The sequence below is a fragment of the Suricata suricatta genome, chromosome 7 (genome assembly GCF_006229205.1).
Source record: "Suricata suricatta isolate VVHF042 chromosome 7, meerkat_22Aug2017_6uvM2_HiC, whole genome shotgun sequence".
NCBI classification, from domain to species: domain Eukaryota; kingdom Metazoa; phylum Chordata; class Mammalia; order Carnivora; family Herpestidae; genus Suricata; species Suricata suricatta.
Window position 1 is genome coordinate 134,701,062 of NC_043706.1, and position 72,089 is coordinate 134,773,150.

The following is a 72,089-nucleotide window of genomic DNA, read 5'->3' on the forward strand; positions in this document are numbered from 1 at the left end:
CATAACAGTATCCTGGGAAAATCATAAAAAGTCTGTCTGCTAACGGCATTTTTTTTAATTTCCCTCTAGGCGTTTCTTGGGGTTCATGATATGATTTATCTGCCATGTAATATTAACAATATACCTTTCGGGGACTTAAGGATGAGGGGGGGCCGTGAGCTGCCTGCCTCCACCCCAGAATGCTGAATGACCTTTGTGTTGCTTCATCTCTGACCAGTTTTTCCTTAAAAACAAGTATAATCATATCAGCAGGTCGCAGAGCCTCTACGGTAGTCCCTACCCTCGTTAGGACCCCTGCTAATTGTCCATTTTAATTCTGGAATGTGTGTAGGTTGGAGATCTGGGAAGCTGGGTACAATCAACTCTGGCCCTTAGTGCTTGCAAATCTGAGATTATGATGTGAATAAGCAGAAGGTCACACCAGTATTTTGAATTATTTTTTAATGTTTCTTTGTTTTGCCAAGAGACAGAGTGCGAGCAAGGGAGGGGCAGAGAGAGAGGGAGACACAGAATCTGAAGCAGCTTCCAGGCTCTGAGCTGTCAGCACAGAGCTCCATGAGGGGCTCAAACTCAGAACTATGAGATCAAGGGCTGAGCCGCCGTCAGATGCTTAACCAACTGAGCCATCCAGGCGCCCCAATGAATGACACTATTACCATATCATAATCATTTACATATTTACCTCAAAAAATCGGATTTGGGATTTGGGTGTACCTCTCAGTAGCTGCAGGACTCAGAGGCTTGATGAGAGTATCTAAAAAGGTAGGAATGACCCTGGCTGTTAAAAGGACAAGCCAGGGCTCACAGCTCTCCACCTGCTCTTGTCAAGCCTTCAGAGACTCCCCCAGAAAAGAAGGCATGTTGGTCCTCCAGCCCCTGGGGATCCACTGGGTTCTGCTTTCTGTGGTGGTAGAGCGCAAAAGGCATAGATGTTTTCCCATGCCTACCCACTTCAGAAAAAGAGAAGGACAATGAGAGTCGGGGAGAGAAATAGTGTGTGACCAGAAAAATAAAAATGTGGACACAGATCCAAGTCTGATGTGAGGCTGCCTCTTTCACCTGCATGGCTCCTACCCACCTTCACTTCCCAACTCAAGCGTGGCTTTCCTGAGGCCACCTCTCCTCCTCGTCCCACCCACACTAGGTGGGGCACCCTTGTGACATTCATGGCCTCTGCACCCCAAGGCACTTCTCAGTTTGCCATCCAGAAGGTGGAGCAGTGAGCTGGGTGGGATCCAATGCTTGTGGCCACGCTCCCTGGGTTCAGATCTCACTCTGCCACTTACGGAGTGACCTTGGATGAGGTACCTACCATTCTCTGCCCCCCATTTCCTCATCAGCAAAATAACAAATCCGTAAAATCTATTTTAATGCCTCACCAATAGAAGTGCTCTATAAGGATAACATACTATTATTATGTTATAGGTACGATTGACTCTCTCGCCAGTAAAGTCAGGGACAATTTTGCTCAGTGCTTGGCTGAATAGATGTCAATGAATGAATAGATATCAGTGGTTTGAAAGTATTTGTAGAATTAAGAAAATGCATGATTCCAGGTAATCTGTAGGCTGCTTTCTTTTTAAAATGTTTATAAAAATATTATTGAGTTCTAATTGACACATTAAAAACTGCACACATTTAAAATGGACAGTTCGATAAGTTTTGACATATGTAAATATCCATGAAACCACACCAAGACAGGGAATCCTTTAAAATCCCTCCCTCAAGTCCTATCCCCTTCCCCACAACCTCTGATTTGCCTCCTGTGAGGAGGGATTAATTTGCATTATCTAGAGTTTTATATAAATGGACCTAACACACTCTGCACTCATTTTTGTTTGCCTCTTTCACTCAGCATAGTTATTTTGAGAGTCCTTCATATTATGTATGTCAATATTTTGTTCTTTTTTATTGCTGAGCTGTATCAAGTCCTATGGCTACATCATGAGTTGTTTATTCATTTACTTGCTCATAGACATTTGGGATCTTTCTAGGATTCAGCTATTACAAAAAAGCTGTGAAAAACATTGGACATATACTTTCTTTTCTTTTGACTAAATATCTATTTGTGGAATGGCTGACCATATAATAAGTGTAGGTTTAACTTTTTAACAGACTGCTTTCTGGAGTGGTTGGAACATTTTACATTTCCACCAGCTGTAGATGAGACCTCCAGTTTTTCCAATCCTTGCTAATACTTCCTATGATGAATCTATTTAATTTTTCATTCTAATAGGTGTCAAGTGGTTTCTTCCTGTGACTTTTGTTTACATTTTCCAACTGACTGATGTTGGGATCTTTTCATGTGTTTATTTGCCATCCATAGATCTTTGGCAAATGGTTCAAATCTTTGGCCAATTTTTTTTTGAGTTGTTTATTTTCTTACCGTTGAAATTTAGAGTTCTTTGCATTGTTAAAAGATAAACTGAGACATATTAGAAACTTTAAGCATTTATTTGAGTAAAAATAAATGCAAATTGGGCAGTGCCAAATCAGTAGTGGTTAGAGGTGCTCCACCAACAGGAGCTAGGGGAGAGACTTTTATAGAAAAGATGTGGAAACAAAGCAAGGAAATTATTTGATTGACTATAGCTTAAGTGTGCTTGGTTTGGAAAAGCTTGATTGGTCAGTTGTTGGCTAACCAAATCAGTGTGCTTACACAAACTCCTGAGGTATGGCCTCATTTTAAGAGGAAAATTTTTTTTTAAGAATTTAAGAATTCCCCCTTTTGGTCATTCATGAGCAATTGGCCAACAATGTGGTATTTTTGTGCCACTCTCAGTCACAAGTTGTTCTTGTTTCATTGGGAAATTCATAGGTTAGAATGTCAGGTCCATAGAAGAATTGTTTTTGTTGACCTTCTAGTTGTTCATTTGTTTCTGTTTCTCCAAGCACAGGGAGGCCATCTGATGTACTGCTAATGGCTGCAACTGCATATTTAAGACCCTTGAGAGAACAGGACACACCAGGGAGACTACAATGATGATTATCAGAAGGATAAAACCAAGGGACTGAATTATGTTCCCTTATCCAGGGTTCCTATGAACCAAACCAGTTGATTATCAAATAAATCAAAGAATGTCCCTGAAGGGCCATCAATACAATTTCGCCAAGTAGGAAGGTTGTTAATTTCTTATATTTGCCACAAAACCAGAATTATTGATCCAGGTATTACCATGGAAAAGACTCCTCCTTGTTTAGCCAATAAGTAATCCAAACCAATTCTATTATCTAAAACCACCTTAGCAAGAAAGCCTACAGACTTGCGTTGTACAGCTGTAGCCCTAGTACTGGATTTGGTGATTACTGCTAGAGTTAAGGAATATCATCTTCCCATGCATTAACAAAGAGAAAAGACAAGTTATGAAAAGGTAAAGGGAATAAATGTTTTGTATCAGAGACGAAGAACTTGATCCATGATCTTGGGAGGGCTGTCCACCTCTTAAAATGTCATTTGCTTCTGGGGAGGAACCTCCTTACTGTATTTTAATATTATAACTTCAGCTGGTGGAAATTCCAAGAGTCTGGAGGAACCCCTTATAGTTGGAAGATGTGGAACCAAGGTTCACGACCTTGAAGTTTTATTACAATCACAGCAATGAAGAGGATCTGCTATGTTCCCTTCCAACAAAGATCAAGGGAAGCATTTGTTCCTAGTGATTTCAAATCACAAAAAATGGAAAGCAAAAGAAACATTAGTTTGGAGAGTCATAGCCAGATATTCGAGGAAACTGGTAGAATTCCAGATCCAGACTGGTTTACAGGAATTTAGTACCCACAAGATTGTGTTATAGTTTCCTGCTGAAACATATTTTTTCTTTCTACAATAATCTTCATTTCTATCAAAGATAATCACAGTAAGACTAATTTGTTTGCAAAATAATTCCAGTCTCATTAAACTTGACCTGATTATTTATGTAAGTGAGGCAAGAATAGTGATTGACCATATTAGCTCTGTATAAGTCATCTTTGCTGGAATTTTTTCATAATAGATTGGATTTTTAAAAGCCTCTTAAGGCTAAGAAGCCAAGCCAAGGAATCTGTGAAAAACTTTGCCTACAATACCTATAGATTTGGTTGAATCCTCTCTTTTTGAAGTCCTCCAAATATCCTGAGTTTACTATGGCTGCCAGGAAATGGCCTTTCTTCCTCACTTGGTAATGTTTGGAACTCTGTCAGAAAGACAGGTTGAGTTTTTGAAAGAACTTTATTGGTTCCATAAAGTCAACCTTAATTCCTTAAAACTTTCTGGTCATATCTGGTTTTATGTTATATCATTCTCAAAGATGACATTTCAGTCAAAACTTTGGTATAATATAACCAAAGTTTCCAATTGTGGCCTCTATTATAAGAAAAATGGATTCTTACTAACTTATGTAAATAACTACAATGCCCTGAGAATAAGAATATTCAATAAGTTTCTGAATTGTGGAGGGATTAGACAGAAAAAACAAATGTCTCAATTCTGTTTACAAAAGTATACCTTGCCAAATTGCTGTAAATCATAGATAGGTTTAAAAGAAAAGAGCATTGAAGAACCAGCAATGTTTTAAACAGTCATAGAAAATTATATTCATCCTCATCTGTTCTGTGAACTCATGTTATTAATTCTTATTCTACTTGAACCTATTTTTCCTTTAAAAAGTTCTACAAATTCTGACCCAGGTCAATGGTATGATCTTGAAGTTTTCAAAAACATGTATTCTAGGAACTTATCAGAGTCCTTTGAATGGCTTTCTCTGAAGAAAAAGAACTTTTGCAAAAGCATCACAGTAAAACAGGGTCTATAAATGACAAAAAGTCTTTTTTAAAAATGGCCATGGTTATAATTTTGATGAGAGATTATATTATAAAGATATTTAGTTATTTCTATGACATTCAGTAATTTAAGATAATAGGGTATCGACAAATTTCTATGAATTGTAAAAACTTTCTGAAACACCTATATTAGTAACATACACATGTAACTTAAGAAAGTTTACCATCACTTATTTGACAATGCTTCCCATGAAATTTAACATACAAATTAAACTTAATTCATTTAACATCTCTCTTTTACAAGGTGAGAGACAAATCCTTTGAGATTTTCCAGGGACCATCTAGAAAATCTCAAAGCTAGCTTATGGCCAGAAAGACTCCATTTGGAATTTGATTTGGGAAAGTTTTCAAAATGGAAAAATGTTTGAACATTCGTCAAATAGAATCACAGATCATTATGAAATAATACTTAATCTTTTAACCAGAATAATCATAGATTTTAAAGGCAAATTCAGAAGGCAACATAGTTAGGGGAGGAAAATTAGCTCTTTTAATATTGAAATGACTCTGTTGTCCCAAGTAATTGAAGATCTGATAAAGATAGCATTAAGCACACAGAATCATTTTGGTAACACAAAATCCTTACTTTTTACGTAAACTACCAAAAAGGTAAAGAAAATCATTTCACAATCTCTGACCAATAGTCCAAGAAAATTTTGTCCTTTTAACAAAGAGAAAAACAGATTCTGATTTTGTACCAGGATATTCTTAGCATTAAGACCTATTCTCTAAATAAATCTCTTCTAATCTTAGCCAGCTTGATCACACATGAAATTTCTTTCCTAAGGATCCTTTTCCACAAACCTTCTATAATTTTTTACATCTTTTGTCTTATATGTTTCCTCTTTCTCATTCTGGAACAACCAGTCATTCTACATTAGGACAAAATTACCCTTTTTTCGTTAAACAACAAAAACAACAAAAATGCCCTGAGTACCCTTCTTTCTCCAAAAAGAAAACCACCTTCTATTTTCCTTACCTGCTTTTCATACACAGTTGTTTCTTTTCACGCTTATTATTTCTAGAAGCTTTGACTCCATATGTTGACTAGAATTCTTAACCCTTAGAAACCTTAAATTTTAATAAAAGCTAAGAAGTTAGTGGAGAGGCCACTTTCAGGCAACAGGCTTGGGCAACTGAAACCAGTGAGCGATGCAGTAACATAGAAGGGCCCACAGTGACTCCCCTGGCTGAATACAAACAGGCTTATTTGGTGAACCACCTAAAAATACCCATAAGCCCTAGCTGACCAGTGGACTACTTACTGCCAGGCACAGTTTCCAAAACAGGAGAATTCCGTTCATTCCCATACCTCCTCACCTTCCCTCTTTAAATAGGACCCCCACCCACTGCCTTGTGGTGGACAGTCTCTGCTTTACTGTCTTACCTGTTGTTCCCTTGCATTTTATTCAGTAAACTTCTAGCTCCTTTGCTCTGCCAGGGTGAATTCTTTCACCACCATGTTGCCGGCTTCCACCTGATCCACCTAATACATTTGGGGGCCTCCATCTGATTGGGAGAGATACCCCAATAAGCAATGATGGACTGTCTGTTAAACTAGCTTTCTGTGGACTGGCAAGTTTATAAACACATTTCATAATTTCTAGAAGTATATTTTTCCTTATAGTAAATTTTTCAACTTGGTACAAGTTTATAAATAAATGCAAATATGTTAAGTTCTTCTAATAAGAACTCAGAAGTAGATAAATCTAGGTCCAGAAATTAATGTTTAAAATTTTTATCTTATTTGGGAATGATCTAGACATTCAATGAATACTCTTCACTTAATTAACTTACTATAACTTTAAGGTTTCAATTTACTAAAAAGATTTTGGAAACCATTTTTAAGTAGACACACCATATTATTATTATTGAAATGTTCATTTATAAATTTTTATCTTTACACCTGTTTAATTTACTTGTTCTTAATAAATTACATATAGCTTACTCATGAAAATCTTACAAAATATTAAACAGCTATCATCTTAAGTTATTTTTCTTACTGAAAAATTTTGTAACAAAGGTAACATGAACTTATTTTACTTTTTTTTTAAGAGTAAGAGAATACAAGTAAGGGAGAGGAAAAGAGAGAAACAGAGAGAGACAGAGAGAAAGAGAGAGAGACAGAGACAGAGACAGAATCTCAAGCAGGCTCCATGCTCAGTGCAAAGCCCAGCACAGGCTCTCCATCCCATGGTCCTGGGCTCATGACCTGAGTCAAGGTCAAGAAAAAGATGCTCACCCAACTGAGCCACCCAGGCACCCCGAGCTTATTTGACTTCTAAGAAACTCGGGTAGATTAAAGTCACATTACTGATGCATTATTTTTAATCTTGATAACTCTGAAGACACTCATATTCTAATTAAAGAAACAAACTTAAATTAGTTTTTATTTGCTGAAGATTACCCCAGACCACTTAAACATGAAAAATTTTTGAGTTAGTTTCTATATTTCTGAAAGAATATTTAATTTATATAATCGCTTATTTTTTCTTTAAACCAATTAAATAGAAATCTTTTACAAATTTTGTCAGTACCATCCAAAGGGAGAAAAATCACTCATCTATAACATATGCATACCATACATATATAGACATATCTAAACAGTCAGACAGACACAAACAAACATCTCATAGCTTTCATTTTAAAATTTTAGCCATGAGGCAGGTAAGACAATGCAAAACTTGCTAGTTTATAAAAGAACAGCTGGATCCAAATTGTGTTTCTGGCAGGTGGAATAAGTTAAATTTTCCTGCTCAGATAACATACATTTTTACTAATATTTGCAGAAAAGACTTTTAATATTTCCATTCACCAAGTTTCCAACTAGCTAGTTGTTGTTCTGATAACCATTACCTCGGTAAAGTTTGCATCTATAAGAGGTGGCTTTTTATAAAAGAAGATCTGGCAGAACATTTACATCTCAAAGGCAGAGAAAGAATGTAAATTTCTCCAAGAAAAACTTTTGTTTCCAAGTCTATATCTCTTCCAATCTGCAAGCCTTCAGAGATGAATAGGGGAGGTCTGGAGATTACTATGAAGGATAGGGGGGCTTGAGTTGCCCCTAGAGCCACATTTCTGTTCTTGTAAAGACTTGATTTGTAAGACAAGTGGTTTTTAATTCTTCAAAGAATTCAGTTGCAACCTGAATGATCTCAAAGGATTGACCCACCCATCCAGCTACAGGATTTTCAATTTTCTTATTAGGGAGAAGATTTCCAATTAAGATGGAAATCAAAAGATTCCTATGTTCTAGTTCAGATTGTGTGTCTTTGGAATATTTTACTAAATCCTTCCTGAATGGCAGAAGGTTTTCTTTCCCCGTGGGCATATAGTTCCATTTTAGCTTAAAGGAAAAGGCCTAAAAATTTTTCTATCAGACTTTTAATATCAGGCCAACTTTTGACTACAGAACTCATTTTTTTAATCCTTGACAATATCTTATGATCACATTTTAGCTGGGCCAAATAATAAATATTCCTGGCAGTAGTGAGCTCCCTTTTATTTCCTTTTTCTTTTAAACCAACAGTATACCTATCAAGTGACTCAAAACCAAAACCAATGAGCCTTTTATGGTTTACCTGTAGATTTTCCCCAAAGAGGGTACAAGGATGTAGTCCTCCCAGGATCCAGAATCGCCCAGTAATCAGAAACATTGGTATAACCAAAGATAACCAAAAGAAGGACTTAGCCAGGTCCCATGAGAGTGGTCAACAGTCCATAGGACACTGGCCACAAATGGAGTGTGTGCATGACAGGCAGAAAGTCCAGCTAAGTTCTCAGAACACGATATAATGTACATAAGAAAGTGATAGCTGTTCCTGGAAGAGAAAGAATCAATAACCAATGAATACCCCAAAACCAAATTCACAAGAGTCTGAATTTGAAAAGGGACGACATGAAATTTTATCTTTCATTCTCAAACCAGGCACTACACACAAAGATCCAAGAGAGCTGACTTTGATAAAAATTTTCACCCTTTTCTGGCTTCTGTCAGTTTTCCTAGGATCTTAACTGCAGGTGCCAGAGTGAGTGTGGTGTCTCAGCATGTCCCAGCCTAGTCACCAGAAATGATAGAGGAAAAATAATTTTCTCTCTACCCTTTACAGTGTGTTCTAGGCTGAGACCCCTTTTCTCTAGGGCATTTAGTAAGTGGATATGTTTATCTAGGTTAAAATTTTCCCACTGTAATTTAAAATTATCTTTGGGAGGGGCATCTGGGTGCCTCAGTCAGTTAAGTGTCCCACTCTTGATTTCAGTTCAGGCCATGATCTCACAGTTTGTGAGTTTGAGCCCCACATCAGGTTCTGGGCTGACAGTGCACAGCCTGCTTGGGATTTTCTCTCTCCCTCTCTCACTCCCCTCCCCCTGCTCTCTTTCTCCCTCAAAAAATAAACTAAAAATTTTTTTAAATTTATCTTTGGTGAAGTTAACCCACTGTTCAGACTAACACAGGTCTGGGCCCATAATTTGTACACATGTCGTTAGCCAGAGTCCCACATGGAGGACTCCCAGACTCTTTGGACTCAGAGGAACTGAGTTTTCTCTGTCACTGTCTCTCTCCCCACCCCAACCCCACCCCTCCCTCTGTCCTCTTTTTTCCTAAAATAAAATTTTAGCAACCTAAGGTCTCACACTGGACCCCATTCATTTTAAGTCAAACCTAATTTCCATTTTAAGTCCAACCCAGTTTGATCCCAGTTCTACTCCAGAAAAAGAAATGCTCATGTGAAGTCTAAAAGCTTGTAACACAAAAGCCCTTGAGGGACTTAACCATGATATCCAGAGACAGCTAGAAAGCAGTAAGCCCAACAGACTCAGTGGGTACCTTATACCTGCTCATCCCTTGTTGCTCCTGGGGGCCATCAGGAGTCTCCACTTGTGACACCAGTTCCATTATAAGATAAACTGAGGCATATTAAAAATTCTAAGAGTTTATTTGGGCAAAAATTAATTCTAATTGGGCAGCACCGAACCAGAAGCAGTTAGGAGCACTCTACCAACAGGAGCTGAGGGAAAGACTTGTATAGAGAAAAGACAGAAGTAATATTATTTGGTTGGCTGTAGTTTAAGCATTTACCTTCCTAGAAAAAGGTTAGTTGGTTCTTTGTGGTTGATTTCCCTTAGCTTTGATTTCTTAACTTAGAAGCATTACCAGGCTGAAGTTTTGGTTTGCTCACATAAGCTGCCTACTAGGCATCAGAACAACCTCAGTCTTGTAGCCTTCTGTTTAATTAATTTAACAATATATTCTGCTTACAGGTTCTTTATTAGATATGTGTTTTGCAAATATTGTCTTCCACAATATAATGAATGAGTCAAAGTTTTTTATTTTGGTAAAATTAAGTTTTGTAATTGATCGTGCTTTCAGCGTTTAGTTAAGAAATTTTTTACTAACCCCTAGATCACAAAGATTTTCCCTTATGTTTTCATACAGAAGTTTATAATTTTAGGTTTTGCATTTTATTTTAAAGAGTTTCTGTTGGTATATGTTCAGTTTCACTAGTCTTGATCTCTCATTGTCTCTGCCATGTCAAGCTACTATAATATAACGTGCGGGTAAAATAACAATAATTTTGGGAATGTAAGGAATCACACGTTTTACTTCCCATGCATGTCTGTGTTTAGTACGCTTTCATAGGAAATGGAATCTTGGGAAAAGGAGCCAACAGAAAGAAAAAGTAACAGGAAGTCCTAAATTAAGCCTTATTCAAAGGAGTTAGCCAGCAAATAGATCAAAGAAAGAGGAAATGAGGGAGAAGGGAGATTTCACAGAGAGAAGGAGTCTGGAGGGAGAGGAATACTAGTAGCTTACTGAATATGTTTGATCATTTGAAAAAGATTATGGTCATGCATTTCCTCCCAAAGAGGAAAAAGGAATTAAAAAAAACACAAAAATATAAGTAAATTTTAAAATCGAACAATAGTCAACTCCAGGAAAAACAAAAAGTTGTACAAGAAAACAAGTCTAATAATACTATGCTATATGTTTTGGCAACAACAACAACAAAAAGATGTACTTACTCATAATAATATAAAAACTGCCAGATAACAAAACATTTACTATAACTCAGTCGGGAGAATGAGTATGTTGTAGACAAGGGGTTGTAGGCAGCTAAATCCTCAAATACCACTAGAGAACATTGAGGCATATTGTCTAAAATGAAAGCATCAACAATATAAGCATGTTTCTCAGAAATATGGAAAACCTGAAGTTAACATTACAAAATCTGAGGTGATTGTTTCTTGTGTGTAGGATGGCAGGGTTGGGATGTCTAGTAGGAGGATTAAGCCAAGGCTCTCTCTCAGAGTGGAGAGGGAAAAAAAAAAGGAAATATTTAATTTTTAAAATTATGTACATATGTTATTTTGATGGCTTTCAAAAATTGATTTTTTTAAAAGAATGATTCATCCAAATGTTTACTTTTCAACCTCTTGTCAGTGAGTCTCCTGAATAGAGCCTTTGGCTAAAGAAAACCAGCAGGACAATATGGCCACCTAGGGAGACGCACTCAGCAGTATCTGCCTTTTCCTTTATCCTATAGGAACGTCTCTACATTCCATTTCCTCTTAGGCCTCTCTGACTTCTGTTTCCATCTTTGCAATCTTCCCCACCCTAGAAGGGTCCCTGAGAGGTCACTCTTCTAAAATTGGGATGAACCACTGCTTTCAAAAGGAAAGTCATGCTTTTGACAGGATTCAATGCACGAGTGGAGAAAGTGAAAGTTGTGAATTATACTCAAAAGGGGGCCACATTTTGCCCTAAGTGCTGCCTTCACCCCCGTTGGTGTGAGACTCTGCCACCAGCAGACGCAATTCTCCTAGGGCTCCTGCGTGATGGTGACGTAGCTGTGGTCTTCTGCTGGGCTGCTTGGTTCAGGGGAGGGGATGTTGTTGAGAAAAACAACGCAGCTCAGACAATGCAGCAGCTGCCTTGACTAAGAATAGAATCCCATGTTCGATTTGAATTAGCCATTTGAAACAAGAGCAAAACAGTCCTGAAAGTAGTACCATCTGTTTTCCTTTAAGGCTGGGTCATAAATAACAAGATGAAAATATATTTCCTGTTCTGAATTTGTGACCTGAGCTGCCTTCTGCTATGTTGTCACTGGCCACTTTTGCTGTAAATGCACATGACATTAATTGGGCAGCTGTTGGCTGTACGGTGGTTAGAATTTGTTGTTGTTGTTTTGTTTGTAATCTCTACCTCTAGGAAGAACTACTCTATTTCACCTCTCACTTGTGAAAGAAGGAAATGGAAATCTCTCTGTATATTTTTAAAAAAGCAATTCACACACCAAATAGCCAAGTGATCAAACAGTGCAAAACTATTGCTGAAAACTCCTGAGCGGTGGAAGGATCTCTTCCAGGTCAAGATCAAAGTGAATGAAGGAAAGAAGATAGGGAGCACATCCAGCATGTGCTGCTCACTAGGCGCTGGCCTGCTAATCTCAATACGATAATGATGGAGAGAGAGAGAGGAACAGAGAGGGGCAGAGAGAAAGAGGATGGGAAGGGGAGGTGGAGAGAGAGAGAGGGAGAGAATTTCACAAAAACAATCATTGTTCTTTCCATGGAGATCACCAGACAGTCCTTGAATCGTGCTTCGCTGGGATTTCCAGTAATTGTAAACTGTGATATACCAGCACTTCCTCTTGTTCTCTTTTAAATTTTCATTCACACTGAAAAAACTCAGATTTTGTTCCTTTCACAACTCAATGGGCCATGAAGGCTGGTAGGCCATCCCATTTGTGTGCTCTGCTTGGTCTATTGCCAACATAGTCCAGGAGGCATGTCAAATGACAGACCTGCAAACATGAAATGCACCATAAAGGGGTGTGGCTTCTTTAAAGGCAAGTTTAGATAGGTTGGCCAGAAACAAAGCTGTACCTACTTTGAATGTCTCCACCGGTGGGGTTTTTTTCCCAATAATTTTTGAGAAAAGAGAGAGAGAGAGAGAGGCTTAGAGAAGTAGAAATGTCCCAAGACACATTCATCCATTAATGAAGATGTTGCCCTGGAGATCTGGTATAAACCCTGGATGCCTATCATAAAGTCAGACCCTTGGCAATGGTGGAGCCCAAGTAAACAAGTCACAATAATCAGCTTAAAAATTATAATAAAGACGAAGACGCTCAGTTGAGCGTCCAGCTCTTGACTTCAGCTAAGGTCATGATGTCAGTGTCATGGGGTCAGGCCCTGAGGGACTCCACACTGAGCATGGAACCTGCTTGATATTCTCTAGCTCTCTCCCTCAGCCTCTCTCCCCTACTTGCACTTGCTCTCTCTCTACAATTAAAACAAACAAACAAACAAACAAATCAATAAAGACAAGGTTGAGAAGAACCATGTCCTCTCATGCTTGGATTAACACAGAAACCTGACGGGCTTTCCCGAGGCAGGTCTAGCCCATGCAGAACATTCTGGACCATCAGTCTGATTAATCTTCCTTAAAAAAAACAATATTTCTAATCACAAAACAAACCTTCCATTCATTCCTCATTTCTATAATACATTTCTCTCCCCAGAGTATCCCCAGTCTACCCCTTCAGCATGGTCTCTGGTGGCTCACCACACTCCTGTCTCTCCTCCTTTCATGACCTTTGCCTCACCTCCATTTGCTACTTGGCCATCCATCCTTCTCTCTTCACATTTCCCAGAGTGTGCTGTACTACGCTGCCCATGGGAGTTCCATGAAAGAACAAAGGATAAATATGCTGAGGACACTGAATGCTGAATCTTCTGTTTGGAAAGTTATGTAATTGTCATTAAAAGGCCCTGAGAAGTCACACGGTGATGAAACCTTTTTAACCTTTTTTCACCAGTGGTGCCTAAACATATTTGACTTCTGGACTATTTGACTTCAGGACCCTTTTAATTCTAACAAATTAGGAATTTTTAGAAACCATTCAGGAAAGCATTAACTTAAACTCTACCTTGTTCAGAAAAATAATCTCTGGGCACTCTGTTCCCTTTCTCTCAGCGCTTTGACCTAAATGCCAACTTATTGTTTGCATCTCTGGTTTGATGTCCTGTCATGTCTGATTGCTCTTCTTAAGTATATAAGGATGTATGTCAAATAATCATAATCATAATATATATTGTTTCATAAGAATCACTGCATGCCAAGAATGGTACCAGATGGTTTGTAGATATTACTTCAGTGGATTTACTTCTAACAACCCTGGGAGGAAGGTGGTATTATCCCCATTTTCCCTATAAAGAAACCAAACAAACAATCCTCAAAACATCATCAATCTCAGAAACATCAAAGTCTGAAGAACACGACTAGTAAGTCCTGAACCTGTGCTTCAGGTCTGGGTCTTTATACAGGTCAGATACCAAACTCTCTTCTAGTATTCTGTACCTTGAACTAGATTGCCCACTCCCTGAGAATCGGAGACTGCCTAGCCTTTTTCAGTGGCTGGCACATGGTAAATGCTTGGCATATACATTCATTAATTGGGTGTGCTGAAATTTTTCTAACACAAGAAATAAAACAACGGACTTTCTACAGATTCACGAGGCTTGTAGAATTGGTGTATATTACTCTATTTCCTTCATGACCCCTTCTTACAAATCTTTAAAAATTTTATTGAAAAAAATTCTAGGGGTGCCTGAGTGACTCAGTAAGTTGAGTGTCTGACTCTTGGTTCAGCTCAGGTCATGATCTTGCAGTTTGTGTGATTGAGTCCTGCATCAGGCTCCAGGCCGACATCCTGGACTGTTTGGGATTGTCTTTCTCCCTCTCTCTCTGCCCCTCCTTCACTCATGCTCACACACTCTCTCTCTCTCAAAATAAATAAATAAACTTAAAATAATCTATATCTTAATCTATCTTAATTCTTATTCTGAAACAAAGTTCCTAATTCTTAAAGAGGTTTGAACTCATTACCACTCATTAGCATAGTTAAAACAGACAGATATTTTTAATAAGGGTTGAGGTTGAGGTTGGTATCCCACAATCTGGGGGAATGCTCAATATGCTCAGTGTAGACAGGGATTGATAATGGATGCCCGCCCCCGCGCCTTCTAAGAAGGAGTAGAGTCCCCGTTATGGAGTGAGAGTTAAGGGTGGTATATAAGAGTGACCAGCCAGATTCCAGCACCGGACTGCCTGGTTGAAATCCCAGCCCTGTCTCTTACAAACTGTTAGACCTTACATAAGTTCCCATTCCTCTCTTTGCCCTTTATGTAAAATGGGGTTAAAAATGTTACCTACCCCAGAGCATTGGTGTGAGTGGTAAATAAGATAATACATGTCATGTACTCTGAAACAATGTTTGGCATGTAGTAAGCATTCAATCGTTGTTAGATGTTTTTATGCCATTCATGTGCTAAATGGAGGTCTTGTTTGATCATTCCCAGGACTATTTTTATATCATCATCATCACCATCTAAACTAAATGATACTAAATGTTTACCACAGGCTAGACACATTCCAAGTGCTTTCTAGATATTATCTCACTCAATCTTCCTCATAACCTTTAGGTAGTTACTATTTTTATTCTCATTTTACAAATAGAGAAACCAAAGCCCAAAGCTTCAATAATGTGCCCAAGTTGCATTTCATAAAATGGTATAGGTTTAAACCAAGCTCATTTTGTGTGCTAAGCCCATGTTGCCCATCACTAGTCTGTGTGCTACCTATACATGTATATGGTATGTTATCAATTATAACAATGCTATTGTGATCCTGACTTCACTCTTGCCATTCCCCAGCCTGCTAAGCTCACCAAATAGAGTCCCCACTCATGAGGACTGCACTCCCCCCATGAGCTTGCTTCATGTCCACTCCCCTGGGCACCTTTCCAGACACCTGTCTTTTGTCTCTGAGCCACACTTAGCACTCATGAACTGAAACACACCATCAGGCTCTTAACTGGTTTCGCATCTCTCCAATTGCACTTTACTACCAACACCGAAAGATGTATTTTATATGTTCCTTCTATGTCACACATCCTTAAAGGAACAAATATTTGTGAATTGATGAGATCATTAGTTAATATAATACATTGGGCTTCAGCTTCCATTTGGATTTAAGAGCATGTTGTCAGTGATAGAATTTAGAAGAAAAGTTCTTTCTGGTCACTCTTGGAGAGACCAATAGAATAGCTGCAAATTATTATGCTGGTGGCTAATCTTTACCACATGAGCACAGTGATTCCTCTGTGTTGGGCTTATCTATGTGATTTGTTAGGAAGTATCTAGAAAGAGTCATGTGTCCTTCATATTTGCGTTTTGTCCAGTTTAGTTTCATTTCAACATATATACTAGGTCTTATATCATTGGCAAATGAAAAAGAACAAAGTTATATGCAATAGTTACCTAAAAAAAAAAGAAAGGGAAGAAAAGAAAAATGGGAGTATGGGAGTTAAGGAAAGGATTTCAAAGTTAATTTACCAAAATCCAACTATATCCTTGACCTACGCAGACCCCAATAAGGCATTAATTACAAAAGGATTAACACTTCTGTCCTTTGTAACAATGGAGTCCTCTGTCAATGGGAGATGATAACAATATTTGCATTCATCCATTGGCTGGGACTCACAGATTACGAGAAAGGTCTTAACACTCTCCTAAATGAAGTTAAGCAACCCCAAGGAAAGGAAAGAGCTCCTTTCATAGTGGAAAAGGACATGAGCAATTTTGAAAAATACCAGCAACACCTTATGCAGAGCCTTCTGCCCAAGGCTCTGCCCAAAGCATTATGAATGTGTTGACTGGTAGTATTTATCCTACTTGCATCCAACTGGCTACACTATCAGCAAATTATTCCAAGGATATTGGACGAGAAATTATTTCCTTGTTCTGCTGCACTAGGTGCTCAGCCTTTCCCTTTTCTTCTGCTCACTCGCATGACTGTCAAATTTCAGAGTGGATGCAATGACTCAGTGAGAGAATATAAATAAATGCCATTTCTTCCCTCAATGAATCAACTTGGTGCAGCCTTGTTGGAAAAGTGAATACCACTAGGACAGTAAATTTTACTTATAAACACCTGAGTTATTGTTTCCTAACTAAATTCTGACACCAACTCTACTGCCTATCCCTTGAAATAGGATTTTGTATTTTTTGTTGGAATGACATGACTCTTTTAAAATGTAGCAAATGTAAGGATACTTGGTCCAGGGAAAGAAAAAAAGGGATTTATGAATAGTATACACACCTTCAGAGGAATTTTTCTTGCTCTTTCAAGTTTGTCTTCCCCTCTAGGTCAAGTCAGTAAAGCTGCCAAAGTCGTTATGGGCATAAGGAAGCCTTTCACATGCTTATAACCTTGAAAGATGAATGGAAAACTATCTAAGAACTTTCCTCACAGGTTCATTTTTCCTCCATGAAAAGGGTATTTGATTGAAAATAAAGAAGAGTTGACAAAAGTGCCAAATTCCACCCACAATTTAAACTAGGCATGTCTTCCTCACACGCCCTGAGGCTGGCGCTCTCCAGCAACAGAAAGGGACATCACAGTATCACTTTACAACTTGGTGTGGTAGGCAGAGTTCTAAGCTGACCCTCTTGATTTTCTTCCCCTTGGGTGACACCCATGATTATGTTGCATTACATGGAGAAAGAGATTTGGCAGATGTAATTAAGGTTACTAATCAGCTGACCTTGAATTAATGGAAAGGGAGATTGTGTGGGAAAGCCTCAGTTAATCGCATAAGACCTTTCAATACTGTGTTTTCTCCAGTTCGTGGTGGTAGAAAAAAGACAGATTAGGAGAAGGGGAGAGATTCAAGAGGAGGGAAGCTCTTTGTTGCTGAGATGGAAGGAACCATGGAGCAAAGATCTCAGGGTGTCCTGTAGGGCTGGAGTGTGCCTCCCCAGCCACTGGCAAGAAAATAAGAACCTCACTCCTGCTACCACAGGAGCCTGAATTCTGCCAATAATCCGAATGAGCTTGGAAGCATTCTTTTGAGAACCTCTGGCTTGTTCCAGCTGATCCCTGATTTTTGTCTTATGAGACCCTAAGCAGAGAACCCAGCTGTACCTGAACCACAGAACTATGAGATACTAAATGGGTGTTGTTCAAAGTTCCTAAATCTGTGGTGAGTTATTACAAAGCAATAGAAAAGGAACACACTTGGGACACCTGGGTGGCTCAGTCTGTTAAGCATCCGACTTCGGTTCAGATCGTGATCTCACACTTTGTGGGATTGAGACCCGCCTCAGATTCTGTGCTGACAGCTCAGAGCCTGGAACCTGCTTCAGATTCTGTGTTTCCCTCTCTCTCTGCTCCTCCCCTGCTCATTATCTCTCTCCCCCACGTCTCTTTCTCTCTCTCTCAAGAATAAATAAACATTAAAAAATAGAAAAAGAAAATGAATACACACACTTGGTATTCACTGAGAACGAGTCCCCAAACTTTCTCCATTATTCTTTGGCTCCAAGTCTCCTTTCCAACCAAAATGTATTTGTTAGTTCCTAAACCTACTTTTGCTTTCTCCCACACAGCCTTTACACACATTAATTTGCTGTTCTGGAAGGCCCCTTTTCCGTGTAGCCAAAGCTTTTGAGACCAACTCATAGCTTATCACCTGAAGGAAAGAAGCCTGACACAATTTTCTCTCCAAAATCAAATAATCTTCACCTGTATAATTCAATTGACATTCAATCATGCCCCACTTTGTGGCACCTTTTCTTATGTGCTCTATATTTTTATTTTATTACTACTTATTTTCTTGTTAATTAGATAGTAAGGCTCTTGAAAGCAAGCATGCCTAATTTTGATGCCCCATTCTACCTAATACAACCCTCGCACATCATAGGCACCCAATAAATACTTGTTCGTTTGTTTTGTTCTAAAGTATCTCTCTTCAATCTTAATGAGATTAAATGACACCCAAAGTCCAAAGAAAACCTCATTAGCCAAGCAATGGGGATCTCAGCAGTGACCTGCCCCACATTCTACTTGGCCTTTCACTACTGTGAACCCTAAACACACTTAAACTGTCAAAATTAAAAATGTAATGGCAAAAACAAGATAATCACAGAAAGTAATTTTTGCCAATTGATTTGTGTGACTTTCAATGACATTGTAAGCTTCCAACTATTCCCTGAGCTGCCAATTTGCATAGAAAGAGATACTTTCTCTATGGACCATACTTACAACGAATACACTATTCGCATGAATGTGCAAGAGGAAAAAAGGCCAGTAGAAAACATAAAGAGCGTTGAAGTGAATGTTGTTAACAATTAAGAATGATCAACATAGCAGGCAGGAAGAAGCAAAGGCCGGAAGTTACCCGTGGTGTTGCAAGCCATGTAGATTTGGTTTAATCCCTTGAAATACAAATAGGGTTTAAAATCCCAGCTAAGACATTCACTAAACTAAATGAACCTATTTTAAAGTTTCAAGGGAAAGCAACAAGAATGCAATCTGGGAAAATAATGAAAGTCAACTTCGTCATACTCCAGTGCCTTCCTCAGTGATGTTACCATCCAACCCCTTAGCAACATGTTGTTTCATAACCATCTGAAAATCAAACTCAGACTTTAAAAATAGCACTATTTTTCTTTGTTTCTCAAAGGAAAATGTAAAATAAAAATCAATGTTACATGTATTTTATGTGTTCTCTGTTATACAGAATCCTAGAACCTGAGGCCTGGCTGAGACCCTGACAGACTATTTTGTTTATTCTTCAGCATTAGGCAGGCCCACACTTAATCCTTCCTTGATAGGAAAATCTCTATCATTTCTAAAGACTTTCAGAGGAGATTTCTTACACTCTTTCTAACCCACTAAGGTAGTTAATAACTTCTCTTATTATCTAGCCTAAATCCTTCACACTATGCTTAAGATTCATTTTTTTTTCCATCTAACTATTCACTAGAGGCAAGGGGGAAAATTTATCACTCTCTTTCACATAAGAAATGCTCATATACTGATAATAATTATAGAATCAGCTCTGCGATCTCATAATGAAAGAGTCCAAGTCTATTGTGGTTCTCTGCTAAATGTTCTGCAACTTCACCTACCTTCCTTTATCTATAAACCTCAAAAATGGGTGCTGACCCCTGTTAAGGATTTAATTACCTGATACCGAAGTGCTTGGTAGCTCTTGCAAGTTACACCTTGGACATCCATCCAGGGCCATATCTCAGGAGTGTAGGATGACATAAATCAGGCTAGGCTTTCCTCACTCCTACAAATCATGTTATGAAGATAATCCAGTTGGAATGAATACTGAGGGCAGCTATGAAATGTGAAAATAAGCACAGAAGTGTTGTCTATATAGAAAAAGAAGACTAAAAAAAACATGTCACAATGTTAATAGCAGCTATCCCTGGATAATGGTAGGGTTGGGTGCATGTGTGTTTTGTCTTTCATTATACTTTTCTCTATTTTCCAAACTTCTTATTATGTATTAATTTTTCATGAGAAAAGAATCTATAGTGTGTGTGTGTGTGTGTGTGTGTGTGTGTGTGTGTGTGTTGGAAGGGGCAAGGAGGAGCTGCGATTGGGGTCATATGGGCATGAGATGGTGGGTGACCAACCATCCCAATTTCTACTCTGAAAGCCCTAGAGTTCAGAAGATTCCTCAGTCCCAAGCAAACATGGATTGTTGGTCACCATAGAGGAGACCAGGTCAGAGGATGTCATAGACGCTGCCTAAGTGAGAGTAATACCAGAGCCATTGTTCTTCCTATCAACCAGAAACCAATCACCTCTGCCAGATGAGCTGCTCTGGATCCTTAAATATGGAGGGCTAAACAACACCCCCAACACATGTAAAGGTAAGAGGAACTCTGTGTTCGAACCTATAGAGCCACTTTGCTGGCTCAGGTCAAGGTAATAAAGCCATTTGATATTGAATCAAAACGGAAAATTATAGACCTATTTGATTTGCTTTCCCCCTGACTCCCTTGCTACTCAGGCCTCAGGAACTCAGAAATTTCAGGAGCATACCTTTAAGGTTGATGTGAAAACATAGACATGACTTCAGGTCAGCATGTTGACTCCAGTCCCTGTCCCAGTTTCCATCCATGGAGCCAGCTCTGAGCAAAACCACGCAGGAGAAACACAGTGCTGAGTGTCCACTCTGGTCAGAACCACCCTTCCCTCCCCTCCATCAGGAGCCCAGTGACCATCTGGCAGCCTTAGCTGTGCTGAAGTGCGTTTGTTTCCAAAATTGTCATGTGGTAATAGTAGATCCATAGGAGACAGTTCATTGTTTTTAAGAGGAAGTTTTCAAGTGAGGTATATGTAGCTCAGAGCAAATCCACAGACAACTTTTACCTCCAAGCCTCCATTTATCCCTCCCAACAGCAGTAATAATCGCATTCTCTGCCTCACAGGTAATGCATGCAATATGCCTAGAACAGAGTCCAGTGTATCGTGAGCATATGCACACGCGTGCGCACATGCACACGCACACACACACACACACACACATTTATGTAGCAGCAAGAAAGGAGTCTTAATTGCAGTTGTCCTTAATACAAAACCAGCCTCCATCATTCATTAAATAGTTACTGAACACTCACAAAGAACCACACTGGGCTAAATATCCGAATACAAGATGAATAAGATGTGGCCTCTGTCCTCAAGGAATTTACAGTCCAGTTAAGAGCACAGATATAAGCAGAGAATTTCAGCACCACCTGGCCTGTGCTCTGAGCGTTCTCCAAGTAACAAAGCATGTGGGTGGTGAGTGCTGCAAAGAGTGGCTTTGGAGAAGCTTTCACAGAGGAGAGCTTCATTAGAGTGAAACCTTTCAAATAATATATTTTTGTATTTTTTATTTTAAAACTATACCACTTCACTATTAAAAAATTAAAAACACAAAGGCAAAAAGAGAAAAAATTAATTAAAACCATTTGGGAACCCAGTGCTAAGAGATAAACAACTTTTAGCATTTATATATTTCCATAATTTTTATATAGATATGAAGACTACATATATATTCTTGGCAATACATACTATTTTGTAATCTGATTTTTTTAGTGTAGCAAAAGCATTTTTTCTATATCAAAACATATATAAGTAGGGGTGCCTGGGTAGCTCAGCAAAGCATCCAACTCTTGATTTTTGTCTCAAGTTCATGGGATCCAGTCCCGCATCGGGCTCTGTGCAGACAGTGCAGACTGCTTAAAGTTCTTTCTCTTCCTCTCTCCTCACACTCTCTCTTCTTCTCAAATATATTACAAACATATTTTTTTTTAAATCTTTAACATTTATTCACTTTTGAGAGACAGAGAGACAAAGTGTGAGTGCAGAGGGGCCGAGAGAGAGGGAGACACAGCATCCGAAGCAGACTCCAGGCTCTGAGCTGTCAGCACAGAGCCCAATGAGGGGCTCAAACCCTCAATCTGTGAGATCATGATCTAAGCCGAAGTCGGATACTTAACCGACTAAGCCACCCAGTGCCCCTAAACAAATACTTTTTAAATATATAAAAACAAAGTACACTTTTTAAATGACTGCTTAGTACCCTATTGTAAATGCACATGTAATTTTCTTTTTAACCAACCCCTCTCATGATTTCCAAACGAGTTCTACTGGGCTTTCTCACTCAATGGGAATGAGAAGGTTTAAGAGAAGAAATGGCTTGATATAAGGGTGAAGAAACAACCCAGCAGCATGGAAGCTGGATTGCAGCAACAAAGAATTCCAAGGGCACCGATATTCCTGCTGGAGTCAAAGAGGACCTGAATTAAGGCGGTAATGGGCAGCCAGGGAAGGACCCAGCCAAGGGACACATGAGTGTGAATTATAGGCTGACAGTGGGGAACGAAGGCAGGGTCATGCTTTGATGGGAACTTTATCATCCAGGTGCTTATTAACCAATAGGCTGAACCCAAGAATTGTGTGTTTGAGAGAAATGTGAATATTGTTAATTTCCTTCAGGACGCGTTGAGGTGGAAGGGTATGTGAAATCTGGCACGAGGATGACAAATCACCAAATAGATAGCTCCAGATCATGCCAGGATGGAGAACAGTGTTGGAAATCTCCAGCATGTTGGACGCAGTGAGGTCTGGACATGGAGAATATGATCCAGGAAAGGTGTGCGAGTGTGCAGGACCGTAGGGGAGGCCGGCTGAGTGAGGAGGCCTGTAAGAGGCACCAGCCACCAAGTCTGAGATGTGAGGTGTGCATGAGGAGAAGAATGCCTGGAAAAGAGCCTTGGGAGAAAAAAGTCTTATCTCTGTAACAGTCCCATGCTGCTGGATGACTGGGAAAATCCCCAGAGACTTGTTAGCTCTTCTGTGGACATGCCTTCCCCTGGGGTGCAGCCATTATCGATGACTTAGTAATAAACCGTAGGACCTTACTGAAGGCCCTTGGTGGTGTTTCAGGCTAGGCTATTTTGATTGAGCAGTAAAAGACCCTAGAGGAGAATCTCTCAAACTCTGCCAGAGTACACTCATAAAAAATGGGGGGGAAGACTTTTATAGTCACATAAATTTGAGAACACAGAAGTGAGCATTTAAATGGGATTCTTCACTACAGGACTTCTCAGAGGCTTTAATATGCTCATGGTAATTGCGCTTCTCCCAGAGAGAAATGTGGTGGATGGCATCTTCCAAACTTCTGTAACCACAGAATTTTTTCCACATGGAACCCCTCCTAACAACTCCCCGAGATCACTCGTGTTCCAAAAAGGCAGTATAGGAAACGCCAACCAAGAGGAATGCCATGCAGGTGGTATACATCACCCCAAACTCAGTGACATGCAATAACAAAACAAAGCAGTGAATTTACTTGTGTGCAACAAAATGGGTCAAATACCAAAGGGGGGAACAAAACCTTAAAGCAAGGAATCTCTTCGTGCCATATTTCATTATTTCTGAGAGTCATGTTTCATTTTACATTTTTACATCTCTGAAATCCAAAATCAGGATGTGTCTCAGAGTTGGTATCTGACAATCTTTGTCTGTGCTGTGACAATCTTGACAGAGTTCTCATTGACCAAGCATCACCAGACATCAGCAACTTGGAAAAAGATTCTTGGGAAATTAGCAACGCACTTTTGTAAAAGAGCTCACAATCAAATGTTCATGGGGGTGGGGGTCTGCGGTGGTGCAATATGGTCAGCAGCCTTTCTGACCCGGGCATCAAAGCAGGCTTGTACTACGTAATAGCAAAGCTGGGTAAAGAAACTCTGCACCAATGGCTTTTAGTTATTTCACAGATTCTTTGAGAAATGATGAGCCATCGGCATCTTCAAAGGCACAGATATACACACAAACGTGGACAGCAATGACGATAAATGAGAAGTGACACAGAAGACCAGGACTCTGGATGTGAAGAAGCTTCAGGAATACCTCAACCAACTTACTTCCCTTAGATCTTCCTTTTTTTTCTGTCGACAAAAGAGTGACAGATGAGTATGAAATAGATTCTAAGTAATAAGAAAGCATTGTGTCATAGTTTAATGGGCAGTGATTTTTCCTTCTTAGTGGTATATAAAATAATAAGCTATGTAAAGTCAACTGTGACTTAGAATTAATGAAATGGATAACTGCCTTTTAATAAATTAATTTAGGCAATTCTTTCTCTCTAAAACATGTTGCGTTTTATTCTTAACTGGCTAAAATTCCCAAGGAAATTCTACCTTTAGAGTGAAATTTTGAGACCTGCCCTTACTCTTGAGGACTTCACAGACGTCCGTCTCCTCTTTCCGGAAGTCTCAAGCAGCCCCCTCTCTTTTATTAGGCTTCTGCCTCTGAGCTGTCCTGGAGGACCAGGCTTTGCACTTGACCGATTCTCTGGAGACAGCCTGGCTTCCTCTTTGAAGTTTTTGTTTTCCTCTGCAAATTCTCTTTTTATAGTTGGAGCCAGTGGTGACGCCATTCGGCCCCAGCCCATCTCAGTTAAACCCTGTGTGTGAATCAGGGTGTAGGGGTGACCTCGCTCTGCTCCCCTCTTTGTGAGAATCTCGGTGGAATGAGGGACTGACATCAGACTTTCTCTGTGCCCCTACAGCATTCTACGATTTATGTTGACTTCTCAAAAAGGCCAAATGTATTGTTGATACGTTGTTTGCATTTTATACAAAGCAAGTGTATTATGTTTACAATTAACCGTTGTGTCTCCATAAGCAGATACAGGTCTCAACAACTCTCAGAGTATAGTGCCAAATACGGAACATATGACAAAGTAACATTTTTCAAACAGTCACCTTTACCAGCACCTCTCTGAATTATTTGACTACTGGGTTTTAAAATTATGTTTGTTCTCTGAAGAGCCTGGGTGGCTCAGTCAGTTAAGCGTCCAACTCTTGATTTCAGCTCAGGTTATGATCTTACAGTTTGTGAGATCAAACCCCACATTGGGTTCTATGCTGACTGCATGAGTCTGCTTGGGATTTTCTCTCTCCCTCTCTCTCTCTGCCCTTCTTCTGCTTGTGCACACACGCTTTCACACTCCCTCACTCTCTCTCAATAAAATAAATAAAATAATAAGATAAAATAAATTTGCTCTCACCTTGAAAGTAACCAGAGTGCTGATTCTTAATAAGAATCAAGAGTCAGACACTTACCCAACTGAGCTACTCGGGTGGCTGAGGATATTCATTTCTAAGTTGAGATGGGCAGTTACACTGAAGTTAACTATTAATGTGATCTACAGTCACTAGGCTACAAGGCTAGTAAGTTCAAGTTCATGTCCCTCTGTTCACTATGGTGACTGTAGCACAGAACATGGTGCAAGGCTCAACACCTATTTAGTGAATAAATAAATGAAAAGACTCGGCAGCACTGAGAAACAGAAAAGGAGGGCAAAATGAATTTGTAAATGCCAAATACATCCGTACATTGTAAACCACGACAAGCAAGGACAGGTGATTTAGTGAGACTAATCTTCCGTCTAAATTTTCTTCACTCCAGGATATGGTCCGGAAATACAATAACAGCATGTGTTGTTATGGGTCTTAGGTAAATGAGTGAGGGATATTGCAGTTTGTGAGATTACTTGTAATATACATGCACTCTCATTTTCTTAATTACTAATTATAAACCAGACAGCTTCAATTGCTACAAAAGGGGAATCCTAATCTGTAGGTCTGAATTATTTTTTGGTTTGGGGGGAGGGTTGTTTTTTGTTTTTTATTTTTTGTTTTTGTTTTTGTTTTAGTTTTTTAGTTTTTTGTTCTGAAGACTCCTTTGTCCTTTGGGAGAAGTTTTGAAGAAAACATTGGAAGGCAGGATGGGCCTTTGAACACCAGAACTGACACCCTCTCTAAAATAAAAAAAAAATGGGGGGGATCAGGGGCAGTTGGTTAAATGTCTGACTTCAGCTCAGGTCATAATCTCGTGGTTATGGATTTAAGTCCTGCATCAAGCTGTCTGCTGTCATCATGGGCCCTGCTTGGATCCTCTGCCTCCCTCTCTCTCTGCCCCTCCTCTGCTCATGCTCTCTCTCTCTCTCTCTCTCTCTCTCTCTCTCTAATAAAAATTTTAAAATAATTAAAAATAATTTAAAATAAAAATAAATCTAAAAAGTGTAAGTGGCTTCCGAAACTCTAATGAAAGATGTTCTTTGGTAGCAGAACATTTACTCTTGGGGAGGGAAAAGCTGAAGTCCTTGCGAGTTTTATCTGACAAGAACAGCTGAGCTGTCACGTATGATTCTGGGAGGCGTACTCAGTGAGCCCTCATCAGCTCCCGGAAGTTGGTCAGGACAGGAGACTGGAAGGCTGCTCTGTGGCACCTGTCCCCGAAGAGCAGATGGGAAGGAGTCAGAGAGCAAAACTGTTCAGAGCCTGTGGGGGGTGACAAATGTATCAGGAAAGTCCCAGCACTGTGGCAGCACTCCATAAGAAAGGAGGACATTGCAGGTTGTGAACCCAGTACCTTTCATCATCTGGGGACTCTGAGGCAAAACACCACTGGTGGGATGCATGGGTGGCTCCGTCAGTTAAGCACCCAACTCTTGATTTCAGCTCCAGTCATAATCTCATGATTCATGAGATTGAGCCCTGATAGTGTGGAGCCTGCTTGAAATGTTCTCTCTTTTTCTCTCTCTCAAATAAACAAACTAAACACACACACACACACACACACACACTCAGTCACACACACACACACACACACACACACACACACACTGGCTTTTTTTTCAGGGACTCGTTTATTCCCGGTTTTATATGTCTTGGAAAGAAAAGAAGGACACAAAAATTACTTAACATTGCAGATCGACATTCATTTCCTTACTACCTTCTCTGACCAGTTTGATGAAATCCTAGAATTCTTATAAAAGTGATTGTTCTCATGAAATTCATCCACTGAACTAATCTGGAAACTCTGTCAGAACAAGCTCCTTCTCATACGTCAGCATCTCTGTGTATTTCCATTCTCAAAAATAAAAATACTGATGTGTAGAAAAACAAAGAAAATAAATCGAGGGGTGGTGAGTGGCAGGAAATGTTATTCTGATATTTTTCAAACATGAAAAAATTATTGGAATCAGGGAATGCAGTATCTATCACAAAACAGAAATGTGTACCTCAGGTCTATGCTATTTTGATTCTCTGCATTACACCAAACATTAGCTATTAATAAGAACCACTCTCTAGATGTTTTTTGTCAGGTTGCACGATTTAATAATCACATATAATTAAATACTATAGGGTTGAATGATAAAATGTAATATGATGCTATTACTCAAACCACCTACATATATATTGAGGTATGTATTGAAAGTATGCACACTGAGGATCCTAAAACGAGCAGCACAATTCTTAAAGATATTTGGTGAAATTGGAGAGAGGCAGAAATAAAGATTCATTTCATCCAACAACTCCAACTAACACTTATTTTTCCTGAGGGAAAGAACATGCAGCTGCTGTGCGGGTCATTATCTCCCAAGACTGTGGAATACTATCTTCACCAAGATCTTCCCGTTCTTTCACGGAAGGAGAGTCAGGTAGGACAAGACAATCGCAAGGGGTGTGATTACGTTATTCTCCATGCATGCGCCATCTTTCCACTCTGCCTTCCTCTCTTCTGGATAATGTGGCCCAGACAGAGTGCACCCCATGTTATGCTGAGGGCTGGAGGGGAAGGCTTAACTGATGGCCACAGACCTGGGCTACTGTCCTTTGTAAACTTATCTCTGGGACTTCCCCCACAGGAGACACAGGGTATGGCCAACTGAGGGAGACGCTGGAACAGAACACATGCTGAATGGAAACTAGGCATGCTTGTCTGTTTGACCCTCACCTCCATAGTAAAGAGAAGGTAACTGTTCAAACTCCTCACTGAGGAATGGCGGATGCACACCAATCAATATGAGCTAAAATAAGTCAAACAGAAAGACCTTGCCAATTCTGAAAGGCCTAAGGTTTTCTAGACATAGCATCAAGTGCTTGCCTCCTATTGAGCTTCAGAGAAATAGGTAATCATGAGGCTAACATTATTTCATCAAATTGGAAGCAGCCAAATCAAGAAACAACTCAGAGAAATTGACAATATCCAGAGCTTAACTAAATCCCAATGCAGATTTCTTTCTCCACTTCCAAAGAATTATAGCTATACCATATATATTATGTATAATATGTGTGTATGTGTATGTATAATATATATGTGTGTGTATATATATGTGTGTGCACACATGCATATTATATATAATACATATATATGCAAACATATGTTATATATGATACATATATACATAGTACAAATTAAATGTGTATATATCATACATATATAATATGCATATACACAATGTAATTTGGTAAGCTCTCCAAGTATACAAATAAATTATATCACCCAAATAAACTGTCTGGATGTTCTCACCATAAGGAAAAGAATCCTAATCATTCATGAAACAGCATTCCTTAAGTCAGCAATAGTCATTCTGTGGACAAAGTGACAATAAAAGATAAATAAAAGTCCATTCTGGCAACTATGTATTTATACATATTATTATTATATATTAAATACATAATAATACCTTTAGGTAGAACAACATGGGAAACCACCAGACATATAAATGTCAGCTGCTTACCTCACTTCTATGTTACTATATAGTTATGCTTCAGTATAAATTTGGGACATTGTAGTTTATTTCATACTTAATATTACTGTTAAATGCTTCCACAACTGAAAGAAATTTTACATTAAAATATTTTTAAAGTTATTTTCAAACTGTCTGAACAAAACAAGCAAAATGATGGAATACTTCAAAGAAGATAAACTATAGTTCCCATTTCTAAGAGAGTCAGGGTGGGATCTCTACAAGATGAAACAATTAATTATTGGAGCAACCTAATTCAAAAATAAATGCAACTACTATAAAATGTGCAGTGATGTTTCTCTTCCATTTATTAAAGAGAAAGTCCTATGAAATGAGATTTATACTCTTGAGCGATGAATGAAGAAAGGGGGGAGAGCCAGAGGAATATCAGAATCTATACCAACCATAATTATCCAGCCTAACCTCTGATATTAGATGAGTATGTGATCCTAAAAAATGCTAAACACATTGTGCTCATTTTTAATGGAGATATTTTTGAATGCCACATATTACAGCAGAGAAATGTAAAATGATTTTTTATATTTATATATATGCTTAACTCTTAATGAAATATAAATGATTACATTTACCTAATTTGTTTTTTGTTCTGTTTTGATAAATCTGATCACTTCTTGCAGCAATTAATTTGCTTGCAAAACCTTTTCTTTTGATATTTTAATCTGAGCTCTTATTGTATATAATGAACTCCTATTGAAGCTCCAATAATAGATTATAATTTTAAAATTGTATCATATTCAAAATTGAGTGAGTCCCTCTCTGCCTGCAGCACAAAGCCAGAGTGGCTGAGCATGACTCCAGCAGGAAATTATGCAGTCCACAGGACTTGTGGCTTCTGGTCCAGCATCTAAGAGGTTTGGAAATTGTCACTCTTGATAACAAGTCAAAGAAGTGAGGTCACAGGGCAAACTGCTGCCTCAAAAACTGGAAAGATAGATGGGGGATACAGAGAATTACAACTAGCCAGCGCAGAAACCTTCACCGGATGAGTCCCAAAGTAGGGAAACTTGAACTACAATTGAAAAATTGCTGGAGGCTTGGTGTGGACAAGTCTTAGAGATAAAAACTCCAGGGGGACTCAGTCATAGGGGAGCTGCACACCTTTGTGAGTTTTACCTCCAGGAGATGGACCAGGTTCTTACAGTGAATATCAGAGGAAAAAACCCTGTGCCTCTGGCATGGGGGAAGGGAAAGGACTGATTTAGAAACATGTCAGAGCATTGTCTTCTTAATAAGTTTTCTCTCTTTCTCTGTCCTCAAGAGAGACTATTTAATGTGCTTAAAATATTGGGGTTTTATCAGAGCCTAATGACCTGGGGAAAGGAAGTACCCAACTCCAGCCCACTAGAGAAATCACATTTCAACGAAGGAGATGGGAAGACTGGATATTGACACATTGATTCTAATGTTTGTATAGAAAGGCAAAAGATCCAAAACAGACAACACAATACTGAAGGAGAAGAACGAAGTTGGAGGACTGACAACCCCTGACTTCAAGACTCACTACATTAAAGCTATGGGTAATCATGACAGTGTGATACTGGTGAAAGAAGAGACAAATAGATTAATGGAACAGAATATAGAGCCCAGAAATAGACCCATATAAACATAGTCAACTGATGTTTGACAAAGGAGTAAAGGCACTACAATGGAGAAAAGATAGTCTTTTCAGCAAATGGTGCTAGAGCAGCATGGCATTCTTGTGCAAAGATAATGATAATGATAATAATAAAATGAATCTAAACACAGACCTTACACTCCACAAAAACTTACTCAAAAGGAAACTCTTAGACTATAACAGAAGAAAAAGTATAAGTGACTTTGGCTATGACAATGACTTTTTAAATATAACACCAAAAATAGGATCTAAGGAAGAAATAATTGATAAACTAAGCTTCATAAAATAAAAACTTCTGCTCTGCAAAACCTCCATGAAGAGAACGAGAAGACAAGCCAAGATAGGGATAAAATATTTGCAAAAGACATATCTAATAAGAGATTCCTATCCAGAATATACAAAGAGCTCTTAAAACTAAACAATAAGAAAATGAACAATTCGATTAAAGAATGGGCAAAAGAGCTGAAAGGATACTCACCAAAGAAGATAAACAGATGACAATGAAGTATATATAAAAAACTGCTTAAAATATGTCATTGGGAAAATGCAAATTAAAGCAATGAGATACCACTGCATACCTATTCGAGTGACAAAATCCTAACACCACCAAATGCTGGCAAGGGTAGAGAGCAAGCAGAACTCTCAGTCATTACTGATGGGAATGTCAAATGGTACAGGCATTTTAGAAGACAGTTTGGCAGTTTTGTACAAATCTACAATATATGCTTGGTAAATATATACATGGTAAACATACTCTTACCCTACAATCCAGCAATCACACTCCTTGATATTTACCCAGATGAGTTGAAAACTTATGTCCACACAAAATATGAAAGTGAATATTTATAGTAGCTTTATTAATAATTTCTAAACCTGGAAAGTTAACCAAATGTTCTTTGGGAGGTGAATGAATGAACTATGGTTCATCCAGACAATGGAATATTATCACCCCTAAAAGAAATGAGCTATCAAGTCATGAAAAGACATGGAAGAAACTCTCTCAGGTAAAGAAGCCAATCTGAAAAAAGTCACAAGACTGCGTGAAAAAACTATGGAGCCAAGAAAAAGATCAGTGGTTGCCAGGGGCTGATGGGAGTTGGGGGAAGGGATAAACAGGCAGAGCACAGGGAATTTTTAGAGCAGTGAAAATACAGGACATCGTACTAAAATGATAGATACATTTCATTACACCTTTGTCATCACTTATAGAGTATGTAACACCAGGAATGAACCAAAGTGTAAGCTATAGACTTTGGATGATAATGAGGTGTCAATGTAGGCTCATCAATAGTAACAAATGTACCACTTGGTACAGATATTAATAGTGGAGGGGGCTACCTGTGTGGGGACAGGGAGTCTGGGAAATCTCTAAGCCATCCACTCAATTTTGCTGTGAACCTGAAACAGCTCTAAATATAAAGTCTATTTTTTAAAAGTCTGGCTCTAATAAATGTGTTGTTTTCTTAAAAAAAAACTTAAAAGCCCATAGTACACCCTTTGCCCCCTTCTCTCTTCCACTGTGATTTAATAAATCCTTATTAAGTATGTGGTATTAGTTTCCTGGAGCCCCCTTAATAAAGTACTACAAGTTGGGTGGTGTAAATAACAGATTTTTATTGTCCCAGTTCTGGAGGCTAGAAATCCACTCTAAGAGCATAGTTAGAGGTGATTCCTTCTGAGGGCTCTGAGAATCTGTTCCTGGCCTTCCACTTAGCTTCTGGCGTTCCTGATCTCTGGTTTGCATTCACGTGGCTTTTTCCAGATGTATGTACCTCTCTCTCCAAATTTCCCCTTTCTATAAGGACACGAGTCATATTGGTTTAGGAGCCCACACTACCTACTTACCTGCAATGCCCCATGTCCAAATGCAGTCACATTCTGAGGCACTCAGCATTAGAACTTTAACATCTGGATTTGGGGGAGACACAATTCAGCCCATGTTACATGTCTCTATACATAGCACTGTGTCAGGCTCTGTCGGGGATCCCCAATAGGAGAAGGCTTCCCACCCCGGAGAACATACAGCTTATACACAAACAGCAATTGCACAGTAATTACAGGAAAGTACGGGATTCAGGGCAAAATGAAAAAATATTGCTGCTGCTGCTGCTGCTGCTGCTGCTGCTGCTGCTGCTGCTGGTAAAGGAAGGCATTAGGGACACTTACAGGTTGAGCTGGACCACTTACGGGTGGGAAGCTTACAGGAAAGTCTCATGGAAGCGGCAAGGATTCAGGATTAAGCAAGAAAACATCTGATGTCAGGAAGAGGGGGAAAGGGAGAGAAGATTTCCTCTCCAGCCCCGGGAAGGCACAGCCCCGTGAGTAGCTGGATATCGGGCATGGTCCGGGGCTTATCTGGGGCAGCAGAGAGCAGGTGATAAGTTAGAAAGCCAGAGGTGAGGCCAAACTGCAAAGAACCTGGAGTAAGTGTGGGCTCGGGAGGCAGGGGGACCACTGAGGTTTTGGAAGTGATTCGAGAAAGGTGTTCCTGGCAGGAGTGCAGGCTTCACAGGAGAGGAGAGTCATTCATTCCACAAACATGTATTGAGCACAGTCTCAGCACATGAGGAGCTAATACAGAACACGTATCCTTCCTAACGTAACACATCACACGTGACGAAAACGCCCATTTGTCCGGATGTAAGGCTGGTCCCCGCCTGAGCCTGTTAGCTCAGGACCCTGGTCAGAGAGCCTGCTTTGATCCGTTTGTGTTTTTGTTTTCCTGAGTGCCGCAGGCTGGACTTGTATTCATGAAGCACCCTTGAAACTAGACCCCATCCTCACTTTTCAGTGCACTGCACATCTCACCCTCAGTGGACCACAAAGGCAATGCTGGTAATGCAAACTCGTGCCCCAAAGAGGGACCGGGACACAAGAAATGGCAGCTCGATGAGAATCATAACCAAGTCCCACTCATCAGAGAGGCATGCTCCCAGGCAGAAACACCAAACATAATTAAGTAGAATTGTATTACTCAAATTTCCAATTACATAAATCAATGATATTTCCCTCCATACTATACCGTCTACTGTATAACACATAGATTTATAGGTGTGCGGATTGATTGAGTCAACTACCATCTGTGTTACATCAGCAGGTTCTGTAGCACTTGGTGTCAGCAAAAAAAAAAAAAAAAAAAAAAAAAGACAGTTACTTTTACATTCAAGATGAAATCACATTGTATTTTCAAAGCACATGTCATCTCAAAAAATTATGCTTAGGCAGGATTTTTCATATAAATAATTCTCTACTGGGCAATCTATCAGAGGCTGGTTTTTTTTTTTCTTTCTCTGTCTTTTTTTTAAAGTTGGCTTAGTATGGAAAAAAAAGACAAATAAAAGGATAAACCTTGAAAGTTCATCTCTAATAGGCTTCATAAGAAAAAAAAGCAGAGAACTTTTTCCAGAAACATAATATCCTTTCTTATTTTTCTTTTTTTAACTATTTATTTATTGTGTGTGTGTGTGTGTGTGTGTGTGTGTGTGTGAGAGAGAGAGAGAGAGAGAGAGAGAGAGAGAGAGAGAGCAGGAGCAGGAGAGGGGCAGTCAAAGAGGGAGAGAGAGAGAATCCCAAGCAGACTGTGCACTGTCAGCACAGAGCCTGATGCAGGGCTCAAACTCACACACCATGAGATCGCGACCTGGGCCAAAATCAAGAGTTGGACACTTAACCAATGAGCCACCCAGGTGCCCCACTTTTTCGTTTTTAAATGAAAACAGGTCTGCACAAAGATTCGCACATGAATGTTTATTTTTGTTTGTTTTCAATGTTTACTTAATTTTGATAGAGAGAGAAATTGCACAAGCAAGGGAGGGGCACAGAGAGAAAGAGAAAGAAAATCCCAGGTCATCTGTATACTGCCAGCTCAGAGCCCGACACGGAGCTCAAACACACAAACCGCAAGATCATGACCTGAGTCGAAATCAAGAGTTGGGCGCTCAACCAACTGAGCCACCCAGGCACCCCCTTTCTTAAATAATTATAGTTCATCATCTGGGTTATTAATTCAACAGATAGAGAAATTTTCACCTTTATCTTTTATTACTCTGTATTAGCTATGGTTGTATATATGAATATTGTGTTTGCAGATAGCTACAAACAATCTATGAACTTAATCACCCTTTCATTTCTTCTTGACATTTTTACTTTCTGTTTCATGAAACAAGAGAATTCAGGTTATTAGAGACTTCATTGGTCCAGAGTTTAACTACATTAAAAAATAAAACTCATTACCTTTGCTTCAGTGTACTTATCAAAGCAATATAAGAACACTACAGGAAAGTTACACAATAGAAAATCTCCGATTGATTTCTACCTTCTAATACACTTAATGTGATTTTAAAAATTTCTTTCCAGAGGTGCCTGGGTGGTTGAGTGCCCGATGTCAGCTCAGGTCATAATCTCATGGTTCGTGGGTTAAAGACCCGTGTCAGACTCTGTGCTGACAGCTCAGAGCCTGGATCCTGCTTCCAATTCTGTATCTCCCTCTCTCTCTGCCCCTCCCCCACCCGTGTTCTGTCTCTCTGTCTCTCAGAAATAAATAAATGTTAAAAAATTGTTTTAATTTCTTTCCAGTATTTTCCCATACATATTTTATTGTAATTATAGTAATCACAAAATTTGTCATCCAACTTTTTTTAATTTATGAGAGATTTAGTGGCAATATTCATTCTCCCTAACCCTTGCCCAAAGTCAAACAGAGAGAACAGAGGCCTTGACCTTTGAGATGAAGCATGGTGGCTTCAGCAGCTTCAGCATCTCCTTGGGGAGAAACTTGTCTGCTCAGATTAAAAGGAGCACCGTGGAATGGAAAATCAACGCTGAAGGAGCAGCGTGGAACCCGACAGGGGGGTGGGAGGAAAGAACAGAGAGGGTGGACGCTGGTTGCAATGAGGCGCCCGAAGCCACTGTTCCTGGCTTAGGGGATCTGCTGGAGGAAGTCCAGCTCTGGAAAGCCCAGAGTAGCCGCTGAATAAGGGGAGCTGGAGGAGGAAGTGGCCGTGCAGAACCGTGCCAGGCGTGATGTGTCCACCCCTTGGGCTGAGGTCATAGACGTGGGGATGCTGAAGAAATGTGGCTCTCACACGTTGGAAGTTATGAAGTGACAAGACTGGCCAAAAGACTTCATTTAAAGGCTGCAGAGGAAACGCAACCCAAGGTCACATGTGCCCTCACTCTTTATCACAGGAATCCTTCTCCTGCCCATCTTCCCTGTGAGTCCCCTCCACCCCCATTCCCCCAGAATGGATAAGCCTCTAATCATCACATTGCGGGAGGCTTTGATCTGATGGGGTCACATGCCCTGGTGGTTGGGGCCACGTGCACTGGTGGGTGCAGTCACTGCACTCTCTGAAGGAGGCAAGGTTCTTTCTAAAACTTCACTCTTCTTAAACTCTGCCCCCAGCCCCGGCCCCTTCCAGGGCCTCTCTGGCTGGATGAAAAAGTGGACTTGGGCCCTCTGGGGCTTCAGCTTCCCTGTCTTCATCTCCCTGTGGGCACATGGGAGTGTCTGGTCCCCAGAACTAGACGCTGAGGACTGAGAACCAGGGCAGGGCAGAGTGGGGAGAGTAAGAGATGAGAAGAACACTTAGCCTCCAACCTGAGGACCCGCCAGACGGTACTAGACGGCCAGGAGCTTGTCCTGCTAATCCTGCTGAACTTCACTCCCATCCAGATATTATCCCATGTCTGTATCTCTACCTTAGGAATCGCAAAGGGCAGAGGGGGATGGGTAGACAGGCCTGGGTGCCCAGTAGTGATTCAATCGTGGCACCCCATGCACCATGACATCCATCTGATGTCCTCTCCGCTTACAGCTGCTGAATCTGAGCAACCACAGATGGTCGCCTTGTTACCTAACACATCTTTAAAAATAGAAGCAACATTTGAAATTAGGAGCTCCCACATAAAATTTTGGATTCCCACCTCCTTTTTAAAAATTTTGCTATCCAGACACACTGGACCCTAATTCACAGGTGGCAATATTTGGTTGGGGCAGAGCAGGACTGAGGGCTGTTTTCCCCTCAAGGGGCCCCATCTCCAACCTCTCCTGTTACCAACACTGGAGAGAGTTGCCTTTTATTTGCATGTTCTGGCCAATGATTTTCTTATAGAAGCTAAGATACGGTTGCATTTCTGGTACCCATATCTCTAGAAAAAGTGAAAATATTAAAGATTGACTAAGAGAGCCATGTTTCAAGAAAAATAAAGATATTCCTACTGGTTTAATATGAGAAAAAAATACCCTTCCCTCATTTAGTTTTCTCCCTTATTTACTGAGGCATTTGGATGAGGTGATACCATTTTTAACATAATCTGAACAAGTGATATTTTTTAATAGAAATTAAAACAGTTTGTGTTGTTCATGTCTGCACAATAAGATGATTCCAAAAAGTTTGGGCCAAAAAATTACTATTATTATTATTATTATTACTGTGACTATTACTAACACTATTATTTTATTGAGGGCTAATACTAATATTAATAATATTATTATTATTATTATTTTATTTGACACAGGGCTCCCTCCTAGATGCTCTTATATGTAAATACCATCTAAACTTTTGAGGTACATTTCATTCTGCCCACCGTATGAGTAAAGAAACAAACCAATCACAAAATCAATCAGCAGCTAGCTAGGATTTAAACTCAGGCCTACTTGGGCCCAAGCTCTTTCTCACATTACACTGCCCTGCCTTAATGCACAGGTCAGAATCATGGCTGGAAAAGTATCATCACAATTTCTGTCTATTGTTTCAAAGCTTTATATTTTGTTGTACAAAACCAAGATGTGGGTCAAAACCTGAATATTATAGAACATAACTAGGCTGGTGAGGATAGTTACTATACTAGTTTCTTATGCCAACCACATGGCAAGAAGTAAAAAGCATGTTACCAATGCCTATTTTCAATGGATTATTAGGATCCCAAAGCCTGACTAGACCAGGCATCTTCACACTGTGTTCTTGGAACCCTGAATATTCCTCAGAGGAGTCTCAGGGTCATTCACCCTCAACCTTCAACCAGAGCCATACCGCCATTACCTATGGAATGCTCATAGTTCCTAATAAATGGAAGCAAAAAAAAAAAAAAAAAAAAAAAAAAACTTTGACAGCTACAATAAGTTTGAAAAACACTGAGCTAGTCCAATCTCTTCCTTTTTCAAAGAAAAAGAACATGAGATTTTAGAGATATGGATTGACTTCCCTCAAATCACACACAACTATTAAAGGAAGCATCAGATCTAAAACTGCAGGGGGGTGGTGTTGTGTTTAAGGCAAATGCTCTTGGGTCCAAAGTTATAACAGAAACACTTAGAAGTGCAAAGTGCTGGTGACATTGCCACTCTTCATTGAGCCCCTGCCATGCCGTTTTGCTGGCTAAACGCTTCTCTCCCTAGTGTTATGCTTGATTACATGTGTGGAGGTGCTGGAAGTTGAAAGATACAGCTCATTATTTTCTACGAATGTCAAGGTTTTTTTGCTGTGCTCAATTGTTTTTACTTTGACTCATCTCTGAATTCTAAATAACACTCATCTTTCCAAATATGTACTAGCCTTCATTACCAATAAAATTTGGTGAGACTTCTATGAGAAGGGTGCTTTCTATGAAAAATAGCATTCCATGAACAATTAGGTAATAAAAAGTAATCTGGAGTTTAACCAGACAGACGAGATAGATAGGCATAAATGCCAATATAGATAGAGATGCAACAAAATATTAATATAAGTTAAAGAGGAAAATATCAAATGTGAGTGCAAATGTGATATGATATTTCATAATGCTTAAATGTTATAATTACTTATCACCATCATGAGTGCTGTGCAAAAGGTAATAGTAATTTTGATTAAGGCCAAACACACCATTTTGTAATGCTGAACATGCATATAGAGGTGTCTTTCTGAGTTGGCAAAACAGCAATATTTTTCACAACTTTGAGGTTGGCTCAGAGCCATAGTATCCCAAGGATTAATCGCTTCCACTCTGGTGACTCAAATGCCCAAAATGCTCATGATCCTACCAGAGACTTGCTTCACTGTTATTGCTTCCAGCATTTCTAATAAAATTAAGTTTCTTATATTACCGTAGCATTTTATCAAAACCCTTTCCACCTTTTGCCTGATGGTCCAACGGATAAACAGATAAATAACCATATTGAATGAGAGAAATAAGGCCCGTGACTCAGGATCTGCCTTCACCAAGATACTAGTTCTCAGCCCTGTTTCTAAACAACACCAAGCTGCCATGGCAACTACTAGTCAATTCCATTAAATGCGCGACTGAAGCAGCTGTTGAACTAAGTTGATCAGCTCCACTGTCCGTTGTGGCATCCCATGATTTCAGCTCTGTGCTTATGAAGGGATCTATCAACTGAAAATAAAATCCTGTCCTTACTAAACCTAAAGGAGAAAGGCTTCTATTACCTCTTACTTTACCTCAGTGTCAACAGCTGTAAGGTAAAAAGTTTAATTATACCCAAATTATTAGAAATAATGCTAGAAATATAAATAAATAGTACATGGCATGCCCCGTCGGCCTGCTGAAATGTTTGTCACCTGGGCGTGGCAGGAAAGGGGGCTCTCCTTTGCCCTTTCTTCTGTTCTCCCCTTTGCCTGCTGATGAGCTGAAGCAGCCCATGTCCCCCAGCAGCTGTGACTGGATTGTGCACAGCGGGTGAGAACCAGGCAGGCACAGAGTAGAAGGAGCCAAGGGGCTCCCTGATGGATGTAGGTCCCTGACATGGACTCTAAACTTCAGGCAAATGATTCGGAGGACCTTGAGGGATGGAGGAAATAGAGGGAGGGAGTCAAAAAGCACAAGTCAGGTGAAGGTCATTTTCAAAATTTCTAATCACCTCTGGCCCTTCAAGAACCTGCTCAGCACCCCCAGGTGACCTCAGCTATGCACCCCAGAATGAATGCCCTGAGAGGTCTGGGACACTCTCTCCCTCTTTCCCATCCCATCCCACTGTCCCATCAAAACTCTGCTGACAATAGGAATAACTTACAAGCCCTTCCCACTTTCTGTTTTGCCTGAGGTTATACACTTGCTTTAGCTTACCTCCTAGACTACAAGTCCTTTGAGGAGAGAAACCCTCCTATGCTGAGTGCCTCATACATATAAACACTTGTTGAAGAAATGAAGGAGGAAATGATCTCAGCCCCTGCCCGCAGGCAAGAAGGAAAATAACATCTGCTGAACACAACCTTGCATCAGGCACCAAATACACTGTATTCTCTACTGCCCTTTCTAACCTAGCACCATCCCTGGGTTCCCACTGTTACACAGATGAAGAAATCAAGACTCACGGAGGTTGGAGACTTTGCACTATTCCTTCCGACTGAATGTTTTAGTGACACTTTATGTCCAGGCTGGACCCTCTTGTCATTCAATCTCGACACACAGGCTATCTTCACAGAAAAGCCTTTCCTCACCACCCAATCTAAAAGCACCCTCTAGTACCTATCCCGTCGTCCTGATTTATGTATCTCTTTTCATCCCATATGTGGTATTTATCTGATCTGAAATCAACTTGTTCATTTATTTGTCTCCCCTCAAGTAACCCTGTGGGAGCAGGTACCTTACCCACGTGCTCATTGCTTTACAAGGTGCTCATTAAAGGTTTATTAAATAAATTAGTGAGCGAGTGAGTGAGTGAATGAGTGACAGAGGGAGGAAGAGAACAGGATCACTCAACCAGTAACACCCAGGGAAGAATTTAAAACTGATGCTGTTTGATTCCAAGCCTGTGTTCCTTCCTGCTAATCATAAGATTCATTTGAAGTGTTTGCTTAAATACAGATTCCCAGGCTTCTCCTGCAATTCTGATCCAATAAAACCCAAACTCTGTATTTTATTAATATTAGTGATTCTTGTGTTCACACAAATTTGGAGAACATGGCAGTATGTTACATGTTTTGTGATGCATTGGCTACCTCTTCCCGGTTAACAAACTTCCCCCCAACTTTAGAGATTTAAAACACAGTCATTTATTTAGTGCATAATTCCGTAGGTCAGCAATTTGGGCAGGGTTCGGTTGAATAGTTCTGCTGATCTCAGCTGGGTTAGGAGTGAATCTATGGTCAACTGGTGTGACTAAGTTGAGGAGGTGATGTAGGAGACCAAACCACGTACTTTTAACCACCCAAGCTTATTCATGTGGGAGGACTCACAGTGTTCCAAAAGCAGTCAGAGAGAGCAAGTCCCAAACACAAGCGACTCACAAGTCTGCTTGACATCATGCTTGCTCTCCTCCCATTAGCCAAAGCAGTTCTAATGGCTGTGCCAAAAATCATCCAGCAGGAAAACTACTTCATGGCTTGATATGGGAATGCATGAAAGAATCAGAGGGCTGTTACTGCAAACTCCCTCTTGTGACCTTGCCTGTGCTGGTGGAATGAAGATGCGGATGGCAAGAAGTGGATGCATTTCTATTCTACGAAGCAAGTAGAGCCCAGAGGACCAGGTAATTGATTAGCGTGGAGGATGGGGGGACGGGAGAAACGTTGGATGATTTCTAGGTTTGGGGGTTGAGCAACTATGTAATGACATTTGACTCATGAAGTAGGGGTGCAATAAAATCTATCCTTCCCCACCTCTGTCTCCACAACTGTGTACAATACCAATTCTCAAAATATTTGGTTTCAGTACCCTTTCAAACTCCTAAAACTTATTCAGAATGCTAAATAGCTTTTATTCATGTCAATTATATCTAGTGATGAATACATTTAAATTTTTAAATGATAAATCTTTTTAAATATTCACTACTCATTTAAAAAACGACAAATACCTATTACCCTAAATAATACAATTTTATGAAAAATAACTTTTCTACAAGAGAAAAGAGTGATAAAAGTAACATTGTTTTATAGTTTTGCACATCTCTTTTCATACCTACCTTAATAGAACACAGCTGAATTCTCATTTCTGCTTCTGCATTTGTTCTGTTGAGATACTTATTTTAGTTGAAGCATAGGAGGAAAATGTAGTCTGGTACAGTCTGGTAGTTGGCAAAGAGCATTTTAGAACTTTTCAGATAATTATGGATATTCTTCAATACTATACCCAAACTCAACAGTGGTAGTTTCTTAAAAGTTACTTGTGATATAGACTCTGGGACTATTCCCAGATTGATGTACTTTTCCCTACTTGGTTATATTAATGTTGGGTTTTTTTTAACGATTTATTTATTTTTGAGACAGACAAAGACAGAGAGAGAGAGCATGAGCAGGGGAGGGTCAGAGAGAGAGGGAGATACAGAATTTGAAGACAAGCTCCAGGCTCTGAGCTAGCTGTCAGCACAGAGCCCAATGAGGGGCTTAAACCCACAAACTGTGAGATCATGACCTGAGCCAAAGCTGGATGCTTAACCGACTGAGCCACCCAGGTGCCCTGGTTATATTAAAATCTATTCATCTGTTCCATACTTTGAATGGATCTTTTAGTCATGCATTGATTACTTGGAAAAAAAAATCATTCATTAATTTATGCAAATGTTCCAGTTGTTGACTCTGTCATTACATAACATCAAAAAAATCACATTCATTAATATCACCACCAACCTCATCAAAAATGCCTTTAAGCATTGGGAAGCTGTCAACCTCATAATGGCAGGTACAGGTTTTCCAAAATTCTAATTTTCCGTGAAAGCTCAGATTTTATCATTGGCAACAAATACTGTCAGTTGTTTTCCTAGAAGTGACAGGCTCCCTTCATTCATTTTTAAAAGAAAATGTCTGCCAAATATTCAAGTTTGAATAACCAGTATGCCTGTCAGACGTTTTCAAGTAAAAACTAGTATTTCATGAAAAAAGTAGCTCATTCCGCTCCCAGCTTAATCACGTGCTCGTTTCTCCTCCACACCATAGTGTACCTCACTATGCAAGAGAAGTGTTTGCTGTGCACTTCCTGATTATTTTTTTTAATTTTTTAAAACTTTGTCTATTTTTGAGAGAGAGACAGAGAGAGTGAGCAGGGGAGAGGCAGAGAGAGAGGGAGAAAGAGAGCATCCCAAGGAGGCTGTGCATTGTCAGCAGGGAGCCCCATGTGTGGCTCAAACTCACAAACTGTGAAATCATGACCTGAGCGGAAACCAAGAGTCAGACGCTTAACCGACTGAGTTGCCCAGGTGCCCTTGTACTTTCTGCTTTTTCACACCTCATATTTAAAAAGATGCCTACTCCCAGGCCAAGATCTAATAAAATAAATAATGTTTAATGTTATGTTAAAAACATTCTTATTTGAAATTGGCATTTGGTTTTCATTGGATTTGGGAACGTTGTTTGTTTTTATTTTTGTTTCTTGCTATGCGTATTTAGTGGTAAGGAATGCAGTGACTAGTAGCAGCTTAGGGCTACTGCCTTGATTCCTGCTAAGGCACCAACAGTTTGTCCCATCATTGCTTTGGCACCATTAGTGCAAATGTCACAATGGTGAAAAAGGCAAAGGACTTCTGGTGTTATTATGAAAATAGTTTTGACCCCACAGATCTCCCCCCTTAAATAGTCTTGGGAACCCCAAAAGATCTGTGCATCACACTTTAAGAGGCAACCCATCCTGTGAAAATTTATATAGATGAAATTTATATAATTATGGATATGAATATCTACAGAGAGATTTTGCTTTCCCCAATCCTTCCCACTATATATGTGCAAGAGGAAATATCAGTCTCAAGAGTAACTGCAAAAATAAGTCATTTCTCTGAAAAGTATTGGACACACATCAATGAAAGTAATTTGTGTGTATAAAAAGAGTCCAAAGCACAATAAAGGTGAAAAGACAGACATTTGCGGGTGAAAATCCAGGGCTCACTTACGGAGGAACATTGGCCTGGGTGCGAGACGGGACCCCAACACCACACTGGAGAGCAAAGGGATATGGAATGTAAGAAAGATCAGAATGACATGGTTATCTGAATAGAAAGACTCTTGGAAGCCAAGTTTTGAAGGGCAAAAAGAGACAAAGGATGAACGGGGATGAGGAAAGACTTTTCATATAGAAATTATTGTGTATATAAAGAAAAGCCTGATGGGGAAGATAGAATCGTTAGCAGTTATGAATACCAGCTCTGGAGGGCAAGTGACCTGACTTTGAACCCTGGTTCTGCCAGGTTTTCGTAAGATCCTGGATGCAGTATGATTTCGAGTAAGTAGTACTATCTCTCTATGCCTCGGTATCCTCTGCCATTAAATCGGTATAACAGTATCTTTTCCATAGGATCACGTAAGGAGTTATGTGACCACAGGTACAAACTGCTTCACAAAATGTCCAACAGCATGGGAGGCTCTCACTGGCTGTCCTCATTAGAAGCAACAGGGAGTAGAGGAGGGAGGAGGGAAATTAAGGCCTTGACACGACAGTGAGGAAGGACAGGCAAAGTAAAACAGCAGAAATGGGATGAAAAGGGCACGCAGGTATTCAGACGTGAGGTCTGTAAACGGGGAAGCTGAGAAGTGGTCTAAGGAGAACTTGGAATAGCTGGCCACGAAGTTTGGATTAAATATTTAAACAGAAAAGAGAAGGGGCACCTGGTTGGCTCAGTCAGCTGGGCGACCGACTTCGGCTCAGGTCATGATCTTGCAGTTCCTGAGTTCTGGCCCCGCATTGGGCTCTGTGCTGACAGCCTCAGAGTCTGGAACCTGCTTGGGATTCTGTGTCTCCCTCTCTCTCTGCCCCTACTTGGTTCGTGCTGTCTCTCTCTGTCTCACAATAATAAATAAATGTAAAAAAATTATAAATAAATAAATAAACAGAAAAGAGTCATTGAGAGATCCTGGCCAGAAAAGCAGATGATTTTTTTTAACGATGTATTGCAAGAAAATTTACCCTGACCCAGTAGAAATGGGGGGGGGGTAGTGGGGCCCAGAGAGCAGCAGCTCTGTGGAATGCTGTCGAAAGCATGTCCGAGATTGTCACTTTTGGGTGGAATGTTTCATAAATAAAAGAGATGTCATGAATGAGGAAAATGACACCAAGAGAAGAGATGAGACAGCCCAGGTTGCACAGCCTGTCCGTGGCCTGAGTCACCATCTACCCACCTGCTTGTAACTTTTACTTTCTAAAAGGATCAGTAGACTTTTATGTCACATTCCAGTGAACCTCCTCTCGGGTTGCAACTGCGAAGCCAAGCACACACACACACAGTGTGGCCCCAGTGACTGCGTAAGCTACTTCAACCTTCAAGCTCACTCTAAGGACGTCAAGATGAGCTCAGAACACGTTTCCCAGCCTCTGTCATCCCTGACACTTCCCCCACTTTCTCAGGAGATTTTTAGTTCAATGTGACTGGAAACCAATTCCTACTGGCTCGAGAAAGCACGTGTGGGTGTTGCTTAGGGTTGGGGCCAATAGAAAAGGAGGGGAGGAACACAGAGGCATATGTAATGGATAACTCAAGGAATTCCATTCCAGCCAGATCATGCCGATCCAAGTTTTCCAGACACGAGCTCTCTCTGACCTCAGAGACAGAGGCTGCAACATGCGGCCACACCCATCTTCCTGCAGGAGGCCAACCAGACTTCCTCCTGCCTCCTTCCTCCCACATCATCCATTTCCTCCTCCAGGAAGCCTTCTCTTGATCCCTGCACCACCCAGCCTCTTTCCCACATGCTCAGGTACCTTTTTCCTTTCTCCAACAGCCTCCTGTGTCTCTCCTTTGGGACCTTGGCCTTCAAGTGTGGGCTCCAGAATCCCTTGGGAGCAGGTTAGGAATACAGAAGTTTGGGCCCTGCTGCAGAATCTGCGTTTTAACAAGATCTCAGGTGAATCCTATTCATATTACAATTTGAAAAGCACAACAAATGAGAGAACCAAACAGGAGAACTTAATGGTGCAACAGTTGCTTATTTACATATCATTCTCCTTGAGGACAGCCATTTTTGTGGCTAACAAGTTCCTTGCAGAAAGCCTGCTAAATCATAGGTGTTTAATGTTTGCTGGGTAGATAAAGGAATAACTAAAGAACATGTTGAAGGTGATTTGCTCTTGAATATTTAGGAATAATTTCTAGACCAAAACTCAAATAGTTATCCAGTACAAGATTTGTTTTGTATTTCTCAGCAGTAGAGACATTTAAACATATAGATGATAAATCCATTTTAAAGTACTTGTTTTTAAATGCCTACTTTTTTATATCAAAACTTCCCTTTGGTTTTACAGAGAAATTAAAATTAAATAGAAAGTGCATAGGCTCTAGGAATAAAACCATCAAAAAATATATTTTTTTAATTAGATCTTAAATGTTGACCAATGAATCTTTATGACAATTATTGACTTTGTAAAGCTCCCCCTAGATTAATGTGCAATAGAATCTGTGCATCTTAAATTTTTTTCAATCAATGTTTTCATTTGAGGTCCCCCCCACTTTTTTATCTTTTCAACAAACAGAGGCGGTGGTAAGAGCAGTTTGTCATTTTTAAGGCATGAGGATTAGGCTTTGACTAATTGGAAGATTTACCCATTATTTAAATGAAACTTGTTTGCAATTTCATCATCCGTGTGGATCTAGAAAGGCGGCCGACTGGCCCATCAATTTGGTTAGAAAAGAATAAATGAATAAGGAGACTGACAGTGTTCTCTCATGGGAGGCTCTCTGTCGCTATATTGTTTCTCCAGTATTAATTATCCACGTAAAAATAATTCACTACGCCGCACTATTATCTGCCCTGCGCTAAGCTCCCCAGTCAGCTGCCTCCTGGCCCGCCTCTCCCTGCACATTTACATCTCCTGATGTCAGCAAGTGCTGTGCATTGATGTGTTCACTGTCAACAACGCACTGGGAAATCATGGCTCCAGGCAGCCAAGAGTCATTTTGGCTTGAGGCTGCTTCTGAAAGTGAGGTTAGCTCTCATCCACGCAGTAGGAAAGACTCATTTACAATCCTCACACCCCTTCTCTGGTTAGGGTTTTAAAAGATCGTGCCAGCACCTTGTGTGTGAGCTTTGAGATGAGGTGTGCAGAGAAGTGTCATTGACAGGTCATTGAGGACTTCAGATGACTCAGAACTGATGGAAGGGGAGAGAGACAGAGAAGAGGAGGAGGAGAGGGGGAGGCTTACTGGACCACCCCCGTCCTGGTCCATGAAAGAGTTCCCAACCATTAGTATTTAAAATTTGACCTGGCCTTCCCCACGCTGCTGAAATGGTGAGGACAGAGGAGTAGATTCTGATGACAGGGAAATGAAGGTCTGACTTTGGACCCAGAGAACAGAGGGATGCAAAGATATAGAAACACACAGTAAAGGGCAGGGCAATGGGACTTGGAAATGTTCAGATGAAGTTCAAAGCCATAGGGTTTCAGTGCTTTGGATGTTAAGGGGCTTTTTCTTTCTGCCCATTCCGACAGATTTGTGCATTCTCAATTACAGTCTGGGCTCTATATGAAACTCAGTCACAAACTCTGGATTAGCCCACCAAGGCTGTTGTAAGGAAATACCATTGACTGAGTGGCTTAACAACACATGCTTACTTCTCACTGCCCTGGAGGCTAAGAAGTCCAAGATCAAGGCTCAATTCCGTTCCTCTTGAGAGCCCTCTTTCTGGTTGCACATGGCCACCTTCTCCGTGCCCTCAAATGTCAGAGAAGGACAGAAAGGGCATTGTTGTCCCTACCTCTTCTTGTAAAGAACACTAATTCCATCAAGATCTCATCTAAACCTAATTATCACCCAAAGGCTACACCTCCAAATTCCATAACATCAAGGGTTAGAGCTTCAACGTATGGATCTTTGAATGAATACATTTAGCCTGTAATTCCCCACTAAGAGTTTACCTACCATTAGGTAACCTACCAGAACAGTCTTTTCTTTAACCAAAGTCTTTCTCTGGATACTTTGCATAATGGCCCTCTCAATAGAGCATGGAACTTCATCCCTCCAGCCTGATGGTCCCCCACTGCCCATTGGGTTCCCACATCCTACCCTTGGACAATGGGCACAGCCACTCACCCTTCACACCAGGACACCCCACTCCCCTCACCTCTCACCTGGCTGCTCCTACACACACCTCAGGACCCAGCTTAGGCAATGCCTCATTTTCCAGATGGACACGTGCCTTCTCTGGGCTTCCCAGCACTGGGCCCTCATCCATTCAAACATGTACTACTCTGTCCTGTGAGGTTGCTAGTCACCTTTGCATCCCAGCACAAAACATGGTACCCACCTCTGGCCAGCCTTCAAAACTAGTTTGTGAAATAGTCATGGCTGTCTCCTGAAACCCAGTTATAAGAGGGTGGGGGGAGGGGAGTCAGAGTAATGGTTTTCTTCTCCTTCCCGCCCACCCTTTTCTCTCTGTCTCTCTCTCTCTCTCTCTAAGAATGACCAGATTTTCTTATTTGGTGGAAAGGAAAACAGGGTGAGGACAAGCAGACAGAAAGTACCAGCTTCATTCTTGGTCTCATTCTCTTCATCCGTGGTCTTGTTCTCATCCCCCCACCCCTACAACCCAGCTGAAGGGTGAAGATAGTCCTTTCTCTACGCAGTGGATCCCTGCTCCCCATCCCCCAACCCGGACCAGAGCAGGAAGTCCTGAAGGAGGTCTGGGATTTTCAGAGCATTCATTTCCTCCTCCTACTTTTCCTGGTGGCACGCTGCATGTACCCTTGGTGTGGGAGAAGTCCCCACTAACAGAGGGGCAGCCTCCAGAGCTGAGAGGATGAATGGCCCAGGAGGCCTCTGCTGCTTTCTGCATCAATACTACTTTTGGGATCACAGCCAAACATCCCCATCTCTACTCTTCATTCAATGTATTTCAACTTTTGTTTGTGCCAACTCTTCTTTTTCATCTCTGGATGAGTGTTTTCTTACCCAATTTCCAACTTTCACAATCAATATTCACCCAAAAAGGAAGTCCCATTGCCTGGAATAAAGTTAGTTTCTTGCCCACATTTTCTGTGCCTGAGTTATGGTACATTCCAGAGACTTCCCCACATGGCCCACCACATGGCCCTCAAAGACCCTGTGGTCTTACATATGGCAACACTACTGCACTGTATGCTCCCAAACAGGGAAGATGGTAAAATTTCTATTTTGCATTTTTAGCACAATTTTTTAAATAAAAACCTTTCTAAAGTTTAACAATAATCAATAATGACAATAATAATAACAATAACAACAGCAACAACCCCATAGTCAGAAATCTCTATGGTTACCTTCCTGGCAGCAGAGGGTAATTTTCAATAGAAAACTCACTGAATTATCTCTACATGTTGTAATTATGTTCCCCCCAAAATATATGTTCAAGTCTTAACCCTGGGACCTCTGAGGCAATCTTATTTGCAGACAGGGATATGGTAGATGTAATTTGTTGAGGTAAAATCATGCTGGAGTAGGGTGGGCCCTTAACCCAGATGACTGATGTCCTTATAGGAAAAAAGACACAGACACACACACATGTGACAGGGAGATAGAGGCAAGGACAGAAATGCCACAGATGGCAACCAAGGAACCCCACCAGAGGCCAGAAGCTGGAGAGCAGGGGAGGACTCCCCCTTATCCTTCAGAGAGATCCTGGCCCTGCCAACACATTGGTTTGGGATCCCTAGTCCCCAAAACTGTGAGAGAATAAATTCCTGTTGTTTTCAGTCACCCAACGTATGGCACTTAGTCTGGAAGCCCCAGGAAGCTGATATACATGTATGTAAATGCCCAGGTTCTTTGGGGATTTGCTTCTCTGTTGCACGAAACTTACTATCCCCCCTTGCATCACCCGTCCTCACAAAAGCACAAGCGTAGTATCTTTGGAGTAGTGATTCTTCACGCTCTCCAAATGGCTGCCTACACCTCTATGGCATCAGCGGAATGTTCTCTTTTTTAATCAACAAGAGCCTAGATCCTTTGGCTTTTCCATATGACCAAGTTCCCCAAGTCCCTAAATGATTTCTACTGCTTTTGCTTTACCTTCTTCATTGCTACAACATCCTTTTTACACCAAAGTGATAAGAATTGAAGATGATATTCGAAATGAGACTCTGCTAGCCATTTCATATAATGGTAGGATAATTCTCTTTGACTCAAATTCAATATATTCTATTCACATCTCTCAAAGCTGTTGGTACATTTTCATATTGCTTTATTATTGTGGTTTCAAGGACCAGCCATTGTTACATAGGAACCACAGACTGCTGGAGGCTTAGAGGTTATAACCCCTCTGCTGTTCGCCTTGCACTTCCTCGTTGTCTGAAATCACACACTAATGACATGCATTTAATATGTACTTCATTCAATATTGCAGATTTTCTAGAGTAATTAGGTCAGATACATAAAGGGGAAGCCCCTTCCACCCCAAGGTTAGGGCAGGAATGAAGACTAACATTTATTGAATGCCAACTATGCCAGGTACTTTCCATCCATGATCTCCACACCTCTGTTAAGTTAGCTATTGTTCTTATTATTTCCATTTTATACGTGTAGACTCAGAGCAGGAGGATTACTTGACCAAAGTCACTGTTTGTAGGTATCAGAACTAGGTAGTAGGTATCAGAAGCTAAGTTGGCACAACCCTTCCTCCAGACCATGTCACCACCCAGCAGAGGACATTATTCTCCTCTGCTTGGGGAAAATGGAAACCCAAAGAACATAAATAATAAGTCAAGGAGGCTGTGCATGATACTGGAAAGAGCACTGTACTAGGAATAAGGAACCCTTATTCTAGACTCAGAATTAGCTCTAGAATCAGCCTTTCTTTTAAGCTTTCAAAGATCATAAACTGAGCTTGTTTGATTGGCCCATTGCTGTGTGATGTTGAGCAAATCGCTGACCCTTTCTGGACATCAGACTTGTCATCTATAAAATGGAGGACTTGGCAAAGGCGACCTCTTAGCCCCTTGAACTTTCAACTTGATTAGCTGAAAATGGGAGCTTTGGGGATTTGTGCCTTTAGTTCCTGTGTGCCCTCTGTGCTCCATGTTCTGTGCGTGTGCTTCACATTCATTCTCACAGAATACTTTGAGGTTTATATTAATTTCTTTTCATTTCGATTTCTTAAATCTCTTGGTTTTCCCCAGAGTGAAGGACATACAACAAAGCAAGGAACAAGAAGGCTCACTGCCTTGCTGTCAAATTCCCATGCGGGCGGAGCCAAACCACACTTGTCCTGCTGTGTCAGCGACAAGAAGACACTGGGGAGGGGCCGTTGGTCCAATTCCTACAGCTCAGCCAGTCACCCCTGGCCACGCACTGCAGTTACCATGGCAACCATTGCACTGTGCTCCATGGAGGCCACAGGTCACAACTGCAGATGCCACCACCAGCAGACACATGCCCTCCTCCCCTCCCCAACGTGCCCTGACTCAGCAGCACTGGTCACACACCCCAGCCACAAGCCACCAAAAGCAATCACTTAGATTGAGGTCAAAAGTAGATGCTTCCCGGGAGCTTCCCTCTATCTCTACCAGACCAAGAATAAGCACTGGAAATATGGTGGCTGCCTCTTTCATGTGTTGGAAGAAGCCATTGGATACTCCTCAGCACACCACATGACAAATATATTTGCCCCCAAAGAGAATATTAAGAAAATGACAATATTTCCTTGAGCTATGAAATAACAGTTATCTTTTTTTTTTAGTTTGAAGATGTGGATGTACGATTTGCAGATCCTGCCTGGGCCTTTAATGTGTATACAAATTACCTGGAGAACTTATTAAAAATGCAGATTCTAGTTCAGATGTCTGGAGCAGGGAGGGGGCAGCTGAGAATCTACCTTTCTTGTCAGCTCGCAGGTGAGGCCAGCGCTGCTGCTCCGTGGACCACACTCCGAGTAGCAAAGCCTTAGATTACACTAGTCCCACCACACATAAAGCCGACCCTGTCCAATCACTGCCATTTATCATTTCAATAAGGAATCGGAGTAAATATTAGCTGGTTCAGAGCACACATTTCTACAGGGCAGAAACTACGTCTGCTCGGAATAGAGATAATAGCTACAATTTATCGAGAGCTTGCTCTTTGCCAGCGCGCACGCACACACACGCTCTACACAGTAGCCTTTGCGATATACTGTTAATCAAAATTTACAAATAAGGGAAGTGAGGCTCAGATCTGTTCTGTAGGGAAGTGCCGAAGCCAGACGCAGGCCTACCTGTATTTCTCCAAACTCATATGCTTTTTTCGCAGCACACTGCTTCTCTGCACGGCTTCATGACACACAAGGCAGCACATGAGAGGACTTAGTGCACACTGCTTCCTAAAAGCAATGATCTTGCCGTGATTTTCTGTGCCCCTGGTTGCCACTCTTCAGGGGATGTCACTAAGAGAAACCCCAACGGGGATTTTCACCTTTGGTCAGCCCCATGGCTATTATTTCAGGGATTTGCGTTTTCATCCATCAAACCACAATTGAAGTGCTTCCCAGCATACAAACCATGTGATCCGAAGAAGCAAAAGATACAGGTGCTGCCCCTTCATTCTAGCTCTTGTGCCTGACTTTTAACCTCTTCTTCTCTGAATCTTTACCCTAGTCTAGGCCCAGACTCTCCCACGTCTTGAGAAGGCTTCTTGACACCAGAACTGAACTACAAAGGTGTCACTGATGGAGACAAATATTCCTATTCTTGGTATTGTGGGTCCACAGCAGGCTGGTCTGAGCTGGAAGACACAGCCTCGGGAGTCAGACATCTTGCTCTTACAGTTTTACTCCAGCACTTACTGGAAACGTGGCCATAGAAAAATTATTTGCCCTTTCTCAGCATCAGAGTTGGGATTACCACCCACATTATTGACTGACTGGAAAACTATGCCAGTTTCACAGTCCCGGGCACAGGGGCATTGAGTGAGGACTGGTTTCCTTCCTTCTACCATGAAACTGGTCAAGGTGTGAAAGTGAAAAATTCAAGGTGAAATCATGAGTAGAAGAGAAGGAAATAATAGCATAACAGAGATGGGGCAGAAAGTAATTGTGGTTCTTTGTAGAAGAGCAGGTGTACCAGATCAGGGTAGAGGCATATACAGAGCCAGTGGGTAGCCAGCAATCACATGGCCAAAGTCACGGTGGATAGCCAGGAAGGAAAACAAGGAGTAAAAAGCTGAGCCAGCCCAGTTCAGCAACTGGGATTCTTCCAGGGAAGCATCTTGCACCAACAAAGCTAGTGAGAACAGTCTTTCCTTTCTCCTCTTCCTCCTCCCTTCTTCCCTCCCTTCCATCATTTACACACGTACATGATCTTCTTAAAAAGTGCCCACTGGCTGTGCCACCTCTTGCTCTTACGTGCCATATCAAAGGATCACATGGCCTAACTCCTCCTTATGGTCTTCAGATGAACTCCCCAGTGTGCAATCTTTACCTATCAATTCTAGGACATTGTCAAATTTGTTTTCCCCATGCTCACTTACATAGACACATGCATAAAAATACATTTATCGCAGACAAATGGGTTTCACCTAAAGAAACACAGGAAAAAGATTTTTTTCATCACTTTCCCAATGAGTGAGGCAGTGCTGATTTTTCTATGTATTCAGGCAGTGTCAGATTCTGCTGGATGGCCACTCTGTCTATGTCCTTTCTGCAATATTTCCCAGGCTGTCCTCTAATTCAGTAGGGCCATGTGACCAAATTCTGGATGACGAGTAGAAACAATAGATGCCAATTCAGGCCTGGCTCATGACAGCATCTCACACAATCTTTGCTTCAGTTCTGAATGAGGTCCAAGTGACCTGAAGCCACAAGATGGCAGAGCTACAGAGAGGGAGCAGTCTGGAACCCTCATGTGAAGCTTGGAGTAGCCACCTGACCCACATTAGACTGTGACACGAACAAGAAATAAGCTTCTATTACTGAGAGGTGGAGTGTCTGTTATGGCAACTAGTATGATTGATTCTTCTGAAAACAGCAACACAAAGCTCATGACTAATGCTCACCATAGACTGGTGTCAGCCCCTGCCATCCTCAGTCTGGCTCAGCCACAGGTACTAAGAACCTTCAGCCTTTATGGAAGTGCAGTCCCTTGTGATTTATCTCTAAACCAAGCAGCAGACTTCCTGTAGGTTCAGGCCAAATCCTACCAAGGTTTATTGTTCAGACACTGACAAGTGACTGACAACCAGGAGAATCCTCTCTCCCCTGGCCCCAACCAGTCCCAAATGTCTCTGCCTCCTTGCTGAGCTGCCTGTTATATCCCAACATAGAGTTCTATATCACAATCAACTTGGGCATTCCAGCAAGTGTCTGCCTGTGGATCAGAACCATAGAAAGAGAGGAGGAAAGGAGAATTACATCTTGTGGTAGAACCTATCCTTGTGATTGCTAAGCTTCACAATGCATTTTCACTTGATTTTTGCAGACCATCAGATATCACAGACAAATCATCTACCACTCTTTCCTTCTATCACAGGTTTCTGATCCAACATGCAGGTAGTTTTCAGTATTACTCAAGAGCAAGAAATCTCAAACCGTAATGTGTATTCAAATTTCATGGGAATCTTTAATATGAAAATGTTGACTCAGTATGTCTAGTGTAGACTCAAGGTCTTGCACTTCTAACAAGCTCTTGGGTGATGCTGATATGGCAGATCTCCAAGTTGCACTTTAAGTGATAAGGCTCAAGAGGGAAAATAGGACTGATAAAGTGAGATGGATTATACTCCCCTGAATTTCATCTCGTGCATCTTTGCCAACATCCTCCAATAAAGGTGATTTCACCCCATTTAGATACGATTGTCTTCTTGTGAGTCCCCCACATGAGAGCTTCTACTTCTGTTTTCCTGTGCTGATTAATCACAGTGTGGTACCTAATATGGTCACACCCACGTACGAGCACCCCAGAGTTTTCCTCTGCCATCTGTAAGCTGGTCATGAGAGGTCAGAGATGAGAAGAAAAATCACCTTCCAAATCATGGCAAAGAGGATTTATATTTCTCTATCTGGGGCCTCGGAGCCAATTCTGAGATCTAGAATTTTCAAATCAAAGTGCTGGGAGGGAGCATGGAGACAACCTTAGAAATCATCTAGTCTTGCAGTTTGGAGACTTTATTTTTGTTGCAGAATCTTTTCTTCCAATGCAGGCATGCATGCAAAAAGCTCAAAATTAAAGGAAAAAAAAAACAGAGGAGGTCTCAGGTAGAAGACAGATGAAGCATTCAGACCCTGAGCCTTTGTAAGGACTTGCTGTGACTTGTACCCCAGGTGTGGCAGTGGCAGGATGAGAAGGGCATTGTTTCCACTACCCCCACTCAACAGGGCAGTCTCCAGAGAAAGCAGAGGGTGTAGAAAGAGACCTGGTTTGTGTTCAGATGAATCAGAATTTGAATCACGACTTCACGACTAATCATCTGAGTGGCATTGGACAAATCACTTTACTCTTTGCACTTCTATTTTCTCATGAATAAACTAGATGATTCCTATATTCCTATATGGCTGGGCTGTTGAGAACATGAAAAATGATCTTAAAATTCCCATTGTTACTTTCTGAAAGGAGTGAATCCAGTTTCTTGTCCACATATCAATATACGTGATTGTAAAAATGGTCTCCATTTTGGATATGTTCACTTGATTTCCTCAGACCCCACCTTTGCTCAGGAAAACCCAAGATACATTTGACATCTACAGAGGAGGCCTTCAGCGTGGACTGAAGGAGACCAATAGCATGTGTCAAAAATACCTAAGGTCATATTCTCACCCTAAACATCTTTGAGATCTACTATAAGACATTAGTGATGCCACTCATGGTAATCAGGTCCAGGGGCAGCTGTAGGGGACAGGACAGACAGGAAATGTAGGACAGGAAAAGTGGTTTTCTGCAAAGCAACTGTCTGTTCTGCTTGAGAGAACTACAGAAAATTGCATTATTGCTCTGCTTCTTTGTGCTTTATAAGAATTTTATTGAAGACTTTGTATAGTTTTTCCAAGTACACTTTCAAGGAAAAACTTCATTATCAAGAAATTGGGAAACTGGGGACAAGTATCTATTATACACTTATATCATTAATGGCTTACGACTTATGACATCTGCAGAAGTCACAGAAGTATGCAATAGGTATGTCTCAGATGCCGATTCTTATAGAAACAACTAGATATTAAGATGAAAGAAGAATGTGGTGTAAGGGACGAAGTCAGATCTTCATTTGGGTTGTCACTCACTTTCCTCTAAAGGCCAACAACACATGGGTGCTGCTAACTTTCTCTGCTCAAGAACCAAGACCTTCAGAGCTTCTTGGAATACTCAGTGAAATATTTCAATTCCAGCATGCCTTTACAGATTGAGTCAGAATCTATGAGATGGGCAGCCAGGAAACTGCAGGTCAAACCAGCTTGAAAGAAATGCCTATATCAATACACACATGTTGAAAACTACTTTGATGAGGGATAATGGTTATTCACTCTGCAATGAGATGTGTTTACCATGATTGTCATCTCTTTGACTTAGATATTTGACTGTTTCTGGGAAGAGCTGGACTGGGTAAGCTGTAACAAGGGTCACTGGGAGCTTTGAATAAACAGAGATCTTCTGGAAGGGGAGAAGGGTGAAGAAGGGAGGGTCTAAGAGGAGAATACTTGTGTTAGAAACCTCCAGATTCAGACCCCCCAATCCTTCCTTCTCCCTGAGGTGGTCACTCCAGGGAAATCACACCAGCTGGATTTCCTCTCCTGATGCACCTGCTGACCACCTCTCTCATTCTCCCCATAGAAATCAGGTACCCTCTTAAGGTCATAAAAATCCCAGCTTCATAAACTGCAAAGTAGAGAACTCAATTCAGTTCTTCATATTTTGTTAGGTGCTAGGGATTTTTCTTTTCCTCTATAAAAGAGCCAGTTGTGCCCTCAGAGGACATCTCTCTGTATCTAGGTATTTCTCGTATCTGGACCATTCTCCTGCATGGCCCCACACCATTCTCCATCCATGGTTCCTTACCTTGGCTGCACAGCTGAATCATCTAAGGAGTTTTTAAAAATAACAATCCATGGATTCCAACAGAGGTTTTGAATTAATTGCCCAGGGGTGTGCCCTGGACAGAAGCATTTTCAAAAGCTGTGCAGGTGATTTTAATATATGGACAAGGTTAAGAGTCACTTCTCTAGACCCAAGAACATCTACAGTGCAAAGAAACGATGGGACCAGTAATGCTCAATGCTGACACACATCAATGTCACCTTGGGAGCTTTAGAACCTCCAAGTCTTGGGCCCCATCCCACATCAAGTAAATCTCCAGAGGTGCCAACCAGGCATTAATATTTTTCAGAACCTCCAGGGTGATTCCAATGCACAGCCAAGATTGAAAACCACTGGTGTAGACCAAAGGCGTGGCCAGAAGCAATCACTGGAGAAAGAAAAACTGAATGGCTATTCTGTGGGTAAAAGCAAAGGAATAAGGAAAAATAGTCTCCACTTACATGGCCATATAATGAGGTTTTTTTCAGACTCTGATTCTACCTCATCTATTTGCCTACCTTTTCCAACTGTTAGCTGCTTACCTGCCTGCCAATATTTGTGCATAGGCTCTAAGAGTTTACAGTCAATAAAGTATCCCACCTGCAGACTTAAACAGGGCTATTATCTGGCACAATGTTGGCATGATTGCTTCTGTATTGCAAAATGATTTTATCTGTTGGACTTTCAGTCTGTCAGTCTGTGGGAGAGAAGAGAGCCCAGCAAGCCACAAGCAAGTTAACAAGCCTGGCCGAGGAAATTTATTTGTGATGTCTAAACATCCGCTGCCTACCATTAGTCTTTTCTGAACATTTCGGATCATCACCAACACATTTTTTTCAATATGCATATTTTTTTACTGTGAATATCTAGGACTCCACATTTCTGAAATTCCTAGAATTACTTTAGAATCTGTTTATCACACAAACCAAGGGGAGACGTTTAGCAATGTATTCTGGGTTTTTTTTATGTTTATCTATTTTTGAAGGAGAGAGAGAACATGAGCAGGGGAGGGGCAGAGAGAGAGGAAGACAGAGAATCCAAAAGGGGCTCCATGCTCTGAGCTGTCATTACAAAGCCCACAACACGGAGCTCGAACTCATGAACTGCAAGATCATGACCTGAGCCAACGCCAGATGCTTAACCCACTGAGACAACCAAGCACCCCTAATATACCCTGTCTTTAAAGAAGAAACATCTGGCACTAAAAACCAAGATATATACATTACAAAATAAAGATCAGGGAGACTATGATACAATTACTTAAGACTATACAACTAGATGAAAGAAAAGCCAGAGTAATGAAAATAGTAGACAATTATTTAATTCCTAGATTCATCATTTATTCTAATTGTCCTCACATTTATTTTTGTTCTAATTTACTAACTAAAACTCAAGGCAGCTCATCATTTATGAAAACACTAGGATTTAGTTTATGGATTTTGTATTCTCCCTTGATTTCCCTTTATCAGCTCTTTGTATTGTCTTATGTTCAACACTTTTTCCAGAGGGTATGTGACTAGGGGGAAAAAAGGAGTTTCTAGAACTGTCAGTCCCTTTTCTATGTAGTGACTCATCTGATGAAATCCAAGTATTGGGGGAGTAGAAAATATTAATTAAATTTGGAGAATTATCTGTAGGATTTGAGTATAATTAGTTCCAAGTTATGTATTATGAACATTTTTGAGTACCTCCCTAAAATCAATCCCTTTTTCCCACCATCTTACAGAGAGCACATTGACTTCCCATTGGGCAATATTCCTCTCTAGCTTTATTCAGTCATGTTGGATTAGTAAGTCTGAATAAAGAATTACACACACAGGCCATATTTGTAGGAAGCTATCTGTCAATGTGATATAGTAAAGAAGAAAGTCAGATATAAACAAGTCTACAATCTCCATATTCTGTTGGGTGAAGAGAAGTAATGAATAAAAGAATTGTCTCTCACACGCTCCCTATGGAATAAGAAGAATTTTTGATACCCATGATGCTGGCCTCTCTATGACAGGAACTCCTTGCAAATAGTTAGAGGTAGTAATAAAAAAGGACTTAGCATAAAAGCTATACAAAAATATTAAACAGCAAAGAAAAATAAAAGAATCAGGAAAAAATGACAGAAAATGCAAGGAAATGAAATTACCCAAAGGGAAATTTTTAAAATTTTTAATTTCCAAAATATTTTTAAAGTTTCTAATTTAATGTTTAAAGAATAAAATCTCATATAAATATCTCTGAATGCTTCAAACCTCACTGACAGGAAATACCGTTTTTTAAGACATTTGTTCTAAGAAACTCTTCAACCAAATAGGACATTCTGATCTGCTCCAGGATTGCCCTACACTCCACTTGTTATAACCCCAGAGGAAGAAGGTGGCCATTGAATTTATATTTGAGAGTATAATCGGTGGGAATATCTATTTTAAGTGCTTCTCTCTTCTTGAACCAGGATGGGAAAGTTTTATTTCCCATACTGGGAAAAGAAAAAGTATTGGGAATTTTCATACTTACTGCATTTTCTTTTTCTTCCTCTGAAAAAAGGAAGGAAATTATGAAACAACTGAAAACCAGTAGAGAATGAGATCTATTCATAAACCATCTGCGAACTAGTCCAGCACACAATCCTTACACTACCCTTGTCAATCCAGCCCGCAACGCCAGAGATGTGGCCAGATACACTCCCTGGCCAATGGCGGGGCGAGAATGAAATTAATGGAGGAAAAACCACACTGAGAGTTCCTGGTAAACCCACTTCTAGATGACACTGTGACTAAACATTTACAAGCCAAAGAGAAGGGGAAGTGGACTGATCCTCGAACCTTTTCTCACCAAAATCTTGCTGTCAATGTGTGAGTATGAAATCCAATCCTTGTAAATATTGCTGTCTCCGCAGAATTTTATTTCTGCAAATAAGATCTGGAAAATTCCTGCATATGCATGTGCCGAGCTTGAACAGATATCTAAGACAGGAATCTTAGCATCCCTGGTTATAGGTTCTATCATTTAAACAGTGAAAAAACCAGTTCAAAGTATTTCAACAAACATTTATTGAGATTTTTCAATATGAAGAGATCTATGATTTCATAAAGCCAAATACATATGTTATGATGAATATTATTTTATGTTAAGCCAGTTAAGAACTAGGAGAGAGAGAGAGAGGAAAAATTTCACTTTTTGCTGAATGACTGGAACAAATATGGTCAGTTCTGCTATAATGTGACATATGGATTCCTAAATGTCACTGCACTATGCAAAATCATACAATAAAAACCACAGGGCTTATGGGAAAAATGAGATTAGGACACAACACTCAAAAACACAGTGACATGTAAAAAGAAACAACTTAGTAACATGTTTTTCAAAATGTTTTCAATAAGAACCTAGAAATACAGTGACACCCAGGTGAAATGGTTAAGAAACATGCATACTACAACAAACAAGGTGTTTTAGCATCATAATGTTGTGGGCAGCCCTAGGTTGGGAATTACTCTGAGGTGATGGCAGCAGGTGTGTGAACAGGATGGGAAGGTGCAGCTCCATTCACCCGTGCGTGGCCGTGGCTCATGACACACAAGACAAACCGAGCCCAGTGGCAGACATTTGAGGCATGTGCCTTTTGTGTATCCTGAGTCAGCGTGGCTCAGCTGCACAGTTTGGTGCCTCCACCTAGCATCTCTTGCTGACGAAATCGGGCGCAAACCCACATAAACAAAATCCGCTTTGTGTTCCTCTGATCCCCTGGCATATCAGTGGCGCTGGAATAAATTCCTGGTTTCAAAGCAAGCGTTATGACGGAACGGACGTCTGTACGCTCACACCCAGCGCTTTGACAGCGACAGGGTTCTTCCTCATCTACCACGAAGTATACCTGATTATCGTTTCTGAGCAATTCAAAAACTACAACACTCCAAAATAATCACCGGTGGTTTTATAATAAGAACAATACAACTTGCTAAAGCTGGGTGATGGCCAGCTCTCTGTGCTAGGTTCTGCACTCCCCGGGCATCTTCAGGCTCTGCAGCACACAGTTTACAAGCGATCTAGAACCAGGGCCCTTGGCCCCCACCTGGGGGAGGTTTCCTTAGTGGCTGGCAATGAGGGCTGCATCCACTTAACTACCTTGGCAAGCACTTGTTAAAAGAGCTTTGCGTACTGGGGGGAGGGGTGCTGAACTAATGTCCTGCAACGCATCTTCCTTTTATCCTCCTGATGCTTCTCTGCACAGCCCCTTAGAACAATAGTCATCGTGTGCCTTAGTTTATCATTTTAACATGGGCCATCTCAGATCTAATACGTGGTGGCTGTTTGGGCACAACAAGCAATTAAAGCAGACCCTTTAATATTTATGTAAAAACCTCGCTCTCCCCATATACCACCTGAATTATTTACCCTGCGTAAGTGCACATTAAGTCATAGGCTAATGGGTGACACACATTTTTATAGGGACTCATATCCCAGGAAAGCATCATGTCTGCCCGGTAGTGGTGAATCCTAAGGGCACTGTGAAAGAGTCTGTCCATTCCCTGAAGGAGTCCAGCTTCCGTGGGTTCTGGAGAGAAAAGTGGAAAAGAGAATCCCAAACAAGAGGCGACAGAATATTCTGCATACATTTCTCTCCCAAAGGACACAGGTCACCCAAAGATGGCACGCACCACGAACACCATTTTTAACACTGAAACCAATGGTATTTGTCTCAAGATAACTCCACCAACCTCTCTTTACATGTTTTGGCTTAATTTAGCCTGGCGGCCCATAAATTACTCTGTGGGGTTTAATTCCTACAAAAGAGAATATAATCCACCCTTCTGCTATTAACGTAGCTACAATTTCATTCCTGTGCCAAGCAGCAGGGAGAGAAATCAAACAGTTGGCCCCCAGTGAATTCATCTATATGCCCCAGTTTCCTAACACTCAGCGCCTCAGACAATAGACTGGGTTTTAACTCTTTCTTGTCAAGTCTCCATCACCAGCAGTCAGATTACATCCTTCCCCTCACTTCTCAGCTCATTACTCACAAAGAAAATCTTTTCCCAGGAAACCTGAGCTAACACACTCAGCAACCAATGCTGAAGTTAGCAGTAAAAAGTCGGGTCTCGCCATCAGAAGCACATTAGCATACAAAATATTTCCATAGGAAGAAAAAACCCCCCTCGATTGCAGGAGCTGCGCTCCATTGTCTTAAACGTTGCTGTTCTCAGTCAGACCGTTCACCCACCTCCACTTTGAGATAATGCACGTTCGGATCATGGTAACCTTTTGTAACGATTGTGGGCCAGTGTAGGAAGGAAATGCTAATGCTACATTCCCATTCTACTGAAATGAGGGGGAAGGTGTGAAAGACAGAAATCCGGACAAATAGTGGGGGAACGGTTAATTACTGTAGGCTCTGCAAGAACTGCTAGTTTCAGGGAACCTCACTTAGCAAAGGACAAATCCCAGCCCTGACCCTCCCCGTGATGCTCTGGAGAGAACTGGGGAAAGGATCCAAATGAAAGGGAAACTAGGGGTCGTTTGACAATATCCTGAATTTATCGCGCCCGCCCGCGGTCAGTTACGCAGGCAAATGAACAGTTAAAAGGTTCCACTGGACCATAATCCCCGATCGTTATACTTAAATGGCTCTTCTCAATATAAAGGAGGCTCTTCAATAACCATAGATCTAATTTCTGTTAATTTTATGTAACTCTAACAGAGTCATTAACATTCGTGGAACCCACTCCACAATGCAGCCCCTCCCTCCCCCGCTCCCCTCGTTTCTCCTACCAGCGTATCCCTTGAAAATTTAATTATTACCAGTGGAATTCCTGCACTAACTAAAGGCTGTTGCAATCAAATCAATAGTTGATGAAAGAGTGGTCCGAAAAAGCCGTGTTAAATGCATTATGCTCTTCCATTTGCACATCACCCGCGTGGCTCCTTTCATGATGTTGCGATTGGAGACCCTCAAAATACATCACTTTCAGGGAGTTAAAATGTCTAAGTGTTATCCAGAGGTGGCTATCAGATATTTATAAGGGCTCCCCTATACGCCTCTTCTGGATTTATTAAGTGCTCTAAGGATCTGTTTGGCTTATACCATCTACCACAGACTGATCTGAGAAATCAAAGAGGAAATACCCAAAGGTAGAGCTGGGCAGGAAGGGAGACGTCCGTGGGTATCGTGACTGCTACGAGGAAAGAAGGACGTGGCATGTGTGATTTAGAAATAGAAAGAAGTCATCTCCCCCCTTCTTGCCCTACCCATACCCCCCACCGCTCTGCCCTAATGGAAGAGCCCAAATGCTGTGCTGTCTCTCTTTGTGTTTTTCCACCTATGAAGAGTCTCCAGCACAAAATAACGTGCCTTTGGGGAGAAAGAGATGCTTCAGTGTTGTGTCCTTTGCTGCTATTGGTGGAATGGGCTTTGGTGCCTTAATTAGGTGAGGATTGTTGCACCTGGGATGGCTCTATAAAGAAAGCATTTTACCCAGGCCACGTGTGGTGTGTACATCATGGCATTTGCAATGTCCCCCAACCCTCCGTATATGAACATTTCGGGGACATGTGACCCATGTATACTTATAAATGGTTACCTGGTTCTCTAACAGGACAGTCAAGGGGAGTTGCAAAGCGTGTGATGCATGGCTGTGCTGTGTATGTTACTACTGTCTGGAGCGGTGAATTTAGATGAATTCTCTGGATAAACAACCAGAGTCTTCTCCTAAAGGGCTGTAAGCTGAATCCTAATATACAGGACCAGGTGTGCAAACATAGTGCAGATCCCCTAATCTAAGTGATATGGAAAGCCCTCACACATTATCTGAAAAATTTAGCCTGCCACTATTTTCCTGCTAAATTGTCCAGATAATTACTTCAATTTTCCATTTCGCTTTGACTTAGAAACCTAGTCACAGGATAATAACAGGTCATTGTACAGGGCAGAAGCTTATTTGCTTATTTATTAATAATGCTCATCTATCAACAAGCAACTCCCGTGTGCCTGGCACTGCCCTCAGGAAGTTTTATTCTAATTGAAGTCAACACTTAGATTCTAGAAAGATCAGTGAATGTGAACAATGATCCATTAGCAGCTGGGTTCAGTGAATGTAATGTGATGAGAGGAGAGGAGCAGAACTCCAGGAAGGCTTTCCTGAAGGAGACAGACTTGGCATAGACTCGAATCGACCTTCACCTTTGTTCACAGCACAAACAGAGAATGCTATATTGGGTACCTCATAGAGTAAACGGGTGCTGCTCACAGCCAGGGACAGCCTGAGCCACCAGCCACCCTAGGACAGGCCTGGAAACCCCAGGGACAAAGGGGATCACTCATCACCCCTAGTCACCCAGTCAAAGCCCTCAGGTTCAGGCGCTTTGCTTTCAGGCAGGTGTCTGTTGGGATTTAATTAGGCAGAGAGAAAGATACGAGGGGAGAGAAGCAATGTGTGATGTAAACTAACGCATCATCCCTTAAACAAAGCCCCTAGACATAGTATGGGTTCAGTGGTTAGCTGTCCGGGCTTCAGAATTAGAAAGTTCTGGGTCTTCACTCTGTCCTACAACCGCTGGTAGGGTGGGTGCCTTTGGGCAAATTGTTTAACTTTTCCATGCCTAATTTTTCTCATCAGGAAAGTAGGGATATCATAGTCCTTATCTAGTAATATAATTGTCCCTACCTACCTACATTGTGACAAATAAAGGAGATAATGTGAACAAAGCATGCTGCACCAAGCCTGGCCCATGGAATGTTCGATGAAACCAACTACAATATTGGTACTAGAAGTGTAGCTATTAGTGTTGCTAAGTGATGTCTGAAGCCAAAGATTAACAGCTAAGGGTGGATGGGGGATGAAAATATGAAATTACAGAAAAAGGGTATGCATATATTTTGTGTATTTGCTGGTCGGTCCAGAAAACCGGATGAAAGAAAAAAAGAAATAATTACTTCAGACGCAGAAGCTCTGGTCAACTCAGAGGAACAGGAATGTTTTTAACAGCTGTCTAGGGCCAATTAGGACTCGCATTTCAGATGACACATTCAAACGCTTATCTGCCCAGCAGCCTCGTTCTCTGTTCTCTCTCTTTGTTTGTGCATTCACTTTTCCAAATGCATGGACAAGCAGATACAAAGTTGAACGTCATTGCCAAGGGGGCTACCCGTCACCGTCATTCCAGCCGCACCGTCTTCACGGAGGGAAATGCTAAGTGCCATCATATTAACGCAGAGAGAAGAACAGATCATAAATATTTGAGGACTACCCGGCCAAAGTACAAGAAACTATCTATCACCCATGGTGCAGCCAAACCTAAAGAAAAGTTAACTATGGAATCTGAGATCAAGTTGAATTTCTTCGAAATAGAAGAGAACATGATATGTAGCCTAGTCAGTTGTGACATATAAATACACATTATCTCCAAAAGGAGAAAATAAATGATAAGTTTTCAGTACCTAGCAGGGCACCAAGTACAAAGTACGTGATCGATTTAGGTGGTGATAGATAGCACCTCCCTATTTGTAGTATGTATTCATCAAAGATTTCTCAGGAAGAAAAAAGGTTTGCAATTGAAGGATGTCATTAATTGTACATTTTGCCATATTATTTAGAAATAGACATTTCAATGCCTAGAGTGAAATGTCCATATAAAATACATTTATAAAGCATTTCATTTACAAGTTACTCTATGTCTATTTATCACCCTGAACTTCTCCATCACCCAGGGAAAACTGCAAGAGCATTTTTTAACTCCATTTTACAAATGAAGAAATCAAATCTAAAGAAATGTAATGACTGACCATAGACCACATGATTGGAAAATGTAGGGCTAAGACAAGAACCTGAGTCTCGCAACTAGTGTCCACTCCTCATCACGTAGTCTTCTATTACACAGTAATTGTTCTAGGTGGAACAGAGGTTTAGGCTGAGTATTAGTTAGGACCACTGTCCCCGCAGAGCAGGGAGGGATGCCAGGCCAAGCCAAGAAAATGCAGTAGGCCAAGTTAAGGATCATGAACTGCACAAACACAATGATAGCCTGTTAAATGCACTGGCTCCAATTATAGATGTTTAAGGGGTGTGTGGAGTATCAGCCCTGAGGATCTCTAAAGGACATACTAAGGAGTGTAAGATTTCTCCCACAGTTAATTGAGAACCATCAAAGGGTTTTCTTAACTAGGGAGTGATATAATTAAGTGTGTATTCCAATGTCTGGCCCGGGGTTGGAGCTTGGGTTTCAGGGAGATGGAGAGCTGTGGAGAGGCTGGAGGCAAAAAGATAAATGGGAACAGAAGCTTGGGAATGTTTTCTATCATAGCTCAGGGTTAGCCTTGGCTTGTCATCGCCTAGAATATGGACACTAACTCTTCCGCTTAACTGTGAATTCCTTGAAAAACTCATGTTTTATTTACCTTCATGTTCCTGGGCTGCAGAGTAGAGTGAGTCACACATTGCAAACCCTGCCTGCAGGACTTCCCTCCCACATAGCCTAACGTCTCCTCCACCCCAGCAGAAACAAAACGAAATGTATTCTGCACCCAAAGATCACTTCTCTTGCCATTTCTCTCCCCTGACAAATAAACGCAGCCATCCCTCTGGTTTTCCAAAATCTGGCATTCACCGTAAGAACCTTCCTCTCCCTCATCCCAGCCCTCATCAATTGATCCCTACACAATGCCTCCTTCTTTAAGATCCCTCTGGCCATTCACTAATTGTGGTTTGATCAATCTCCTAACTACATATTTGTCTGTAAATGTACCCCTTCTGAATCTAGCCTCAACACTACTAGCAGAAGTGTTATTATAAAATGAAATATGACTTGGCTTAAAACACTTTGTTGGCCCTCCATTGCCTAGAGAACTTTCTGGAGTCCAAACTCTTTATCATCACACACGTGCAAATACTCCATCCTTTGGCCTTCATCTCTGGCCTGTTGTCTCCAGTCACCCATGTTCCGATCTAATGACCCACCACGGGACATGCAGAGTGAGCTTTTGAGCCCCTGAACCCTCACACACACAGCACATCTTAGTGCCTCCACCCAAGTCCACTCACACCTGTTACATACTGGGCATCTCTGATTTGTCCCATGTTTGCCATTTTCCCTTCTGAGAAAGTTTTTAACTCATAGAGTCTGCACCACTCACCACGCCCCCAAGGCAGAAATCATTCTCTTCTGTCCACTGCTTACCTCTGCAAAAATGCTCATCACATTGTATTAAAGGCATTTGTTTTTGTGTTCCTTTAGGGCGGGGATGCTGCCTAATTCATTTCTCTATCCAACACCCAGTATTTACTTAGCACATAATAGATACTCTTTAAACATTTATATGTATTAGTACATACATACATACATATTTTTTAAAAAACTATATGATGGTATGAGCAAATAGATAAATGATGACACATTTTTCTTCTCTATCCTCAACCGGGTGATTTCTATAACATCTATCTGCCTACAGTATCTGACAACAGACATTTGAGAGCCACAGAAATACATACATATATATGAAGGTGTGTGTGTATGTGTGTGTGTGTTCTTGTATTTTACAATCAACTTCATATATACATGTATATATGAAGTGTATATATACACTTTATATATAAAAAACATCTTAGCATGTGAGTGAATAAATACATAGTTATATTTAAAAATCCCATCATTAAAATGTAAATAATCCCAACATTTCTTTAAATGAATTAGAAGAAACTTTCCCTCTGTTAGTTTTATTTCTCTTTCCTAGATCAAAACATTAGCCTCTGCATCTTGAAAGCAGAATATTGGAAACATCGTTTGTAACTGGTGAATGAATTAACACATAACGATTGGCTTACCAACTAGGACGTCCAGTTTACCAAGATAGAGCTTATTTGGTGAGGCTAGTAAACCTATTACAGTGACTTTCAAAGTGTCTGTTTTCCTCCTGAAAGCTTCAAATTGTGTATTTTTTAGTTACCTTGAAATATTCTAAATAAAACACGATGGTACTGTCTTCAATAGTACAATGCCTGGCACAAAGGAGGCATCTGACAAATATCTGTTATCATTGACTAACTCCTCCCTGCTTGATTATATCATCCCTGAGAGCAGGAAGTGTGTCTTATTAACAGCTCATCCCCATAGAGTCAACCACTTTGCTCAATGTTTGTTGAATAAGTGTGTGCTCATGGGCATTTGAAATTGGGCAAGACAGACACATTCTTCAAATGGTATTTGTGTTGGTTCCACTACCTTAAGAATCGAGTTCATTGGTCTCTGTAGATACCAGTCATTATTAAATTGAACACTCTACTTGACTATTACAGGTACAAATCAAGTCCACACGCACAAATCCTAGCTTCCATCTGGCACTAGAGACCTACATGTGAAATCCAATGCATTGTCTAAGGAGAAGTCAGCCTCAGAATCAGGGAATAGAAACAGTGATCCATAAATGTTGTTTCTTCATCTGCAACAGTGATAAGTCACAAATAAGAAAGTAAAGAGAATTATCACTGTTAACTGTTTCAGATCACCATCTGCAAAAAGAACACAACAGAATGGAAATTGCTTTTATAAAGTAGTCAATGCAATTTAAACATCTCATGATATGCAACGGGGCTCTCCGAGACGTGCTAGATGCTGTTAAATACAGCATGCTCTATGGAAAAATCATGCAAAAGACATTCAACCAATTGAATTATGTTGCAGGGCATAAATGGCTGAATACATAAACGAGCCCCCATTTCCTTGGTCTAGGGGCATTTTTTCTCATAGCTCTCACATGTAGAACATGAAAAATAAGAATATAACACCTGTATTTTTCGATCAATGATACACTTACAAAGCATACCACAGTTATAACACAAAATACACCCTAGTGTGTACCCATTTCACATTAGAAAGAATAAGATTTGCTATTCACATTTACAGTGTTTTTGCCTAATTCAGTAACCTTTGGAACTGTTTACTGAAGGAACCACGATGGGAAAGAAGTAGCTACAAATAATTATAGAGACCTATTCATTTATTAAATATTGATTACATTCAGAAAATTTCTTTTAATCTGAATGCAGCTTTTAAAATTTGCAAAATTTTTCCTATTTTTGTAGGAATTCTCCCCTTTTTAAATATTTTCCTCTAAAAAAAGTCTTCACCTATAAGATCCTTTAAGGTATGGATAAGTAGGGCAAGTATCACTTAATAGACAAATCATAAATATGAGGAAATCAAGGTTCCAGGGGGTTGAGTGCTTTACCCAAGGACACCAAGGAAGGAAATCCTACACCAAGGACTCCATGTAAATCACTCCTCCACACTCATATCCTTTCACACCCACCAAGACCTCTTCAAGAGCTGCTTAGGGGGGAAGGCAGGGACTAGATGGGATCCTTAGGTTCCCTAGGCTCTGAGGGAGAGCACTATGTCTAGTCTGTCCATTAGAGTAGCTTATGCATTAGACTAGATCATTGAGAAAAGCAACCTTAGGGTTAAGAATGTAGAGAAGGAGACTCATGTGCCAAAATGCTAAGGACGGGAGGTAAAATCCAAGATACAGTACCCTGGGCACAACTAGGTATGAGAACAGGAGCTGAACCAAGGCACCAAAATTAGGGTTCAGCACATTGTCAAGAGGACTTATCCTCAGGACCAACTGCCACAGTTCCCCCTCGGTGAGGTCTGCTCTTCCAGTCTGGCATACAGCCAATGTCATCTCATGGGAAAACATTTTTTCTCAGTATTCTATCAATCACACAAAATTGGTTTGCTTCAAGAGAGTATGGAAGCCAATTCACAGAGCTGTTGGCACCTTTTTATAGACGTGAATGGGAGATTATTTTCCAAAGTTGCAAACATTTGTGTTTAAGACCCAGCCTGGCTAAGGCTCTTGTCTACAGACACAGAACTGAGTAAAAGGGATGTTAAAAATGGAACAATCCTGGGGCACCTGGGTAGCACAGTCGGTTGAGCATCTGACTTTGGCTCAGGTCATGATCTCGCAGTTGTCAAGTGTGAGCTCTTCATCGGACTCTGTGCTGACAGCTCAGAGCCTGGAACCCGCTTCACATTCTATGTCTATCTCTCTGCCCCTCCCCCTCTCTTGCTCACTCACTCAATCTCTCTCAAAACTAAATATAAATATTAAAAACAAATTTTAATTAAATAAAATGGAGCAACCCTTTGGTGACATATCAAACACAGAGAAATAGGCCAAAGAGTCCACTCAATGGCAATGATATACTTTGTTTGTACACCATAAGTCATCTTTCTTGTGGGTGGTAAACTGGCCTAGAGGCCACTAAAAGGAGAAGAAACACTGAGCATGAAGTTATGATGTCAGCAGAGGCAGCAATGTTGATGTGATTAATTTACAGGGGTGATTACCTGCAGAAACATCAGTGACAAGGACAAAATTAGAACCAGGTGGGACTGTTAACAAATACAATGAGGCCAGGTTGGTGAAATTGTTGGAGAGGAAATACACAGTCTTGATGGGACATGGGCATCAAAGCTGCACCATCAAGGTCATAGTGTGAGGCTAGAGAGAAAAAAGTACCAGACACTAAGAGTGAGAGTCAAAGCCTGGAAAGAGAGGAGACAGACCGGAAAACCTCAAAGTGAGTACAGAAGATGATGAAGATGGTTCAGAACTTGGACTCCAGAGCCAGAATGCCTGAGTTTTTGTGTATTTTTTTTTACCTCTCCATTCCTCAATATCCTCATCTGTAAAATGGGAATAATGGTAGTCATTACATAGGGTTGTGGTAGTCATTAACTAGGCTAACATATGGAAAGCACCTAGAGAAGTGTCTGGTGTATACTTAGTGCGCAAGGAAAATATATTAGTGATAATAATCATGGCAATAATAGTAACATCACCATCATCATAATAAACAGATGTTCTCATTTGGGGCAGAAGAGAAAAGAAAAAGAGAAAAAGAAGAAGAAAGAAACAAAAAGTGGAAGAACCTATAAAATGAGTTGCCATGGAAACAAAGAGCAGTGAGGATTTACGACTGGAGAGGTTAATTAATAATATCCAGTGCTAAAACAAAGTCTAGGGAAATTGTACCTGAGAAAAGATTCTAGATTTAGAAAGTTGACTTCATTGATGGCCTTCAAGAAAGAAATTCCAATAGACGATTGGAGGCAAAGCCAATGTTTAAAGGGTCGAGTGAGGAGTTACAGGATAAGGGACAGGAAGAGTAGACTAGTCATTCAAGAATTCTGGAGGCAGAAAGAAGGGGAATTTAGAAGTTACTCAAAAGGATGGCAGAGTATAAGGAAGATTTACGATTGGGAAATCTTAATATATCTAAAGACAAAGAACATGCCCTGACAAGAGAAAGGTTGAGGAAAAGAGTCAAAAGGGCAGAAAACTGATGGTGCCAGCTGTGCTAGGAGGTAGAAGGGAATTCAACCCACAGCTTGGGTACAGGAGTGTGTAAGAGTGATCGGCAGTTTCATCCCTTGAGATAGAAAAGGACAGGAGAAAATACAGACAAGTGCTGGGGAGGAAAGATGTTGAGGGAGCTGAATTTAAATGGAAACACTCTTGGAGTGCCTGGGTAGACCAGCAGGTTAAGTATCTGACTTTTGGTTTCCGCTCAGGTCATGATCTCACAATTCGTTGAGTCTGAGCCCCATATCAAGCTTTGTTCTGACAGCTCAAAGTCTGCTTGGAATTCTCTCTCTCTGCCCCTCCCCTGCTCACACACATGCTCTCTTTCTCTCGAAATAAATAAATAAACTTAAAAAAACAAATAGGAACACTTTTCACATTAAAGTTGAGTCAAGGCCCTTTTCCATGGAAACTTCAGAGGCATTGGGTTGAGAGTTTGAGAAAAGGAATTTAACCAAGGAAAAAGAACACTCCCAGCTTCTGTACTGTATATCAAAATAACTCTTAGGAGACTCGATCAACACATTTTTGTGACTCTCTTCAGCAACTCTTGGTTGCATAGAAACAGGAAGTAGAGGGAAATTGAAGTATGGCTGAAAGTCCAGGACACAGGTGCATGGTTGAGATGCCTGACCAGGTCAGATAGTAGAACTGCGGAGCTAAAAGGGACTTCAGGGACCAGAAGAGCAGAGGCAGCACAGAACTGAACTTTATGTTAAGAATAAAATACACAGGGGCATCTGAGTGACTCAGTCGGTTACGTGTCCAACTTTGGCTCAGGTCCTGATATCATGGTTCATGAGTTCAAGCTATCTGTGCTGATAGGTTAGAGCCTGGAGCCTGTTCTCAGACTCTGTCTCCCTCTCTCTCTGCCCCTCCCCCACTCATGCTCTGTCATTCTCTCAAAAATGAATAGACATGAAAAAAAATGTTTTTTAAGAATAAAATATACAAAAGCCATGGTTGGGGAATGAATGATTAGGAGAGTATTTCTGGCTGGGAAGAGAGGTGAGGGAAGAACCATAGAAACTGAGACCCTAGAAGTCAAACTACCCATTTCTGGCTGGGGGCGCGGGCGGGGGCGGGGGGAATAGACTATGTAAGAGAGCAGTGGGTGCCAAGGATCTCTCAGAGGCATTCTCTCTCTTCCAAAGAGAACTCACTAACTCTTTTACCATTTATTATTTTTTCTTTACCATATACAGTGCTAGAATTCAAATCTAGTTCTGTAGAATTTCAAAGCCCAAACTTTTTATCTTTTGTTTTGTTTCATTTTTTAATTTATTTGTTTTGAGAGAGAAACAGAGAGAGTGCATGGGAGGAGCAGAGAGAGAAAGCAAGAGGATCCCAAGCAAGCTCCATGCTGTCAGGCACACAGCCCAATGTGGGGTTTGATCTCACGAATTGTGAGATCATGACCTGAGCTTAAATCAAGATTCTGATGCTTAACTGACTGTGCTATCCA

General features: G+C 40.8%; 2 long non-coding RNA genes across 6 annotated transcripts; one reads left to right on the plus strand and one right to left on the minus strand.

Moving 5' to 3' along the window:
• Positions 1 to 13,946: 13,946 nt before the first annotated feature.
• Positions 13,947 to 20,139, minus strand: LOC115295537. Of its 2 annotated transcripts, none has more exons than XR_003910459.1 (3): positions 19,859 to 20,139; positions 16,988 to 17,097; positions 13,947 to 14,034 (listed from the first exon to the last, which is right to left on the minus strand). It is a non-coding gene; the product is annotated as an uncharacterized LOC115295537 (long non-coding RNA). The 2 variants fall into 2 exon arrangements; XR_003910460.1 differs by lacking the exon at positions 13,947 to 14,034 and adding an exon at positions 16,063 to 16,146.
• A 341-nt stretch (positions 20,140 to 20,480) lies between these two features.
• Positions 20,481 to 51,587, plus strand: LOC115296104. 4 transcript variants are annotated; one of them, XR_003910729.1, is made up of 6 exons: positions 20,495 to 20,559; positions 27,594 to 27,692; positions 40,720 to 40,885; positions 45,057 to 45,179; positions 50,979 to 51,132; positions 51,527 to 51,587. It is a non-coding gene; the product is annotated as an uncharacterized LOC115296104 (long non-coding RNA). The 4 variants fall into 4 exon arrangements; XR_003910730.1 differs by having other exon boundaries at positions 40,723 to 40,885; XR_003910731.1 differs by lacking the exon at positions 27,594 to 27,692 and having other exon boundaries at positions 20,481 to 20,559.
• Positions 51,588 to 72,089: the final 20,502 nt, after the last annotated feature.